The 70944-nt window shown below is 38.9% G+C and overlaps 7 protein-coding genes, 1 long non-coding RNA gene and 1 pseudogene across 12 annotated transcripts; 5 read left to right on the forward strand and 4 right to left on the reverse strand.

Moving 5' to 3' along the window:
* The first annotated feature begins 9030 nt into the window (after positions 1-9030).
* On the forward strand, positions 9031-9694 carry LOC121987209 (putative ripening-related protein 1). Its single transcript, XM_042541104.1, has one exon. The coding sequence runs from the start codon at positions 9073-9075 to the stop codon at positions 9646-9648; it is 576 nt and encodes a 191-aa protein (XP_042397038.1). The 5' UTR covers positions 9031-9072; the 3' UTR covers positions 9649-9694.
* A 13689-nt stretch (positions 9695-23383) lies between these two features.
* LOC121987210 (putative ripening-related protein 4) lies at positions 23384-24041 on the forward strand. Its single transcript, XM_042541105.1, has one exon. It carries the CDS (start codon positions 23426-23428, stop codon positions 23990-23992), a length of 567 nt encoding a protein of 188 aa, XP_042397039.1. The 5' UTR covers positions 23384-23425; the 3' UTR covers positions 23993-24041.
* Positions 24042-30112: 6071 nt separating this feature from the next.
* LOC121983937 (putative ripening-related protein 4) lies at positions 30113-30899 on the forward strand. The gene has a single exon (XM_042536643.1). The coding sequence runs from the start codon at positions 30155-30157 to the stop codon at positions 30728-30730; it is 576 nt and encodes a 191-aa protein (XP_042392577.1). The 5' UTR covers positions 30113-30154; the 3' UTR covers positions 30731-30899.
* A 12-nt stretch (positions 30900-30911) lies between these two features.
* LOC121983935 (membrane steroid-binding protein 1-like) lies at positions 30912-33545 on the reverse strand. The gene is made up of 2 exons (XM_042536641.1): positions 33135-33545; positions 30912-31441 (listed from the first exon to the last, which is right to left on the reverse strand). Exons 1-2 carry the CDS (start codon positions 33455-33457, stop codon positions 31084-31086), a joined length of 681 nt encoding a protein of 226 aa, XP_042392575.1. The 5' UTR covers positions 33458-33545; the 3' UTR covers positions 30912-31083.
* A 138-nt stretch (positions 33546-33683) lies between these two features.
* LOC121983939 lies at positions 33684-34520 on the forward strand. 3 transcript variants are annotated; one of them, XR_006112736.1, is made up of 4 exons: positions 33684-33860; positions 33926-34017; positions 34189-34278; positions 34381-34520. It is a non-coding gene; the product is annotated as an uncharacterized LOC121983939 (long non-coding RNA). The 3 variants fall into 3 exon arrangements; XR_006112734.1 differs by having other exon boundaries at positions 33938-34017; XR_006112735.1 differs by having other exon boundaries at positions 33938-34017; positions 34189-34296; positions 34381-34506.
* On the reverse strand, positions 34005-35729 carry LOC121983938 (annotated as a pseudogene).
* A 14203-nt stretch (positions 35730-49932) lies between these two features.
* LOC121987211 (sulfite exporter TauE/SafE family protein 3-like) lies at positions 49933-51009 on the reverse strand. The gene is made up of 4 exons (XM_042541106.1): positions 50743-51009; positions 50333-50533; positions 50182-50246; positions 49933-50110 (listed from the first exon to the last, which is right to left on the reverse strand). The coding sequence occupies exons 1-4, from the start codon at positions 50897-50899 to the stop codon at positions 50060-50062; spliced, it is 474 nt and encodes a 157-aa protein (XP_042397040.1). The 5' UTR covers positions 50900-51009; the 3' UTR covers positions 49933-50059.
* A 107-nt stretch (positions 51010-51116) lies between these two features.
* LOC121987981 (30S ribosomal protein S21, chloroplastic-like) lies at positions 51117-51792 on the reverse strand. The gene is made up of 2 exons (XM_042541681.1): positions 51582-51792; positions 51117-51301 (listed from the first exon to the last, which is right to left on the reverse strand). The coding sequence occupies exons 1-2, from the start codon at positions 51790-51792 to the stop codon at positions 51117-51119; spliced, it is 396 nt and encodes a 131-aa protein (XP_042397615.1).
* A 7602-nt stretch (positions 51793-59394) lies between these two features.
* LOC121983940 (putative casein kinase II subunit beta-4) lies at positions 59395-64324 on the forward strand. Of its 3 annotated transcripts, none has more exons than XM_042536644.1 (5): positions 59395-59864; positions 60981-61196; positions 63421-63530; positions 63622-63787; positions 63923-64324. In XM_042536644.1, the coding sequence occupies exons 1-5, from the start codon at positions 59657-59659 to the stop codon at positions 64051-64053; spliced, it is 831 nt and encodes a 276-aa protein (XP_042392578.1). In that variant the 5' UTR covers positions 59395-59656; the 3' UTR covers positions 64054-64324. The 3 variants fall into 3 exon arrangements, with proteins under 3 accessions (XP_042392578.1, XP_042392579.1, XP_042392580.1); XM_042536645.1 differs by having other exon boundaries at positions 60987-61196; XM_042536646.1 differs by having other exon boundaries at positions 60993-61196.
* The last annotated feature ends 6620 nt before the right edge of the window (positions 64325-70944 follow it).

Genomic DNA, 70944 nt, shown 5'->3' on the forward strand with positions numbered 1-70944 from the left:
TATGTTATTTTATGTTGACATGAACTAAGTTTTTTTATGTTAATGTTTCGCATGATTTCATGATACTTATTCAGGTTTATGATAGAATTTGACATCGTGACCTCGTTCATTAAAAGAATATAAAAAGAAATAAGTACTTCCGCTGTTTTATATTAAAAAGAAGTTTTAATATGCATGTATGTTTTCCCCTTGCAAGTAACCCCGCCCTATTAGCAGGAGGGGCGGGCGTTACAAGTTGGTATCAGAGCCAGGTTAGCCTTCCCGCTACACACACATCAAGCCTCCATCCTGCCGCTCCAAGTAAGAATTTCTGTACTTACTCTATTCTATTTATGCATGATAAGAAATGTTTTTAGTATGCATGAACCTAAGTATGACTGATATGGATTACCTTTATGTATGATAAGCGATGTTTAATGTGCACGAATATAAGTAGGGATGACCCTAGACTTATGTTAGCCTTGTTGTTATTGATGAAAATAGATATGGCTAGAAGACGCGGTAACAGGACCGAGGAGACAGTGACTCCACCAGATCTGACCCAAGTGGTCACAGACCTCCAGCGTCAGATCACGGAACAACAACAAATGATCACTGATTTGATGTGTCAGCAAGGAAATCCTGTCACCCCACCAGCAAATCAGAATGCAGTGCCCGTCATGCCTATAGCTGCACCAGTACCACCGGTAGCCCCTGCCCCAGTGGTCGGATAGGAGACCTACTTGATACAGTGGCTAAGGCTGAAGCCGGAGAATTTCTCGGGTACTTGTGAGCCATGGGATGCCCAGGCCTGGTTCAAGACAGTGGAAAGTATAGTGGAACTGCTGGACTAGCCTGTACCAGAAAAGATCAAGTGCGTATCATTTTGCTTCTCTGGAGACGCAAGAATGTTGTGGGGAAGAGTTAAGGTCAAGAGACAAGTTAATCAGATGAACTGGACGGATTTTGAAGTAGAGTTCTTCGAGGAATTCTTCCATATGCGAGTAACAAACCGGCATTACGACGAGTTCACCGAGTTTCAGCAAGGTGACTTATCAGTTAACGAAGCGGTGAAGCGCTTCAACCGTCTCGCACGCCTCTGCCCAGAGTTGGTCAGCACGGAAAGGGAAAGGGTCAGAGACTGATGCTGAAGATGCTCCGACCCGAGATAGTTTTGAATGTGGCCGGTGGAATTAATAGACCGCGGACTACAGAAGAGCTGGTTAGCAGTGCTTTAATCACTGAACACTATCAGAAGGTGGTGAACGAGAATAAGAATCAAACACAGACAGAAGGACAGAAACCTCAAGGTACCAGAGCAAGCTGAAAAGGAAACCCCAATGGAAAGAGAAAGCAATGGAACAACACTAAAGGAGGTTCAGCAAATAAGCAACCTAAGTACCCTCAGTGTACCAATTGTGGGAAGCAACATTCCGGAGTATGCCACAAGGGTACAAGAAAGTGTTACAGTTACGGACGGGAAGGACATATGGCCAGGGACTGCCCTATCCAGTCCTAGACACCATCCCAACAGCATAACCAGAACATGAGTGCCCCCTCACAGCTACACCTGATGCAAGCTGCCATTGAAGGGACTCCGATTAGCCAAGGAAGATTGGAAGCCCCACCAACTACGACGAACGCCAAGGTTTTCTCTCTCACCAAAGAGGATGTGGCGAGTGCTTCTACAGTTGTCACAGGTCAGCTACCTATTTTCAGTCAGTATGCTAATGTGTTATTTGATACTGGGACGACACACTCGTTTGTCTCTACACCCTTCATGGAGAAGTTAGAGATACCACCACAAGCCTTAAATGGAAAATTCTTAACAACCCTACCTTCGGGAGAAGTAATGCCATCTACTAATATTTTGCGAGCCGTGCCCATCAGAATCGCAGGCAGAGAACTCTACTGTGACCTGATAGTGCTTGACATGCAGGATTATGATAGTATATTGGGCATGGATTTCCGGAGCAAGTACGGTGCTTCAATCGATTGTCGCAAAAGAAAAGTAGTTTTCCGACCTGAAGCTGAATCGATGTTCGAATTTATTGGGGAACCCAAGGGAAATTGGTGCTACGGAGCCGAAGATGTGACCGGACAACTCTCTACCCTGACTATAGCACCGACGATGTTTGATGATGTATTGGGGAAGCAAACTCGTGACCCAAGCGGCCAGAGGATAAAGCAAGAAGTCTTAGAGGGAAAGAATGATGGATTCCGTATCGCTGACAGTGGAATACTATACCTCAAGGATCGTTTATGTGTTCCCGACGACCCAGAGTTGCAAAAGAAGATATTAGAAGAAGCCCACGCAACACCCTATGCAATGCATCCGGGATCCACCAAATGTATCAAGATCTGAAAAAGAAATTCTAGTGGTCCAGTATAAAAAGAGATGTGGCTCAGTACGTCAGTACCTGCCTGACCTGCCAGAGGGTTAAAGCAGAACACCAGAGGCCTGGAGGATTACTACAGCCAATCCAAATTCCAGAATGGAAATGGGAAGATATCTCTATGGACTTTATTTTAGGATTACCTAAGACAACAAACGGTTATGACGCTATATGGGTAATCGTGGACAGATTAACAAAATCCACCCATTTCCTATCAATCAAGATGACTTATTCAATTGAGCAACTGGCTCAATTATATGTCAAGGAAATTATTAGATTACATGGGATTCCTAAGACCATCATTTCTGACAGGGATGGTCGCTTTATTTCACATTTTTTGGAATGTGTTCAGAAGGCTCTTGGCACAAAGCTATTGTTCAGTACTGCCTTCCACCCTCAAACCGATGGACAAACAAAAAGGGTGAATCAAGTACTAGAAGATATGTTACGGGCTTGCGCCTTAGACTTCAAAGGGTGCTGGTGCCGATATTTATGCTTAGCAGAATTCGCCTACAACAATAGTTACCAAGCTACTATTGGAATGGCGCCCTACGAGGCTTTATACTGGAGGAAATGTAGGTCCCCTATATGTTGGTACGAAGGCGGTGAAAAGAAGGAGATGGGATTTCAGACAGAGTTCATTGACAACACCACTCGTGCTATACAGAACATCCGCCAAAGAATAGAAACTACTCAGAGTCGACAGAAGAGTTACGCGGATAAGCGACGAAGACCATTGGAATTCAGTGTCGGAGACTCAGTATTCCTCAAGGTAGCTCCTATGAAAGAAGTAATGAGGTTCAGTAAGAAGGGAAAGCTAAGCCCACGCTATGTGGAACCATATCAAGTTCTGAAAAGAGTTGGCAAGGTAACTTACGAAATAGCGTTACCTCAGGAGATGTCAGCGATCCACAACGTGTTCCACGTTTCGATGCTGAAGAAATGTATTCCGAGCATGGACCAAATGGTCGAACCACAGACAGTACAGGTTCAAGAGGACCTAAGTTATGAGAGCCGACCGGTTCAAATATTAGATCGAGACATCAAAATACTAAGGAACAAAGAAGTACTCTTAGTAAAGGTCCTGTGGCAAAATCAACGGTTCAAAAAAGCTACTTGGGAACGAGAAGACGATATGAAACGGAAGTACCCGGAGTTATTTTAAGTTCGAGGATGAACTTTCTATGAGGTATGGGGTACTGTAACACCCACGAAATAATAAGCTATACCTATGGGTATTTTTCTTTTAGAATAAAAGGGAAATGGAAATAGAACCAAAAAGAAATAAAAAGAAAGAGAAGTTAAAGTTTGAACCTTGAACCTCTCACAAATGATAAAGTTAAATTGGTGTATAATAACCACTAGAATCATAAATGACACATGAATAGCAAAGAATAGAAATTATAGATAAAGGTAAAGAGTATGATTAAATAAGGGAACAAGAGAAAGAGAAGTGATTTTCCTCCTCTTTCTCTTGGTTAAGAAAAGAAGCAAGCAAAGAACAAGTTGCCTTTCTTTCCTTCTCTTGCTATTTTCGTGGGAATGAAGAGAGTGAGAAGATAGAGAATGCAAGGGGATGAATTGGGACACTTTTCATCCTCATTGGGAATAAATAGGAATGAGAGAAGAGAAGGGAAAGAAAGTTTGGTTAATTCTTCCTCCTTCTTCTTCCTCCTCCTTTTCTCCTCCTTCTTCCTTCTCCACCGAGATCTAAAGCTCTACCTCTCATCTCCAAAAATCCAAGCTAAGGTTTCCTTCCTAAGGAAACTAGCTCACAAGAAGGAGTCCTCAAGACCTACTCCTTACAAACAAGAGAAAACAAAAGGAAGAACAAGAAGGGGGAAGCTTTCTTCTTCCTCTTCACAAGGGTACCATCTTCCTTAGGAAAAACAAGCAAGAGGATGTAAGTATCCCCTCACCTGTGGTACAAGTTGATTATGTGTTTTCCATGAGGTTAGAATGCTTAAAAACTTAAGGTCACTTCTTAAACTTTCGGCCAAGACATGAATAAAAGATTTAGAGAAGTTTAAGACCTAACTAAGCATGCTCACTATGTTATTATGACATGTATCCTAGGATAGAAGGTTAGTTGATGATCTTATGCTTGTATGCTTACTTAAAACTTAGATCCATGTTCTTAAACTTTCGGCCAAGGTGTAAATAAGAGACCTAGGAAGGCTAGGACCTAAACTAAACATGCTCACTATGTCCTTATGATATGTACCCTATGATAAGAGATTAGTTTAGTGTTCTTATGCTTGTAGGTTGCTTAAAACTTAAATTCATGCTCATAAAGTTTTCGTCCATGATATAAATAATTGGCTAGGAGAGGTTAAAAGATTTAGTCTACCATGCTCATAACTTGCTTTATGATATGTTATGAAGAGTACCTAATGTTTGCACACTTGTATGTTGATTGGAACCTAAATGTATTGCACCTTAGGGTTTCGGCCATGATGGGATTTAAAACCTAGGAGAGCTTAAAAACTTAGTATAACATGCTCATGACTCTCCTTATGGCATAATATAAAGCTAACTTAGGGTTATCATGTTTGAATGTTGCTTGAAATCTAGATACATGTCTCTCTATGGTTTCGGCCATGATGAGTTGTAGGGTCTAAGGAAGCTTAAAATTAAATCTAGAATGCTTATGATTTCCCTTATGATATGATATGAAGTTAGCATGATATTCTTATGCTTGTATGTTGTTTGGAACTTAGTTTCATGCCCCAAGGTTTCGGCCACAACCAAGTTAAAAGGCCTAGGAAGCTTAGAATCTAAACTAAATGTGCTCATAATGTTCTTTATGATTTATGGTATGAAATTGGTTTAGGGTTCACATGTTTCTATGTGGGTTATAACCTAGAACTAGGCATGATAACTTTCAGCCATAACAAGACCAAGGACCTAGGAAGCTTAGAACCTAAACTAAATATGTTCATGAGGTTCTTAATGATTTATGTTATAAAATTAGTTTAGGGTTTACATGCTTTTATGTTGCTTGTAACCTAGATCTAGGCTTGGAACTTTCGGCCACTACATGGAATTAGGGTTAGAAACTCAATTATGATTTCACTATGTGTCTCACATGCTATGATATGAAGTAGGAGATGCTAGTTAATATTTTCCATGCATGATTATGTTCCTATGATGTATTATATGCTCATTTATGTGTGCTTATGAACCATGCATGATAATGACTCTTATGATGTGGTTTAGGCTCAAGTATGCATGTTTTATGATATGACAAGTAATATGCTCATTCATGTATGCTTATGAACCATGTACTATGATGACTCTTATGATGTGCTATATGCTCAAGTATGCATGCTTTATGACATGATAAGTAAAGGCCTAAGAGTTGCTTCCCTATTAAGTGGGACTATGAGCACTCTTTATGATATGATAAGTAAAGGCCTAAGAGTTGCTTCCCTATGAAGTGGGACTAAGAGCACTCTTTATGATATGACAAGTAAAAGACCTAAGAGTTGCTTCCCTATTAGTTGGGACTAAGAGCACTCTTCATGATATGATAAGTAACTATGACATGTTATTTTACTTTGTATGGCTTGTACCAAGGGTGGGCTCCATAAGCGCCCCTAGGCCGACGGACTATGAACGGGTCTAGTAAAAGGGATGGGCTCCTTAGTACGCCCCTAGGTCGACGGTCGTAGTATGGACCTAGTTCCCTAGTAGGTTCGGGGCCAGCTACCCTGTCCTAGGGATTGCGCGCATTTATGTATGTATGTGGCACAAGCTGGGCCCTCATGTTGATATTATGTTTAAGTATTATATGATATGTTTTAAAAGACATCTTGCACATGACATGACACATGTTTTAAAAGACATCTTGCATGATATAATAAGATTATGATGTGATATGCCCTTATGATTTATATGACATGATGCTCTTTTAATTATGATACGATATATCATGATGTTTCTTTATGATATGATATGCTCTTATGATTTATATGACATGATGCTCTTTTATTTATGATATGATATATCATGATGTCTCTTTATGATATGATATGCTCTTATGATTTATATGACATGATGCTCTTTTATTTATGATATGATATAGCATGATGTTCTTAATGATATGATATGTTATGATGCTCTGTTTATATGATACGATGTTTAGATGATTATGTCTCCATTGTTATATGCTTATGTGATTATGATATGAAATACATTTTTTGTGAGTAGGAAAGGATCTTACTAAACCTGTGTGCTTATAGCTTACTTTCCTTGTACCACAAATAAAGGCAAAGAATGGATAAACTAGGGGAGCCGCAGGAGAGGCAAGAGATGTGTGTGGTGGTGACTCGGCTAAGAAAAAAAAGACCTACTTATGTTATTTTATGTTGACATGAACTAAATTTATTTATGTTAATGTTTCGCATGATTTCATGATACTTATTCAGGTTTATGATAGAATTTGACATCGTGACCTCGTTCATTAAAAGAATATAAAAAAAAATAAGTACTTCCGTTGTTTTATATTAAAAAGAAGTTTTAATATGCATGTATGTTTAACCCTTGCAAGTAACCCCGCCCTACTAGCAGGAGGGGCGGGCGTTACAAAAACTCTAATCAACAATCACATAAACCTAACCCAGAATCTAACTCATACCAAATTCAACCCAACTTTGATCGTGGTATTGCTGTCGAGGAATAAATGGCTATCCGGAGGTAGCTCTTGCTGAAGATCTAGGAATTGTGCTACTGTAAAGTTACTACAAACAACCCCAGTTAGCACAAACAATTCTTACTAGAATTAAGCCCCAAAACACTACAACCTTACCTAAATCCGAATCCTCAGCAGGTGTTCCACCGTCGGACAACTTGTTGCCAAATGAAGTAATTGCTGCTGGAAAACAAGCACAAATTTCATATCACAAACGAACCAACCCATAGCTAGGAACAAACTACACTGTTCGGATCAAGAACAGAATATCCAAAACCAACAATAACCTGATTCAAGAACAAAATTTACTCATCTTACCTCAACCTCTCAGTCGTTCTTGCTACTGAAATCAAAGAGAGTAGCTAGATGGAGTTGCTGCCGGAACCAGGAACAACCCACAACACCTAAATTTCTAAATCCACCAAACATCACAACCCACTGGAATCAATCAAATCAAGGAAAGAATCAAGTAAGAAGATGACTAGAAATCAAATAGATCTTCTACCTCCAAGATCACTGCTAAATGACTTCGTGCTCATGTCGTCAGCCAGGGAAGATGATCAGTAATAATCGGGAAACCGGCAGAAGCAGAGGTGAGGCGGCACAGTGAGGCTAGCTAGGGCACAAGCACAGAGGAACAAAACGGTGACTGGCGCTAGGGCTGAGGAGGAGGAGCGGTGGTGGCGTCGGCTAGGGCAAAGGCTGCAAATCGGCAGTGGCTTGCCCTCGATCACTGGCATCAATAGCTTCGAGCGTTGGCAGCCAGCCGGCTATCCGCTGAGAGGGGCTAGGGCACGGTGGGAGCTCGGTTGAGGAGTCTCAGTAGCGGGCACAGAGGAGATCGGAGAGGGCGTCGGCGGCGTCGGCACCTAGGGAATGAAGGCTTCCTTGGCCACGGCTTTGTACGTGAGGAAGAAGAAACCGCTCGATTGCGGTTAGGGCAGATCGGCGTCGGGCGCGCGGAGAAGAAGAAGGAATGGCACGGGTTCAGCGTCGAGGGTAGGAAACAGCGGGGAAGAAGAATAAGGAAAAGAAATAGAAAAGGAAAAATAAATCCAACTTTTCCTCGCTTAAATGACTATCCTAAACAGGCTTTCCCGGGACCCTATTTTTATCCCCGTAAACTCGTTCATACGAGTTTCGAAAAATTTCCAAAATTTTCGAAAAATTCCCTTATCATTATTCGTCATTTTTTTGATATTTTACAGGGCAGCAGGCGACGGCCGACGGCGGCTAACGGTGGACTAAGGGTATATTCGGCATTTAAATTTTGGTTAAACGGTGTCCTCGTAATGTAATCGGATTACATAGTATTTGCTTTGTAATCCAGATTACAAAACTTCACCCCCCCTTTTGTAATCCAGATTATATTACATTACAAGTTTAAAATCAAATCAAACAAAATAATCAGCCTTGTAATGTAATCCTGATTATATTATAAGGCAGATTACACTCTACCAAACGTAGCCTAAAAGTTTTAAACAATCAAATTAATTGGGTGCTCGATAATATCTAAATAAATCAAGTTCAAACCAAACTCAAGCAAAGCTTGAATTGAGAACTCGATAACATCTAAACAAATTAAGCTCAAGTCAAGCTTCAAATAAACTCTCATAAAAAATAAATCAAACCAAGTTTGAACAATCATTTCAAAAACTTGATATATTTTAAACTCAGATCAACTCGGCTCGGTTAACTTATCAAATAAAATTGAATACCCCAAAGCTCAACTCGACCCGACCAGTTTAGAGCCCTACAAACAGGTTGCGGTGGGGAAGTTAACTGGCTATTCAACTCCGTACGCTATCCATGACTTTTTTTTTTAAGGGTGAGGAGGAAAACAGAGGACACTACTACGTACGCTTTGAATTATGATATTTATTTAATGTATAAGATGGAATCAGTGAAGCTATATATATATACCCAATCCTTCATTAAATCTATCATTCTTCATCCATTTAATCAATTTAAGCCAGAAATAAGGAATTGAGCAAAGAGACAGCAATGGCTTCTTCTGATTCTCCTCTGTTTCCACTCATCACCATGTTACTCGTTGCAGCTTTAGTGCTCGTCCATCCAGCCGCCTCCCACCGCCCACTCATTGGAGGATGTCAAGCCAGCGGCTACCTCCCGGGAAAGTCTGGCCACTGCGACCCCGGATTCGACTCCGACTGCTGCCAGCCTGGCAAATCCTACCCGCAGTATCGCTGCTCGCCGCCCGTCTCCGGCCATACCCGCGCCCAGTTGACCGTCAACTGCTTCGAGGAGAACTGCGATGGAGGTGCCCCCTCGGAGTGCGACGGCCAGTACCACAGCGACAAGGACATGGTGGTGGCGTTGTCGACGGGGTGGTACCACGGCGGCAGCCGTTGCCACAAAATGATCAGGATCAACGGGAATGGGAGGAGCGTGGTGGCGAAGGTTGTGGACGAGTGCGACTCTGTGAATGGGTGCGACGATGACCACGACTTCCAGCCGCCCTGCCCCAACAACGTGGTGGACGGTTCGCCGGCGGTGTGGGCGGCGCTGGGAATCGATACAGACGTGGGGGTTTATGACATCACTTGGTCCGATGAGTGAGGAGATAAATATTTAATTGGGTCAATTTCCGAAGAGGAAAAAGAAATATTATATAATCATAATTACGTAGATACATAGTAATACATATACATGTATGTGATCAATGGATGTTAATTACCCATGTTTATAATATAAATGAAGTTTGTTAAATCTTTATTTGTAATTTCCAATGAAACCCCTTCTCTATCACGTAACTTTTTTTTTTTTTTTTTTTGTTGTTGTAAGGATAAATTTTTTACTTTAATTTCTTAGTTCTATGCTACTAGAATATAAGTTGCACAACTTAACTTATACGTAGGGCTGTAAATAAATCAAGCATTCATAAATAAGTTTAGTGTTTAGCTTGATAAGAATTTATTTATATTCATTTAATAGACACAAAATCAATTAAATAAATAAGCTTGAATAGCTCATTAAACTAAACAAACAAGCTTGAGTCCATTAACGAACCAAGTTTAAGTCAAGCTTGAATTTAGAGTTCGATAACATCTAAATGAATCAAACTCAAGCCAAACTTCAAACAAACCTAAGTTTATAAAAAATAAACTAAGTCAAGCTTGAACAATTATTTTAAAGGCTCAGCTCATTTTAACCTTTCTCTTAAAGCCTTTAGGTCAAAGTTGATTTTCACTTATCAGTTGATTGATTTTACTCATTAGTCAATTGATAATTCAAGCATCAGTTGACTGATTCATACGAGCAATTGATTAATAGTGATCAGTCGAATTGACATACTTCTGTTCAATTATTGATCAATATCAGTCGATTGATATCAACCATCAATTGATTGATGTCATCAATTGAGTCAAACAATCAAATTGACTTGCTTCTGTTCGGTTTTGATCAACATCAATCGACTGATATCAACTATCAGTCGAATGATGTCATTAGTCGAGTTGAACATTCGAATTTTAAAACTTTTGGTCAATTTTTAAAGTCATCAATCGACTGTTACTGTAGCACGATTATAGCAAATCACTATAGCAAAACAATGTCCATGATTTATTGTAGTAGCACTGTAGCAACACTGTAGTAGCACTGCTATAATTCTAAGATTTTGGAGGTTTTATGTCCATTGGTCGATCGATACACCCTTTCAATCAACTAATACCTTTGTTTCAGCTTTATAAAAGCTGAATTCTTGTCATGTCCGGTATGCAGTTGACATCAACCTACCAAAACTTCTTTTACTCAATATCTGGTCAACTTTGACCTATCGAGACTTCTCTTTGCCTAACATATGATCAATCTGTTGGATCGAAAAGAATTTAGATATCTCCACAATGACATGATATTGTCCACTTTGGGCCTAAGCCCTCATGGTTTTGCTCTTGGGCTATACCCAAAAGGCCTCATGCCAATGGAGATATCTTTCTCTTATAAACCCATGATCTTTTCCATGTGTTTTCAATATGAGACTATGTTTGCAACCTTGCAACCCCAACAATCCCCCCCTCAAACAAAGGACCATGGGCTTCCCACGTCCGATCCTTGACCCACCAGGTCTTCCTGCCCCTCGGTCTACCCGACCTACTAGGACTTCCTTGCCTAGCCGCAACTAGGACTTCCTGCCCCTCGGTCCACCTGACCTACTAGGACTTCCTTGCCTAGCCGCAACTAGGACTTCCTGCCCCTCGGTCCACCTGACCTACTAGGACTTCCTGCCTGGTGTTTGGTCCTCTTGATCCGAACATAGGAGCCCCCACTTTCTTTGTTCGAGGTCAATATTGTACTCACATGGTTCAATCAGACCATAGCTCTTGTGCACAGTCGGCGATTAAACCTTCTGGCAATCCGGGCTCTGATACCACTTGTTGGATCGAAAAGAATTTAGATATCTCCACAATGACATGATATTGTCCACTTTGGGCCTAAGCCCTCATGGTTTTGCTCTTGGGCTCTACCCAAAAGGCCTCATGCCAATGGAGATATCTTTCTCTTATAAACCCATGATCTTTTCCATGTGTTTTCAATATGGGACTATGTTTGCAACCTTGCAACCCCAATACAATCTTGACCTATCGGGACTTTTCCGTTGCCTAATATACAGTCAACTTTGACCTGTCAAAACTTCACAACTCATGTCAACTCCCTGTTGGACTGCCACCAATTAATCGTGACCACTTGCACTTTTTTCTTGTGTCAACTCCATGTTGGACCTTCGATCTTCAAGTGGCCAGTCAACCATGACCCACTTGGTATTTTCATCTCCTTAAGTATTTGATAAACCCTAATCTACTTGAATCCTTCTTAACCAACATATTGATTGACTGTCAAGTATCCGGTCAACTTTAACTTACTTGACATTTCGATGAACTAACCAACATCAAAATCTCAACTTAAGTCAACTCAAGCTTGGTCAACTTGATCTACCTTGACCAAGGGTTGATTGCACGAACACTATATTCAAAAATAAACTATTTGTAGCACTCTAAGAAGTTTATTAAGTCATTCCATTTTGTTAGAATTGTTGTTTAAGTCATAGAAGACCTTGTAAATGTCACAACTGTTGGGTCTTTAACGCCCGCTAGAAGGGGGTGAATAGCTTCCAACAATTGTTAGTCGCAGTAGAAATAAAAATACTAACAAACAAAAGGAAAGCTAACTCTAGAAAATAATAAACAAGAAAGCAAACCAATACACGTTCGTTTAACGTGGTTCGAAGATTAGGGCTCCTACTCCACCGTGTGTCCGTAAGATGGACGAAACCTCAATCCGCTAGTGGATCAATCCCCGACAAACTTCGACTAGCTCGCGTAGCTTCTTGTGGGTGGAGAAACCTCACCACAACTCACACAAGACCACACTAGATCACTTGAGTACTTGGAGACTCTAATTAGGGTTAATCACCACTAATTTTATCAACCTTAGTCAAGCACCCCGAGTTCTCTTAAATAGAGCTCGAGATAAAACACCTAGTTGTGTTTCCTGTCACCAGTCGACTTGTAAAATCACCAGTCGACTAGTCCTATATGGAATTCAACCATTATATACCAACGGCTTGATACTAGTCGACTGATAGAAGTACCAGTCGACTGATTGAAGTATCAGTTGACTGCTATAGTAACTTGCTATAGTACCAGTTTACTGTTTTCACAACCGTTAGACACAGAAATATTTTGTGCCCTGGCCCAGTCTACTAGTCTAGTTATCAGTTGACTGGTATAACCCTAATCCTAGGGTTTTTGACCCTCCCGAGTACATTGACTTAGCACTCATCCTTACCCGACCAACCTAGACCTAGCCTTCTAGTCTCCTCCATCAGCCTCGCGTCCCTTGGGCGACTCCTCATCCTTCACGCCTTGCCTTCTGGAGTTTCCTTCGTCCTTGTCCTAGCTGTCGAGTCTTCCCTTGCCAAGAGGCTCCTCACATCCAAGACTTCAACTATTACCAAGTCACACTTTGACTTACGATACCAAGACTACATACTTCGACTTACACCGCCAAGATCACACTTGGACTTTTCTTGTTGTACCTGTATCATGTACACTCATAATACATATCAAATATAATAATAAATCTAACTTAAACCTTTGCCCAAACATTAAAACCTAAGTACCTAGATTACTTCAACAATCTTCCCCTTTTTGATGTTTGACAACCCATTCAAGTTAGGGAAACATAAATACAATAATAATACAAATAAACATGCATATCTAATCATGCATAAGTCATGGAACCTAACCCTAGGCTCCCTGGGTTTTCTTACAAGGGTGTGTAGATTTTCTACTTAAACTCAACACTTCTCCCACTTTGTCATACATAAAAAAAAAAGCTCCTACAATATCTCAATTATTAGACTCTTTAACTTTTAATAACCATAAACATCATGTATTAATCCCCTATAAGATTATATACATATTCATCATCCTTTTGATCATTTCCTAGTGCTAAAACACATTTTTAGACTATATCAGTCGACTGCCATTAATCTTAGTCGACTACCTCTTCAAAATGAGCTTACAAAGATATTTTATGCTTGTAAACAGTGTTACCAGTCGACTAGTAACTGTATCAGTCAACTAGTACACTATTTCAGTTAAAAATAATATTTCTGACCCAACTTCATAAATGTACAAGAAATTCCACAAATCTCTAAAAATTTCAAATTTTGTGGAAAAGTTTGTTTTACCAATGTCTACTTGGAAAAAATATATACAAAAATATATCTATTACAGATCTCAAGATTGACATTAAATCCAAAATTAACTAAATTGCTCAATTGAACTTTGACTAAAGTCTCAGTTTTGGCTTCCTCTTGATGTATCTTCTCATACTAAACCATAATGCATTCCTAGCATTAGTTTATATGACATCTATACATCAAAAGCTAATTTTCATGCAATATGAACCCAATTCATATTTCCATGCATGATATCATCCCAATTGTGCCAACTCATTAGGTTAGAGACTTAAGTCCGTCTCCTAACCACTTGAAACATTTGATAACCCATCTACCATAGGTCCCAGAAGCTCTTCCTAACTTTAGGAATCTTAATCTTAATCAGCTCCCTAGGTGACTCATCTACCTTGGCTACACCCACATGGTGTACCTTAGAAGACTTCTTCTTCTTAACTTTGGATACCTCATCCTTTTCATAATCATATGCAACCCTTGTATATTTCTTATAACGGACCTTGGATGATTCTCCCTTGCCCTTGGTCATTCCTTCCTTGCCATTGTCATGTATCATCCTAGCACCTGACCTCCTCTTGGCCTTGGAGGGACTCAATTTGATATTTTTGGGTCTTTAACCACCCAAACACATATCAAGTCCTTTATGTCCAATAATAAACTTATCTAGGACTTTCTCCATTTCCTCAAGCCTTGACTTCAAGACTTGATTTTCCAACTCTAGGATTCTAACCCTAGAGTCAACTTGTCCACCTTGGACATTTCGAGACCTACCCACCTCCCTAGGCATATGTCTCCTCTTCTTAGGATTAATGCCTAGGTTTTCAACCACCTTCCTCTCCTTAGGCAAGGTAGGTTGTTTCTTGTTAGGTCTAACCTTACATGATTTCCTAGAGTTATCTATTGTGTTAACTCTATTCCTATCATTGTACCTAAATTCATAATTATGTTGGGTACATAATTTTCAATATTCCTAACAAGCATGAAGGAATTTGAACTTGGATTAAATTTTAAAATAGGATTACCTTCCCTTTTACCTTTGAAGCTCCTACTTGACTTGAGTTCCTCTTCTTTTCCCATTTCTTCAAGTGCACCAATTTCTTGAGCTCTCCTCTCCTTGGGCACTTCGTGTGGTAAGATCCCCACTCATCACATATGAAACACCTAATGTGCTTCTTCTTCTTGACTTAATCTCTACAACTCATGTTAGTTCTTAAAGTAACTTTAATGGATTTAGAGATTACCTCCTTTGCCTTTTGAGTGAAGGATACCTAGTCTTGTAGTGCCCCATCTTGCCACACTCAAAGCATTTGATGTGGTCCTTTGTGTTCTTCTTGGTAGTTGAGGTGGAGGATTAAGCTTCCAAGATCTCTTCTTCCTTAGATTACTCTTCTTCCTCTTTACTTGAAGATGTGGACGGTTTCACTTCTTTCTCCCTTGAAGATGTGGATGATACCTTCTCATCTTCCTTCTCCTCCTCGAATGTTGAGCACGTGTCAATATCCTATTGGTCATTCCCTTAGACCAATGAACCCTTCTCCTTGGATTCCTCTACTCCTTAGAGTTGTGTAGTATCTTCATGGAGCGCAATCACCTTACTCCAAAGCTCATGAGCACTCTTGTGCTCACCTATATTCAATATCATATTAGGAGATAATAAATTAATTAAAATTCTAGCTACCTCCTTGTCCGTCTCTGATTGCTCCCTTTGCTCCTTGGTCCAATACTGAGGTCGGAGGTATTTTTCCTTCTTATTGGTTGGAGTCTTGAATGACTCCTTCAATGCCATCCAATGGTTTCAATCCATTTGGAACCATGTCTCCAAGCACGACTTCCAATAGTCGAAGTCTTCATGCTCATATAGAAGTGGGATCCGATGTCCCATCCGAGAGGTCTCTCCGACTCCATCTTCTTTTATAGCAGTTGCTCCTTTGGCGATTAGTCCAAAAAAGAGCAACCAAGCTTTGATACCAATTGTTGGGACCTTGACGCAGCATAAACAAAAATACTAACAAACAAAAGGAAAGCTAACTCTATAAAATAATAAACAAGAAAATAAACCAATACATGTTCGTTTAACGTGGTTTGGAGATTAGGGTTTCCACTGTACGATATGTCCATAAGGTGGACGAAATCTCAATTCGTCGGTAGATCAATCCCCGATAAACTCCGGCTAGTTCGTGTAGCTCCTTGTGGGTGGAGAAACCTTACCACAACTCGCACAAGACCACACTAGATCACTTGAGCACTTGGAGACTCTAATTAGGGTTAACCATCACTAATTTTGTCAACCTTAGCCAAGCACCCCGAGCTCTCTTAAATAGAGCTCGAGATGAAACACCTAGCTGTGTTTTCCGCCACCAGTCACCTGGTAAAATCACCAGTCAACTGGTCGTTTGTGGAATTCGACTGTTACATGCCAACGACTCGATACCAATAGACTGATGGAAGTACCAGTCGACTGCTATAGTAACTTGCTATAATAACAGTTTACTATTTTCGCAACCATCAGACACAGAAATATTATATGCCCTGGCCCAGTCGACTGGTCCAGTTACCAGTCGACTGGTAAAACCCTAACCCTAGGGTTTTGAGCCCCTGAGTACATTCACTCAGCACTCGTCCTTGCCCGACTAACCTAGACCTAGACTTCTAACCTCGTCCATCAGCCTTGCATCCCTCGGATGCCTCCCCATCCTTCACACCTTGCCTTCTAGAGCTTTCTTCGGCCTTGTCCTAGTTGTCGAGTCTACCTTTGAGAAGATGCTCCTCACCTCCAGGGCTTCAACTATTGTCAAGTCACACTTGGACTTACATTGTCAAGACTATATACTTGGACTTACACCGTCAGACTTCTCTTGGATTTTTCTCTGCCAAGATCACACTTGGACTTTTCTTGTTGTACCTTTATCCTACATACTCACAATGCATATCAAATACAACAATAAACATAACTTAAACATTTACTCAAACATCAAAATCTAGGACACCTAGATTGCTCCAACAACAACTACTATATGACCCTAAACTATCTAAACTTCAAAATAGCTTATTTGTTGTGTTTCCTACAACCTATGAGGTAGGTCTTCATGTATCTTTGGTTTTCAATTTTGATCAATTTAGCTCCATATAATAATTTTGAACAAAATTACTATATCAATATAAATTACTTAAATTTCAAAGTTGTTATTTTCCTTAGAGCCTCTAGAGTAGATATGTCATCCGACTGTTGTCTGAGTTCTAGAAGGTCATGTTGTAACTTTAATCAAAATTGTTACATGAGCTTACATTGTTCAATTTTCAAAGTTGATTATTCCTTTGTTGTAATCTCTAGAGTCTTTGAGTCATTTTGCACATGCTATTTCGTCCTAAAAGACCGTATAATTATTTTAACCAAAATTATTATATGAATCTAAACTACATAAATTTTAAAATTGACCCCTTTGTTGTATTTCATAGAGCCTCTTAAATCATTCAACGTTGATCACTTATATATGTTGTTAATGTCTTAAGAGGCTATATAGCAATTATATATATATACCTGCCAAATTTTATAAATAAGCATTTTTGAATTATTTGGAATCATTTACAGTGCATTATGTCTTCAATTTAAAGTGTTAATCAATTTAGCTCTATATATATAATAGTTTAATAATAAATTTCAATGAGTTATAGTGCTATATGACTTCAAGTGGAATTGGGTTGCCCTTCGAGGTATGATTAAGTGATAAGGGTTAGGGATAAGGGTGTAGTGGTTGGGTGGATTGTTTGGTGCTATTTGAAATTTCGTTCTAATTTCACTGTACAAAAATTTGTATAAGCACAGAATTTTTCCTAGCAACCCATGTGTTCTATAGAAGTTAAACTTCGATTGCAAACGATGCTTAACATTATTAATTCAAGTTTAACTCATGTGTTCTTTAAAATTAAATCATATTACAGAAGTTGATTAAATATCTATTTCAAGGATTGACTTCCAGGTTAAACATAGCGAGACACTCGCCTTCTTGGGTATGAGATCATCCATCACTTCTAAGACAAAGTCTTTCAAAGAAATTGAATATTTAAACTCCTTACAATAAACCCTAGATTTAATTATAGAGACCACAATCGAAACACAAAATCGATAGCCTCTTATGTTGGTATTTCAGGATCCATACAAAGAACACAAACTAATTACGCAGTGGAAATAAATAACTAGTTATATCTTTTTTTGTAGCTTAAAGACATCTTGATCTTCTGTTGTATTCCTCTCCTCTTGGACGTCGTGTGGGCGATGATCTACCAAGACAACACCACCCAAACCTCTCCTTTGCTTCTAAAAGTCTCGGTCACCAAAGGGATGCTATAATAGGAAACCTCCTTCTCTTCTTCTTCCCCTCCAAGCAACTAGCCACCAAGTGCTTCTTCTCTTCTTCTTCTTTTCCTTCGAGCCGTGACCACCATAAAAGAGATGAGCACCGACCCTAGGAAGAAGAAAGGGAAGAAGAAGTAGATGGATGTCGCCGGCCCTAAGGGAAGAAAACAAAGAGAGAAAAGGGAGAGGAGGGGACGACCACCAAGGGAATAGAAGAGGAGGAAAAGGTTAGGTTGTTTTTGAGGCACCCTCTACCTCTCTTTTATAATCCTTGGTGATTGCTAAAAAAGAAAGTTTTAATAACAAAACTTAAAACTTCCTTTTTAATCCTATTGTGACTAGCCCTTCATTGGGCAACAAAGAAGGAAATTTTAAAATTAAAATATCTCTTTTAAATCCTTTTGTGGATAGTTATACAAGGAAAGATTTTAAAATAAAATTTCTCTTTTAAATCCCTTCATGGATGGCTATAAAAGGAAAGTTTTTAAAATTAAAATCTCTCTTTTAAATTCCTTTGTGGATAGCTATAAAAGGAAAGATTTTAACAAAACAAAAACTCCCTTTTATTCCTATTATGGTCGGTCCAAAAAAGGAAAGTTTTAAAATTAAAATCTCTCTTTTAAATCCCTTTGTAGATAGCTATAAAAGGAAAGATTTTAAACATTAAAACTCTTTTTTAATTCTTATGTGGTCGGCCCCTTGTTTGGGCACCAAGCAAGGCTTGGCCGGCCACATCTTGGACACCAAGATTGGCTTGGCCAGCCACATCTTGGACACCAAGATGTTCTTGGTCGGCCCTATCATGGACTAAAAGATGGGTTTGGGTGAATGCGAGGCTTTATATATAGAGGCTACAACAGGGAACGAGAGGAGGAATTGGTTTTGGCCTCATGATGGCCTTGAGCTTCCTGTGTTCGACCCGAACACCCAACTCAAGTTCATCAATAATAACTCATACCACTAAAAAGTTATTATTGAACTACTGCACCAATCCCATATTACATTTATGGGCTCCTTCTTATCATGAGTGTGTTAATCTCCCTGTGTTTAAAATATCGAATGTCCATTAATTAAATGAGTTACTTACAACTCACTTAATTAATATATAGCTCCAAGAGTAATATCACTCAACTTTATTGTCATGTCGGACTAAGTCCATCTATAGGGTTACATGACAATCCTTATGAGCTCCTCAAGGGGGCATCATCAACCTAGATAACTAGGACACAGTTTCCTTCTATAATCAACAACACACCATATAAATAATATTTTTCCCAATTTATCGGACCTATTAATTTAACGAATAAATCTCACCCATTGATAAATTAAAGAAATAAATACTAAGTATATGTACTTGTTATTATATCAGGATTAAGAGTACGCACATCCATAATAACAGATGTTCTGTTCTTTTATGCAGTCAGTATAAAAAGAAACAACTTCAAATGGTCCTGCTCAATACACACATAGTGTACTAGTTAATTTTATAGTCAAGATAAACTAATACCAAATTACACTACAATCATTCCAATGGTTTGTCCCAATCCATCTTGGTTGTGAGCTATTTATTTATAATTTATAAGGAACTAATAACACGATCTTCTGTGTGACACCACACACCATGTTATCTACAATATAAATTAAATGGACAACTGTATTTAACTAAATGCAGACATTTGACCAATATTATTCTCATTTCAAAATAAATATTTATACAAAAAGCTAGACTTTTAGTATACATCCTAACATGGATTAAAATTTAGTAGAGAGTTTCATCACCCCATACGAGACATTTGCCACTTGGACTTCACTTTACCTCTCTCCCTCCTAATGATAATCATTGTTGGAAGAACAATCTGTTGCTGGAGATTTTCGGGGACTTAGTTGAATTTAAATTACATGAAATAAATTCAACTTATCTATTGAAATGATCTGAGCTGATAATCTCAGGCTGCTAGCTGAAGCTGATATCTGCCAAGTGTCGAATGAAGGCTACATAGTGGTCGAGCGGGCTAGCTCCCGAGCAAGCTTGAGACTGGCCGAGCGTAGTGACCGAGTGAGCTTATAGCCGGTTGAGTGAGCAGAGAGATCGAGCGAGTTGAAGGTCAGTCGAACACCTTGGCGATCAAGTGCCGAGCGAGATCAAAGTCGGTCGGGCAGATAGACCGAGCAAGCTTGGCGATCGAGTGTTGAGCGAGATCAAGGTCAGTCGGGAGATACACTGAGCGAGTTGAAGGTTGGGCGAAGCAGACAGGCCGATCGAGAGGCTGGTCGGGCGAAGCAGACAAGCCAAGCGAGCGGATAAAGAGACCGAGCGAGTTGACCAAGCGAACTAGAGGCTGGCCGGGCGAAGAGGCCGAGCGAGCTAACCTACCGGGCGAGTTAGAGGATGACCGAGCGAAGCTTAAGGCCGACCAAGCGAAGAGTCCGATTGAGCGAAGTGGTCGACCGAGCAAGTCGAAGGCTTCTTCCGAGTGAGTTGGAAGCTAAGCGACCGGGCGGGCGAACAACATAGGAAAGCGATCGGCCAGGCGAAGCATAGAATGCGGCTGAACGAGTGAACTGAGGTCTGCGATGAACATAGTTTCCTTGAAACAAATTCGTCCCACCTTCGGTTGTACTTCAAGGCTTTCTTGGGTCATCTATTTTCCAGGATACAACGGCTAACCGAGATTCCCACCAAGCACTGGTGATCACGGCAAACTAAGTGGTATCCGAACTATCATGGGCACTCCGCCGAGCAAAAGTTGTACGACAGAGGAGGAGGGAACGTAGGTTAGTCGAGAGATAGACTGAGCGAGTTGAAGGTCGGGCGAAGCAGACAAGTCGATCGAGAGGCTGGTCAGGCGAAGCAGACAAGTCGAGCGAGCGGATAAAGAGACCGAGCGAGTTGACCGAGCGAACTGGAGGCCGGTCGGGCGAAGAGGCCGAGCGAGCTAACCTACCGGGCGAGTTAGAGGGCGACCGAGCGAAGAGTCCGATTGAGCGAAGTGGTCGACCGAGCGAGTCGAAGGCTTCTGCCGAGTGAGTTAGAAGCTGAGTGACCGAGCGGGCAAACAACATAGGAAAGTGATCGGCCAGGCGAAGCCTAGAATGCGGTCGAATGAGTGAACTGAGGTCTACGATGAACATAGTTTCCTTGAAACAGATTCGTCCCACCTTCTGCTGTACTTCGAGGCTTTCTTGGGTCATCTGTTTCCCAGGATACAACGGCTAACCGAGATTCCCACCAAGCACTGGTGATCACGGCAAACTAAGTGGTATCCGAACTATCATGGGCACTCCGCTGAGCAAAAGTTGTACGACAGAGGAGGAGGGAACGTAGGTGGAGAGATTTTGCTGCTTTTCTATGTGCGTAACATTTTTCCTATGGTTGCAACCTTCTTATATAGGAGCTCAGACCAATAGGCAATGTTAATGATCGTTTAATGATCATTATTTGTCATCTGCGTAATGCCAACACTTCACTCGGCTGCATTTATCTTTCTTTAATGCATCCGTTACACAAGCAACAAAAAGGTTTACGTGACAAATTGATAGTTGTTTTGCTTGGGCGAATTCTATCCTGACCGGTCCGGCATTTAACACGCGCAAGTCGTGCCCGCAAATGAGTCAACATAGTTCAATGCAATCCGGACTATGGATTTGCACCCCCCCTACGCACCCACGTATGAGAGAGAGTCTCTCCCCATGCATTTGTTTATATCCTCAATGCATATGAATCAATATAAACCAACTTATTTACCTAAGTCTCATTCACAATGAAACTTCATGTCTTTTCCACCTCTTCTCCATTCACAAATCTCCAACAATCGGAAGTTTGAGCGATAATGCGACGGTTCCAATTTTTCAAGTGGAAGTGGGCTCTTTCTTCTTTCAGCTACAAGAATTATATGTGGCTAAATAATAGATTTAGAAAATTTAGATATCTTCCTCTGGTTGGTTGTTCCATTTAGAATCATTATATATCTTTCTTTCTTAAGATGACCATAAGCTAAATAATAAAATTAGAAAATTTAGATATCTTCCTGTTGTTGCTTAGTTGTTCCATTTAGAATTAATCCTATCCAAAAATTGAAAAGACAGCTAGCTAGATATGTAGTTCTGGTGTTGACTAAAAGAAGACTCCGCGTTGTCTATAAAATCGGGAGCGTTAGTATAAGGCCAGGGAAAGAATCCCTAGCGTTGACCCTTCCACGCTTATGTCAGTTCTCGGTTCAGTGGAAAAGAATAGTAGAAATGAGCAGTAACAAAAAGCATGTAGAATAATGAAACATCGTCCATCTCGACATGTGAATGGAGATCCCCTTTTCTAGTATCACTGTAGCGTTTGTACATGCATCCCAAAATATGTGCACATTTTTCAAAGCATTTTAGGAAAAGACAAGTTAAAAAAATATCTCTAACACATTTCTTTAAACGAACACGTAAATATCTAATGTGACAGACTAGAAACTTCTAAAGTACTATTTTCTTGCTGGAGATTCTTTGTTATCGGTCGCACAAAACTTCTAAAAGAGTACAATAAGATTGGTGTACGGGTTCTTCTGTAAGCCAATCGGCCTCTGACCGGTTGGGAGGGTGCCCCTTAGATCTTATAGGGTGCAGCACTTGACTCGACGCTCACTCGACCTATTTTTAGAACTGAGCAAAGGAACATTGAGTCCGGTCGGCCCTAAGTCCAATCAACACCAGCCACAGATCGGAAAATTCACTATTTATCGACGAGAATAGCTTGCTAGTCCCAAGTTGTGCTAAATTCAACCGAGCTAGATGTCCGATCAGACATTCATGTCCGACCGACCGTGTAATCCAATCGAGAAACGCATAGTTGTTACCGGTACTTTTGACCTCTTATTAACTTTATCCGTCACGTCAGTCGATATTTACCGCTTTGACCCATTTTTAGTGGGCTCATCTTCGTCGTCGCATCAAGAATCATTGTATGTTGTTCTTTCTTCCAACTTCCTTTTAAGATGACCATAAATTATGTAGGCCAAGTATATGAAAGATTGGTGGCTCAATGAAGACCAAGCTATAATCTTTTGGGGGACTATAAATTTCCGTCATTCGACTACGTACGCTGTATATCCATGCCTGTATTTGTTTAGAGAGAAGGAAAAAACAGAGGAAAACCACTACGTACGCTTTCAATTCTGATATTTAGTTAAGGTACAAGATGTAATCAGTGAAGCTATATATACCCAATCCTTCATCTAATCTATCATTCAGCATCCATTTAATCAATTTAAGCCGGAAATAAGGAATTAAGCAAACAGACAGCAATGGCTTCTCCTCTGTTTCAACTCATCACCATGTTGCTCGTTGCAGCTTTAGTGCTCGTCAATCCAGCCGCCTCCCACCGCCCGCTTATCGGAGCCTGCCACGCCAGCGGCTACCTCCCCGGAAAGTCCGGACACTGCGACCCCGGATTCGACTCCGACTGCTGCCAGCCTGGCAAATCCTACCCGCAGTATCGCTGCTCGCCGCCCGTCTCCAGCAGCACTCGCGCTCAGTTGACCGTCAACTGCTTCCAGGAGAACTGCGACGGCGGCGCCCCCTCGGAGTGCGACGGCCAGTACCACAGCGACAAGGACATGGTGGTGGCGCTGTCGACGGGGTGGTACCACGGCGGCAGCCGCTGCCACAAGATGATCAGGATCAACGGGAACGGTAGGAGCGTGGTGGCGAAGGTGGTGGACGAGTGCGACTCTGTGAATGGGTGCGACGACGGCCACGACTTCCAGCCGCCCTGCCCCAACAACGTAGTGGACGGTTCGCCGGCGGTGTGGGCGGCGCTGGGAGTCGATACCGACGTGGGGGTTTATGACATCACTTGGTCCGATGAGTGAGAAGACAAATATTTAATTGGATCAAGTTCCAAAGAGAAAAAAGAAATATTATATAATTATAATTTCGCAGATATATCATACATAGTTATACTTACACATGTACGTGATTAATCGGTGTTAATTACCCATGTTTATAATATAAATGAAGTATGTTAAACCTTTGTTTGTAATTTCCAATGAAACCCCTTCTCTCACGCAACTTTTTTTTTTTCAGGATAAATTTTTTACTTTAATTTCTTACCAGTCCTAGAATAAGTTGCACAACTAAACTTACAAGGCCAGATTCCACTAAAAAACAGCGGAGTAATAGATAGAACCATTTGTAATTATAATGAGATCGTGGTCAATTAATTGTGATCGTTGGTTTTTAGGTTTATTGTTCCTTATGTTATACTTTAATTAGATTGGGTGGATGGTTGAAGCCACCCAGAGGTTACCATCCACTCGGTGTCTGGGAGTCTGACCACTTGTCCACAGTCAATGGTCTCTGGGCGGTCTCTGGCTATCCGTTCCGATTTAAACTATAATTTAAAAGACGATAAACCCAAGAAAATATTACAATCAATTACGGCCGGATCATAATCACAATCTAATCGTAATTACAAATAGTTCATCCCCTGATCCACCTTTTTATAGACCAGAGGATTTGATCTCCTTATAAAAGCTCCCAAGGCATGGTATAAATTAAGTTAGCTATTACAAAATAGATATTATTACAATTGGTAAAAGATTAAATCTCAATAAAATTAAGAAAAATGTCCTCCACTTATGATAGAATTGTCAAACTAAGTAAATTTTTGACGGAGCATGGGGGCGAAGGTGGTGGACGAGTGTTACTCTGTGAATGGGTGCGACGACGAGCACGACTTCCAGCCGCCCTGCCCCAACAACGTGTTGGACGCTTCGCCGGCAGTGTGGGCGGCGCTGGGAGTCGATACCGACGTGGGGGTTTATGACATCACTTGGTCCGATGAGTGAGAAGAATAATGTTTAATTGGATCAAGTTGCACTTTTGGTAAAATTGCAGCATAGGCTCATATTTATCAAATTTCACAAGTAAACACTCATTCATGGTCCTTAACATTGATCCAATCCTTTCATGTCATTATTTTTCAATTTTGGGCCTTTTAGATTCATATAACAATTGTAAGCAAAAAATATTATATGAACTTACGCTACTCTATATGTTAGGAACGGTGCGAGTTAGAGGTACACGAATAGTTTCAATCGTTCTTCTTGATTGCATGCTCGTCATTTGAGTGCACAGTAGAAAACTTGAATCAAATTCGACGCCACATGCATAACACTAAGATTTTACTTAGAATTCACCTCTTCAGGCGACTAATATAAGGTCTAGTCCTAGCGAGTTATAATCACTAAATCTTTTCTTTCTCGAATACCTTCCAGAGGTGGAGAAGCCTCTTACAACGCCTATTGTTTACAAGAAATACAAAACAAAACAAAATAAAGAAACAAATACAAAACAAAATAAAGAAACAAATACAAATCAAAGTAAAACACTTTACAATTTGAGAGATTTTACTTTGTATGCTCTTGTTGCTTGGAATTGTCTCTTGCTGGTTTGGTAATGCAGTAACATTTTGTCCTCAAACCCTCAAAAACTGGCCTTGAAAATCTTCTCAAAACCTCTCTTTTAAAGCCTTTAGGTCAAAGTTGATTTTTGATTGATTTTGCCCATCAATCAATTAATATGGTTTTTGACATTGTTTCTGCCATTGAACGATCTCTGAACTTTCTGAATTTTATCTAATTTTGTCGATAAGTCAAGCACCAGTTGACTAATTCATCGAGCAATTGATTAATAGCAATCAATCGAATTGATATGCTTCCATCAGTCTATTGTTGTCATCAATCGATTGATGTCATCAGTTGATTGATGTCATCAATCGAGTTGAACAATCAAATTGACTTACTTCCATTGGTTCGGATCAACATTAGTCGATTGATATCAACTATCAGTCGAATGATGTCATTAGTCGAGTCAAACAATCAAATTTTAAAATTTTTGGTCAATTTTTAAAGTCATCAATCAACTGATCGACTGTTACTGTAGCACTATTATAGCAAAACAATGTCCACGATTTAGTGGAATCATACTACAGCAACACTGTAGCAACACTACTAAAATTCTAAGATTTTGGAGGTTTTACGTCCATTGGTCAATCGATACGCTATGTCAATCGACTAATAGATTTGTTTCAGCTTTATCAAAGCTGAATTCTCGTTTTGTCCGATATCTAGTTGACCTCAACCTAACAAGACTTCCTTTGCCAATATATGGTCAACCTTGACCTACTAAGAGCCTAACATCCGATCAATGTTGACCTATCAGGACTTTCCCATTACCTAACATCCGGTCAACGTTGACCTGCCGAAATTTCATGACTCATGTCAACTCCCTGTTAGACTTTTGACGACCAAATATCCAATTAACCGTGACTCATTTGTACTTTTTTCTTTTGTCAATTCCATGTTGGACTTTCGATCATCAAGTGTTTGATCAACAATGACCCACTTAGTCTTTTCATCTCGTCAATTATCCGATAAACCTTAATTTACTTGAATTCTTCTCAACCAACTAATGTATTGATTGACTGTCAAGTATCTGATCAACTTTAATCTACTTGACATTTCGATGAACTAACATATTGATTAACATCAAAATCCCAACTTAAGTCAACTCAAACTTGATCAACTTGGTCAACCTTGACCAGGGGTTGATTGCACGAACACTATATTCAAAAATAAACTATTTGTAGTGCTCTAAGAAGTTTATTAAGTCATTCTATTTTGTTATAATTGTTATTTAAGTCATAGAAGGCCATGCAAAGGTCACAACTACTATATGATCCTAAACTATCTAAACTTCAAAATAGCTTATTTGTTGTGTTCCCTACAACCTATGAGGTCTTCATGTATCTTTGGTTTTCAATTTTGATCAATTTAGCTCCATATAATAATTTTGAACAAAATTACTATGTCAATATAAACTACATAAATTTTAAAGTTGTTATTTTCCTTAGATTCTCTAGAGTGGTTATATGTCATTAGGACTGTTGTCTGAGTTCTAGAAGGTCATGTTGTAACTTTAATCAAAATTGTTACATGAGCTTACATTGTTCAATTTTCAAAGTTGATTATTCCATTGTTTTATTCTCTAGAGTCTTTGAGTCATTTTGCACATGCTATTTCGTCCTAAAAGACCATGTAATTATTTTAACTAAAATTACTATATGAATCTAAACTATATAAATTTTAAAATTGACCCATTGTTGTATTTCATAGATCCTCTTAAGTCATTCAACGTTGATCGCTTATATATATGTTGTTAATGTCTTAAGAGGCTATATAGCAATTGGCCAAATCTACTCTATATATGACTTTATACCTGTCAAATTTTATAAATAAGCCTTTTTGTATTATTTGGAATCATTTACAGTGCATTATGTCTTCAATTTACAGTGTTTATCAATTTAGCTCTCTATATATAATAGTTTAATAATAAATTTCAATGAGTTATAGTGCTATATGACTTCAAGTGAAAGTGGGTTGCCCTTGGAGGCATGATTAAGTGGTAAATGTTAGGGATAAGCTTCTAGTGGTTGGGTGGGTTAAAATTCAGTAGAGGGTTTTATTGTCTTTGTACCCTCACTCAGGCATTTGTCACTTAGACTTCCCCATTTTACCTCCCTCCCAATGGTAATCAATAGTCTGCGGCGCTAATGTGGCAGATTTATTTATTTTTTTTAATTTTTTTTCAAGTGGAAGTGGGCTCTTTCTTCTTCCAGCTGCAATAATTATAGGTGGCTAAATAATAAATTTAGATGTCTTCCTCTTGTCGCTGGTTCCATTTAGAATCTTGGTATATCTTTCTTTCTTCCAACCTCCCTTTAAGATGACCATAAGCCAAATAATAGAATTAGAAAATTTAGATATCTCCCTGTTGTTGCTTAATTGTTACATTTAAAATTGATACTGTCTGAAAGTTGAAAGAACGGCTAACTAGGTACATGGCTCTGGTGTTGACTGAAAGAAGACTTCATGCTATTCTACCAAACCGGGAGCATTAGTGCCGATCCAGGGAAGGGATCCTCAATGTTGGTCTTCTGATGCTTAAGTCAGTCCTTAGTTCAGTGGAGAAGAATAGTAGAAATGAACAATAGCAGAGGACATGTAGAATAATGAAGCATCACCTACCTTTGCCTGTGAAGGGAGACCTCCTTTTATAATGTCGCTGTAGTATCTGTGCACACATCCCAAAGCATGTCTATATTTTAATTTCCAAAACGTTCTAAGAAAAGGCAAGTCAAAAAGTGTCTCTGACACATTTCCTTAAGTAAACACGCAAATCTCTGATGTAACATACTAGAAGCTTCTAAAGTACTATTTACTTGCTGGACATTATTTGTTGTTGGTGGCACAAACTTTCAAAAGAGTACGATAAGACGAGTGTACAAATTCTTTAGTAAGCCAATCAGCCATTGACCAGTCGGGAGGACGCCTGCTCGATCTTATGAGATGCAACACTTGACTCGGCGCTCACTCGACCTATCTCTAGAATTGAGCAAAGGAACATTGAGCCCGGTCGGCCCTAAAACCCGATCGGGACAAGCCACGGATCAGAGAATTCACTGTTTACCGACGATGATACCTTGTTGGTCCCAAGTTGCTATGCTAAATTTGATCGAGCTAGATGTCTGACTGGTTGTGTGATCCAATAGGGAAACCCATATTTGTTACTAGTACCTTTGACCTCCTATTGACTTTATCCACCATGTCAACTAATTTTCACTACTTTGATCCACTTTTAGGAGTTAATCCTATCCAAAAGTCGAGACAACGGATGTTGGGGATGTGGCGCTCCTGTTGATCGCGTGTAGACTCCGCTCGAACTTGCAACCACAACTACGTCAGTGCCGGGCCAAGGAAGGGGTCCCCGGCGTTGGCCCTCCGATGCTCAAGTTAGTCACCGGCAATGTGGAAGCAGCAGAGCAAGAAGGAAAGCAAGTGAATAGTAGCGGCAATAGTAATATGTGCATATATACCTCCGCTAAAGCTTAGACCCCCCTTTATATAGAGCTTATGTACCACACATGCACGCTTCCTAAGGCATACACACTTCTCAAAGCTTTCTATGAAAAGACATGTCAGTAAAGTGTTCCTAACACAATACCTTAACGATCCAAGCATATTTCTGAAGTGACAGTAAAAGCTTCTGTCGTACGATCTCCTGCCTGACCATGCCGCCGACCATGCCATCTATCGGCGACACTAGCTTCCACGATGATCTCGCCAGTTAATGTCTGTGTCGTTTACTGGGTCGAGCGGGACGACCGCTCGGCTTGGATTTCCTCTATCTATTCGGCTGATGCGCTCACTACCTGGCCAAGCGAGATAGTCGTTCGGTCGTTATTTCCACTGCCTGGTTGCTGAGTGTATCCCCATACCAAGCAGGAAGGCCGCTCGACCGTAATATCGATGTTCCGGGTGATTTGCTCGGCTATTCCGCCTATTGATTGTAAGGCTGAGCGAGGTAGCCGCTCGGCCCGCTTCTACATATACCTGACGTTTGTCCCTTTGTTGAGCGTCGGGTGTTCGGCGTGTGGCCAAGTCACGAGTGATGTTGGGTCGGACCTTCTTTTTCCCAATCGGGCAACTCACTCGCACGACCGGTCAATGACATAGGAGCATTGAGCACCTTGACTTTGACCTTCCACCGTGACAATTACCTTCCACAAGATGGGCTCCTCCTTATCACCGCATCAGGAGCCATCTTCATCGTCGTATCAAGAAACATTGTATGTTTTTCTTTCTTCCAACTTCCTTTTAAGAAAACCATAAATTATGTAGGCCGAGTAAATGAAAGATTGGTGGCTCAATGAAGACCAAGCTATAATAATCTTCTGGGGGGCTATACATTTTTGTCATTCGACTACGTACGCCATATATCCATGCATCTATTTTTTTAGAGAGAAGAAAAAAAAAGGAAAACTACTACGTACGCTTTCAATTCTGATATTTAGTTAACGTATAAGATTGAATCAGTGAAGCTATATATTCCCAATCCTTCATCTAATCTATCATTCAGCATCCATTTAATCAATTTAAGCCAGAAATAAGGAATTAAGCAAACAGACAGCAATGGCTTCTTCTGCTTCTCCTCTGTTTCCACTCATCACCATGTTGCTCGTTGCAGCCTTAGTGCTCGTCCATCCAGCCGCCTCCTACCGCCCGCTGATCGGAGCCTGCCACGCCAGCGGTTACCTACCCGGAAAGTCCGGACACTGCGACCCCGGATTCGACTCCGACTGCTGCCAGCCTGGCAAATCCTACCCGCAGTATCGCTGCTCGCCGCCCGTCTCCAGCAGCACTCGCGCTCAGTTGACCGTCAACTGCTTCCAGGAGAACTGCGACGGCGGCGCCCCCTCGGAGTGTGACGGCCAGTACCACAGCGACAAGGACATGGTGGTGGCGCTGTCGACGGGGTGGTACCACGGCGGCAGCCGCTGCCACAAGATGATCAGGATCAACGGGAACGGTAGGAGCGTGGTGGCGAAGGTGGTGGACGAGTGCGACTCTGTGAATGGGTGCGACGACGACCACGACTTCCAGCCGCCCTGCCCCAACAACGTAGTGGACGGTTCGCCGGCGGTGTGGGCGGCGCTGGGAATCGATACCGACGTGGGGGTTTATGACATCACTTGGTCCGATGAGTGAGCAGACAAATATTTAATGGGATCAAGTTCCAAAAAGAGAATTATTACATAATTATAATTACAAAGATATCTAGTATACATGTCTGTGATTAATGAGTGTTAATTACCATGTAAACAATATAAAATGAAGTATGTTTTCTAAGTGTTGTATACTAGATTACCAAAAAAAAGCGGATCCTCAGTGAAGACATGAACACAGTTATAATGACAAGAGAATTAATCCCAGTTTAGCTGCTGACACTTTACATCAAGAACAAAATAACCTACTGATGTCCAAACACTACAGGAAGTATCATATGCTAAGAGCTCGTGGTTTCCTCAGCCATCATATGCTCGCCCTTTCCTAATGAGCCATTAATTTTCCTTAGGTTCAGTTGCATCAGGATCAGTAGAAACGTCCTTTGTTCGTGCTTCATGATCAGCTGGACTGCTAGTTCCCTCAGTGACTTGAGCAGATTGTTCTGTTGCATTGGGTGCACTAGCATATGGCCCTTCGTTTACTGGCACAGACACGTTCTTCTTTATTGTACCCACCTTCACATACTTGCTCATGAACTTATATTCCCAGTCCTGGAGGGCCTCAAGCTCAAAGGGACCAAGACCAGACAGATCACCAGTCAAATCCTTTGGTTCGAATGACATCTTTGCTAATGCTCTACTAGCGTCTTTACCGGCAAACAGTGCATATGGTCCACCTGGTCCATAAAACATCCTGCGGAAGTGAATGTTAGATGAGAGTGAGAACAGGAAAGACTTGTAACGGCAATGATGTCGATAATGCATAGCAATATGTTATTACATCAAGACTTTTTCTTGTTGTTGACAATCTCAAACAGATGCACCAAACGATACAAACAAAGTTAACAAGAATACTCTAGCTAAGACAGCAAGAGTATGGCAATTGTGATTGCTGCTGGAAGCAATTGTCAGTATCAAAATTGTGCCTTTATACAAGATGTTCAGGCTTTGTGACAGCAATTGATAATGAAGAAAAGTTTACAGAAAGAATAACGAACTGTTGTAATAGATTGAACCCACCATTGTTCTTAGAACTGAACTCAACCGACTGAGGACTGTCATCCAATAAGTCCCAGTTCAAATTGGAAAACTGAAGAAGTCAAAAACCTGATCAAAACTAGGAGAAACCAGATCAGTTGAGCCAGCTTTTATTTTACTTTTTTTTTTTATTGTTTTTAACGAAACTTAATAAATCTGGATAAAGTGGTTGGACAAATAAACCTCATGACCCGGTCCCTTGACCACTTTGACCATAGCTCCCATTTTAAAAACATTTCTGTCTACAAGTAGATTTACCATTCATTCTCTGGATACATTGTCATTAATAAAGAAAACATATAATCTACCACTATCAAGATGATAAGCCATTCTTAACAAGTATATTTTATACAGATGAGAATTTATACAAGTAGGTTCAAGATTGGATTAGTGAAATTTATTTATGAAAGTTGAACTTGAACTAAATGGGGGAGGAAAAAATACCTAAATATTCAACAATTTTCTTCAGAAAATATTTTGAGATGATCCCATGATAAGATATCTGACTTTTAAGAAAGCATGTTATTCAGAATTCAGTCTCACTAAACCTCAAAAAGCTTTCAAAGGTTGTATTTCCAACAGGCGTTACACATTATCATGTACCCAATTCTATCTTTTTGTATAGAAGTAATTATTCAGAGCTTATATGTTGGTTTTGGTTAGCCCAATTGTTCCAATCTTTCAGAAACCAAATTTAGGAAGAACAAAGTATTATTCTCCATTAGAAATCTTTTGGTAGCATCCCATGTGCAAACCATCCACTATGTAAATGGTCAAATATAAAACGATCATACTTTGGCACAATTCCAATAACAACTTTCTTAAATCAATTATGCACTTGTCTGGTGATCAAGCAAAATTCATAATACACATGTCATCACATAGTTATTATTATTAGAATGTAACTAAATATGTTACAGTTGTGAAAATAATGACATAAACATTCATGTAAAAGTTCAATAATTGAGAGCTACGGTTTATTGATTTGTTTGTCAGTTTGATCAAAGTCACTAAATTGATGCTTCTTCTGAGAATTTCTAGCACCACTACATGATGAAACACCACAAGAGTTCAAAGTAACACGAAAAATAAATCAAACGGAAGGATAATCGTGGAAAAGAAATTGCTATAGACCAAATGATTAACCGAATTACGTAATGATGGATTTAAAATTTCGTTTTAGAAACAAAATTTAGAACTCTTCAAAATTTTAGATTGATCGTTAAAAAGGGGGAAGGAAAAGATAGCACTCCACCAAAATTGAACCGTAGCTGAACGAAACTGAGTTTAAGAATTAAATCTCAGATGCTACAAGTAAGGATAGACAGCGGGTAAGCACTGAGGATTACCTGCTCTGAGTGACGTCATAGATCTGGCCCTTGATAGCCATCAGAAGCGGTTTCTTGGGGTCGGATCCGTCGTAGGCAAGGAGCTCTTCTTCGGCGACCTCCCCGAGCTGCACTGGCGGCTCGAGGGGTTCCCGCTCCGCCACCTCGCGCTCGTGTACGTGCTCCCGCTGGGCCACCGGCTGGGTGTCGAAGAACCCCGCCACCGTGAAGTAGATCGCCACTGCCAAAGCCAACACCGTGAAGAACGAAGCCGGCGAAAGCCCCGTGTACGCCTCCACTGTCTGCGTCAGCGTCTCCCACGCCGCCGACGCCGCTGCCGCCATCGATGACACTATTGCCCACTGCCCTTCGTCTACCCTCTCCCTCCTGGAACACCTTCCCAAATGCCAAGCAGTCGGTCGATTGAGCCGTCGGGCAGGATTCCTTCTTCCTACCAAACGTCGCCACGTGGCAAATAGGTTGTTCCCGAATGCGTGATCCGCTACGTGGACGGATATCTCGAAACGCACGTGGAGGTTTGTAGTTGGATGAGATAGTGCTTCGAGTAACCTTCGTATCCCATCCGATCTGATTTCGGTAGACTGTAGAGGTTTTCCCTTGGAATATTCGATCGATTTACTCTCCACAAAAGAGCCCTCTTCATTTAATGCATTTCTCCATTTTCGTTCTTCTAAACCCTCTTTCCTCGTGCATCAAACCAAGTAGTGATGATCGATTAGTGTTGAGGTAACTTTATTGCTTACGTTGAAAGAATATAATGCATATTCTTTATTTAATCCCTCAAGAGACAGTGATCTTTGCAGCCTCTTCTGATCAAGCATTAAAATTTTCACTAGCAAATCATGAAGAGTCTGGCCTGATAATAGGTGGCCTGAGATGCAAGGTAATGTTCTAAATTGTACAAGTTAGTTTAATTTTGACACCAATCTCATTGCTCCTCGCTTAACAAGATTCTTTGTATATAGTTAGTTCAAAGCTTTGAACTCTAGTTTCCCATTTAACTCTTTTGCTGCTTCGCTTTCAAACGCCTTTTTACTGATGCATGAACAAAAAGAACATCGTCAATCCATGCGACAATGTTGAATGCCAAGCTCTCCAACACCCTCGAGTAGCTCTCAAGAATTGCGTGCCCCAAATCCTGCAGGTTGAATAAAGGGAGACTGTGAGCATAGGGTTCTCATAATGCATAAAGTATAGATGATAGATCAAAGTGATTCTCTTTACCTTGTTGTACTGGATTTTGCAGGTGTCAAGAGTTGTCTGTGCCAAGCCAGGATGCCTTTGTTTCAAAGAGAGCAGTAGGATCTCAGCTCTGCTTGCGAGCATCTCGTTCTTGTTTTCTTCACCTATTAGATCTTTGACCATGCCCCAGGAGGATTTGGATGCCTGCGTGCCTGCCCTGCGCCGCCATACGAACATGGACGCTTCTAATCTGTCTGCCATCTCGAGTGCTTCATGCTCCGAGGAAATCTCTATTTGATCAAGAAGACAGTCTGGTGAAAACTTGTCTGCTGTAGACAAATGGCGGTATATTGAATCTCCAATGCAGGCTCGGGTACTCTAAAAGTGCAGTAGTAAGTTCATCAGCATACTCAAGAGAGTTTGTCACATTTGGACGTCAATCTCAAGATGACAGGAGTTAAAATCACCTTTGGAAGCGCTGCTATGTATGATTCTGGGACATCCATCTCAGCCAAGACACTGCTGTTGATAGCCATGGCTGCTTTGTGAATCTGGTTGGTGCACTCGCGCTTCAGTCGAAGCTCTTTCTTTGCTTTCGCAGAGAGGCCAGAGGATGGAACACAGGGGATGGGTAGCCACCACTTGTCTTCGGTCCGCTCGACTACCTTACGGAAGGACCTTGTCGGCGCACTTGCTTGCTTGCCTTCTTCGACATACCAGAACTCAGTCTTCTGAAAGCCTTCCAATTGCTCCTGCACAATTTGGCCAAATCAATCTCGCATTCAAAGACTCCACTTTGTTCAAGGTTGAGGTCTTACAAGAAGCATGGCATCCAACTTCTCCAACGCAGGCAGATTTATGCTGATGTCTGATCTTGACTTAGTTCCCATCATCTGAAAACTCAAGAAGAATAAGAAATTATAAATGAAACTTAACTGCATGGAGATTTCATAGTATCTTGGTTGTTAGTAATTCTCACTTCAATACTGGTTCCATCTGACAATGTATGGGAGCAAGGATAGAATTCTACAATGTGATCACACACAGACAGAAGGCAGTCCATCTCTCTTCTCCACATAGTCCTCTTCTCCACTGGCAGTGGTTCTAGTTTGTAGAAATGGCCAAAAACTGTAGCTGGAAGTTAAATCATGAGACTGAATTAGGATCATTTTGTTGAAGTAAAGATATGATATTACAAAACAATGAGAAGCCAAGCACACATTCTACGTACCATACAGATTTGTGATGGCATTTGAAACTGCGACAGCTGCGCAGACTCCTTTTCCTCCTCCAGACATGTCCTCGCCCAGCAAAAGCTTTGAGAATTTCTCTTTGACCATTTCAATCTCTGCAAGCCTACAACAATCAGAACTGATAAAGAGAGATCTGTAAGAGCTTCTGAGACAGTGTCTCTCTGTTCATATTACCCGATGCTGATGTTGGATCGTGTTTACTGATGTGCTTTAGCCTTGATAGTTTAGTAAAAGCCAGGGAATCAGGTCTGATCGGCTTGGACATTGGCCTTCCAACAGGCGGGAAATCATAAGAACTGGATTGCTCATTGCTGTGCTCGGAATAAGAGGACATGCCGGATGTTGTGCGGCTGTAGTCGGTGCAATTGGAGATCGGCGCGGAGGAACTTGTGTCTGTGTTCAATCTCCACAGCTGTTTGGACGAGGGAAGGTGCCTATCCATTTCAGAATTCTCATCAGATTTTCTTGAGGATCCGTTCATCTTCAGATTGCTAGAAAATTAACCTGCTGTCAGCACAAGTTGCGCATGCTTAAGACAAGGAGTTCAACGTCTCAAACAATCAAGAACCATGAAAATAACAAACAAACTAGAACTATGCAACATTTCATGGTTCTAAAGCAAATTATGCAGGGATGAACAAGAAATTTACTGCTGAGAAGGGAGTGAACTTGCCTGTCGTATCAAATATCTACTACAGTGCAGTGTCTGGAGATGAGTTCAGAAACTCCCATCACTACGCTTCCATCTTGCATTCTTGGCTGTCAGAGGAGGAAGGAAGAATGCTTGTTGGCCTGAAGATTAATTAATTTGTTGCCATCAGTTTGTGGTTGTCAAGAATCGAAGTTTTTTAAACGTGTTGCCACGATGAGTTTAAAATAACCATTTCATGTCCTTAGTCTTCATCAACAGATAGTTAATCCGTGTGTCGGCCTAAAATAGTCGCCAAGAAGCCAATCTTTAAGCATATAATTCAATGTTCAAAGTCACACTTCTAATTGCAAGGGTTCACACAGGCCAGCAAGTTCTTCTCTCTCTCTTTTTTTATTTTTATAATTATTGGTGAAATAAAGAAAAAAAAACAAAATTTGACTCTTTAACATTCCTCCTGCACTTAGAAACTAAGCTTCGGAGTTGGGTTTTTTCTTGCCTCTTTATTTTTCTAATCTTGCAGTATAGATTTGTTAAGAATTCAGGTAGATCATGAGCACATTGTGGCCTGCCATTATCTCATATGTGATTGTTTGGTGTTTGGATGATGAATTGGCTGCCATCCATTACCTTTCTTTTTTCTTCTTTCGAAAGAAAAAGAGGGTGTGCCAATCATTGTGTATTATTTAAGATATACACCGTATATATCTGCAACATAAGACAAATGAAGGATATACGTGTGAACCAAATGTGTCGAATAGATTAAACTACACTCATGAAAAAAAGTATAGTGAGAGGTAAAGACATGAAATTGTATATGGTACCTCATTATTTATATACATCTGTTTTTTTAATCATTTTCCATCTTCTTTAAATTTCTGTCCATGTAAATGGAGCATCGTTTACAAAATAACGATCCAGAACTGCCATATCGCTCCTGGTTAGTGTAGGTTCGTTTTTCGCGATGGAATTGGAATAGGATTAGTGAGATTGGTAAAATCATAACAGGATTGATGAGATCGGTAGAATCAGAATAAGATCAGTAAAATCGATACAATCCTATGTTATAAATGATTCTAAGTATTTTATGTTGGAGGTTGCTGTTGCATGAGTTTTAAGATATTATAACTTTTGATTCGAATTGAACTATAGAATTATAAAATATCAAATTGAAGTTTATTCAGATTTAGTTGGTTATATGATTTACTTGTAATCACTCAATTTTAAATTAAAAAATATCTCTTTTTGGAGATCCGGAAGATTTTTAGTTTTTTTTTTATCATCATTTAGACTATTTTATAATTTATGTGACTTTTGCAAAATTAAGATTAAGATTTTGAGACTATTTAAATATCTATTTAGTTGTTTTTAAGTTAATTTTTTTTACTAATAATATTCTATCATTTTTTTGGCCCAAAAATTTTTAGATGTATATTGTCTACTATTTTGTGGAATCAACGGGTCATTAGAAGATTATATCTGATATTCATGTTTGAATTAAATGATTCAATAGCTTCTACTACGTCAACTGCTTTGTTGACCTTTATTAGATCATCTTGTAAACTAAGAAAGTATTTTTGAGATTGAATGCGATTATTGTTATTGTATTAGTATAAATGTTTTTATTATTGTGATATGAAAATATAAATATTATTCAATGTTATTATGCTAATATATATAATGAATACAGGTATATGTATATGATTTTTTAAATATTTTTTCTAATTATTAATCATGTGTCATAAAATTTTAAAAAATTTGGATAGGATCGTATGATTTTACTGTCTAATTCTAATAAAAAATCCTAACCTTAAAGTAATCCTGCATGGAATCATGAATTATACTATCTGATTCTAATTGATAATCCTAACCTTAAAGTAATCCTGCGTAGAATCATGATTCTGTAAGCTATGAAATGGAGTTTCAAAGTCCTTGTGTTTTACTAAGCCCTATAGGTATTCAAGAGGGAATTTGGGCTTATATAGTCATAATTTTTTAATTACATTTTGTGCCATGTCGTGCTAAATCACTCGAGTCAAGTTGAGTTGAGGTTTGAGTCGTGAGTCGTGACATGTAATGCCAAACCAAACCTAGCACTAATGCTCAAAGGTTTACTTAAAAGGTTGTGTTATTTTCCTATCTTCTTCATTAGTTTTTACTTGCGTGATTATTGATAGCTAGGGTTTATACTACGCACAATTATTAGAATCACCCTTAACAAATATACAAATTGTGTCCAATACTCAATAAATATACAAATATCCTTAGATTTTAACTTAAGGAGAAGCTGATTCAATTAAATTGTGTCCAATATACTCAATAAAAATACAAATAACAGATCTTGTTGAAAGTTTTAGCAATTCAAAATTGTGAATCATGAACTTTGATTCATAAATGTTTTAATACAAATTTAAACTCAAATTCAACTTTAACAAGTTCCCCAAGTCAGAAGCAAAAAAGTTGGAGAGATCACAGCTCACGTGAGGACCGCAGGCTCACATGGCCTTCAATTGGCCAGCTGCTTTACTCCATTACTTTAGCAAGTGCCAAAGTCCCCAAAACCATGTTCTCCAAATGCCCCACCCTTGTATCTCATGCTCCTAATAACTATTGATACTATTCGAAAGTTGAGCCGGACAAAGGCTGATGGAGATAACATCAACAGTGATTTTGACATATCCTATATGTGTGCATCAAAAATTTAGATCTCCACGTAGAACCAGAGGTCTGTGATAACGGAATCGATGGTACTTAATTGCTCTGTTTAATTCGTTAAAGGAGGAGAATGTTTGCTCACATGTCGTCCATGAATTGGACGGCGGTGACTGTTAGGATCTCTTCGTACGCAGCTAGAGAGGGGGGTGTGAATAGCCGCCCCAAATCACTCGTTTCTTCCTACACTTCGTTAGCGCAGCGGAAAAATAAACTAGAAACGACAAGAAGAATATCAAACCTTAACACAGCGATGTACGAGGTTCGGAGATGATGCTCCTACTCCTCGGCGTGTCCGTAAGGTGGACGAGCCCTATCAATCCGTCGGTGGATGAGTCCCCGGAGAACCGGCTAATATAAACTCCTTCGGAGTGGAGAAACCTCACCACAATCTTTGCAACAGCAATAAGGAGTACAAGAAGAACAAGAACACAAGAACAACAGGAATGTAAAAACACTTGCTTGCCTCTTGTTGTCGATTGGAACCCAGATGAAACAGCAGCTTCTAGGATCCAAACTCAGCTAGAAAACCAGCAGGAAACTCACACAGAGCTTCAGCACAATGAGAGCTCAGCAAAGCTCTAATCGCAGTAATCAGGAAGAAGAAGAAGCTCCACCAAAGCCTGCGAACCTGCACAGCGAAGACAGAAGCCAGCGGAGAAGACGGAGCGACCAGTTGTGACTCAACGGTCGAATCGTGGACCGATCAGGCTCCACCCTGATCGGTCCAGGACCCTTCTGATCGGTCTCGGGGACCGATCAGGCTCTGGGCTGATCGGTCCCTAGACCGATCAAATGCTTCACGAAAGTGCCACTTTCTGTTCGTTTCCTGATCGGTCTGTGGACCGATCAGGCCACAGCTGGATCGGTCCACAGACCGATCCCACCTCTCTCGGCTGCGTCTCTGATCGGTCGTGGAGACCGATCAGGCTTCATGCTGATCGGTCCCCAGACCGATCAGTAAGCTCACAGAACCGATGATCACCTTCTTTTTGCCCAAACCAAGTCCCAAACCTTCCAAACCAATATCCGGTCAACCTTGACCTATTGGTACATCATGCTTAGCATCCGGTCACTCCCTTGACCTGCTAAGACTCCCCACCAAGTGTCCGATCAATCCCTTTGACCCACTTGGACTTTCCTCTTCGTGCCAAGTATCTGGTCACTCCTACTTGGACTTCCCATCACCAGATGTCCGATCACCCTTGATCCATCTGGATTTTCCCTTGCCCGGCTTCACTCACCAGGACTTTCACCTAGCTTCACTCACTAGGGTTTTCACACTGCCTGGCTTCACTCACCAGGACTTTCCAACTGCCTAACATCCCAGTTAGGACTTTCCCACTGCCTGGCTTCACTCACCAGGACTTTCCAACTGCCTAACATCCCAGTTAGGACTTTCCCACTGCCTGGCTTCACTCACCAGGAGTTTTCCGTGCCAAGTCTCCATACTTGGACTTTTCCAGTGCCAAGTCTCCATACTTGGACTTTTCCCGTGCCAAGTCTCCATACTTGGACTTTTCGCGTGCCAAGCTCCCTGCTTGGACTTTTCCAGTGCCAAGTCTCCATACTTGGACTTTTCTAGTGCCAAGCTCCCTGCTTGGACTTTTCGATTGCCAAGTCTCCATACTTGGACTTTTTCCCGAATCAGGTCAACCAGGTCAACCTTGACCTACGGTTGCCCCAATAATCTCCTAAACATCTATTCTTGTCCCATATCAAGAATACAACTCTTCCACGAGTGTCAAACATCAACATGCAACTCAACTAGGTCAACATTGACCTAAGGTTGCACCGACAATCTTCCCAAGTCAAACATCAAAATACAACTCGAGTCAGGTCAACTCGAGTCAGGTCAACCAGGTCAACCTTGACCTAAGGTTGCACCAACAGTGACGACGCTGGTGAGGAGGAAGCGGTGGACACTGAAGGCGTCGAGGGAGATGGCGGGCGAAGTGGTCGAGGTAGATGTAGGCGACGACGTAGCACGAGGGGCTGCAACAGGTGTAGTGGAATATGCGCTGCAGGTAGTGACGTACAGAGATGGATGGTTCGCAAACAGCGTGGAAGGGGAACGACGACGCGCTGCAGCCGTCCGCCTCGTTGCGCTCCGCCAGATGCTAGAGGATGGTGGAGAGGGCGGAGACGACACCAGGGATTGCAGGGGCTTGGTCGGCGATAGGCTGTGCTGCCATGGCGTTGGTATCTTTTCTCTCTAGTGGCAAAAGACGAATATGCTCGCCCCCAACGTCCTCGTCAATCCATCCCAGGGTCAACACGGAGAAGGTAAATCACGGACGGCTACTAGCCTTTAGAATAGTGACTAGCACATAAGAGAGACATTTACCTCGGTTTTGTCGAGATTCGAATCTCAGATCTCATGATGACAACACCTCATGCGCTAGTCACTAGATCCATTCGAAGGGACAAGTGTCTCTTCTCTCTGGCTCGTGGGTGAGGTGGTTGAAGGGGCAATGTGAATAAGATCTTGATGTTTAGTTAGATCTGGAGTGATTTTATTTTTTTAATTTAAGGTATTTAGACTTCGCCCGGCCGATTAATCTAAGGTTGACGGTTGACTTTATTTGTTCACCTATTTCATAAATTTGGAATATTACTTTATGCACATTGGCCTTTAAACTATTTAACATTTTCTTTAAAGTTGGGATTAGATATCCAATTATATTACATTGATTAATTTTAGGATTACTGATTCGAATCGATAGAAAGTTTTTTATCGGTCATTAGAGTAAATCAAGAAGTGCTCATAGCAAGTGGTCCATCAATCCAGTATTTTAGGTTAATATTTCATTAAGAAAAATTTATCCTTTAATTCATCAAAATTAAGATTCGATCCTTAAATATCTGAAAAATTGAGAAAATATTCTGTCGCTGCATCATTGTATCAGGAACTAGCTATTTGACATTTGAACTTTAGTCCTATTATTCTTCTTCTAGATTAATTGTTTCAATTTATACATAATCAAAAATTATCCTCAAGCCCTTCGAGTTACAGTGTAGTGATTAGAATTACAAGTGTGAATTTCAGGAATCTCACGTCGAGACTTAGCTATGACGAATTGAATGTAATTTTTGTTCCAATAGATAACGGATCTGGGAAAGAGGATCCTCTAGATAGACTACTATAAATATCTCCTAATTTATCATGATGATAAATATGAAACTTCTATAAAATTAAATTGATCATTTTTAAAATTAATCATTCGAACATCAAGATACGATGTCAACTATAAAAATAATCTCTAAATTATTTATCGCATTTAACATCAAACTTTAGTCTAGTAAGTGCCATCGAGGGTCGATTACATAGAAAAAGTAAATTAAATATTTAAGAAGGGAAATTATATATGTCAAGGTCATTAAACAATGTTATGAGCTAAGTCTTCGCTAAGCTTAAAATTTTTTTATTGTCTAACGATGAGAACCCATAGATTTGTCCTAAGAAAAATGCTCTTAAAACTTTTTTTTTATGCAATATATTTAACTCCTTGATTAATTTTAGGATTATCGATTCAGTTCTATAAAAAAAATTTATTTACTATCAAAATAAATTAAGAAATACTCGTAGAAATCCATCTATTTTTCATTGAAAGAAAATTTAGAATGCGTTTGTTTCAAGTTATTATGTATTAATCTTGTTATGTGATTATCAAGTAATTACATAATGTTGAATTTTGTATTAAATTCAAAGCATTTGTTGGTAGTGTTTTTAGTCTCACATTGCTAAGTGGAGAAACTTGGAAGGGCTTATATAGGAAGTCCATCCATCCTTGCTTAGCAATGATAAGGGGACCTACACGCATGCGCGGGCCAAGCCCAAATCGAGTGGATTTGGGGGGTTCGAGCCGGAAATCCATAAACCGGGCGTCACGTAAGGGGGGGGGGGGGTGCAAATCCCCAGCCCGTGGGCCTTGCGCTCACGGGCGGCCCGGTCTGTTTTTGCTAGTTTGGTTTCCGGTTCGGTTGGTTCGAACCAAACCAGACACAACACCGCGTGAGAGGAGACGCGGACGCGTTTCCTCGCTAGCGAAGCAGTGCTTCGTACCTCCTCAGAGTGAATAAAAGGGGACAAGCAGTGCCTCTATTCTTCACTCAATCTTCCTTCTTCTCCCTTCTCTGTGCGATACATTTTGCACAGCACCTCCTCCGTTTTTCTTTTCGAGTTCGAGTTTTTCTGCGCCTTTGTTGTGTCCTGAGGCTTGGTCTTTCAGCGATCTGAGGTTGGGTCCGAGTGTCGCGTCCGTTTTGGAGTGCACCTACGGACAAGACGAGCGGTTGTCGGATCTTGGGGGAATTTTGTCGGGGAGCCTTTGCACCGTGAGGCGGCAATAAATTCTCTAAGGACAGTCGGCGTGCCGACGCTTCAACCGGATAACTATATTCTAAACCCGACTACTTTATTTATCTGTCTATTGCATGCTATTTTTGTGTCAATATAATACTGCTGTTTATATTGCTTTAAATATATTACCAACATTCTTAGAGAATTTATTTGCCTGCATCTATAGACATGATGAATGATAGGGTAATAGGATCTGATGAGGCTAGTGCTAGACCCGAGAAATTTTACGGGCAAAACTTCAGACGTTGGCAACAACGGATGAAATTTTGGCTTACTACCCTAGGGCTATTCTCCGTTATAGAAACAGACCCTCCTTCACCTACTGAAGAGGAACCTGCCCGTAGTGCTGCCTTAGAGAGGTTTAAGCAAAGGGATTATCTCTGCCATGGGAGAATCCTGTCTACCCTCTCAGACACACTATTTGATGTATACTGCTCAACCTCTTCAGCTAAAGAGCTGTGGAAATCTTTGGATAAAAAATATAACTCCGAAGATTCTGGTTTAGAAAAGTATACTGTGGCAAAATTCCTGAACTTCAAAATGGTTGAAGGCAAATCTGTGGTTGAGCAGACACATGAATTCCAAGTTCAAATTCATGGTCTTGCTGAAGGAGATATGTCATTACCTGAAAAATTTCAGGTCTTGTCTATCATCGAAAAATTGCCTCCGAGTTGGGAAGATTTTGGCATGACTCTTAAACATCGGAGAGGTAAAATCTCTCTAGAAGATTTGATGATTGCCTTAAATATCGAAGAAGAACATCAGAAGCAACATAAAAATGATGATACAAGAATACCTATGGATTTTATTCCAAAGGCAAATGTAGTAGTCTCATCTGACAAGAAGAAATTCAAAAATCAGAAAATGAAGAACAAGATGAAACTCAACCCAAAGGTTCAAAAGAAAACTGGAACTAAACCTAAGCCTTGCTGGGCATGTGGACAGGTTGGACATTATGCCAAATTCTGCCCTAAGCGAAAGGACAAGAACCAAAGCAATACGTCCAACACCAAGGCACAAGTAAATGTCGTGACTGCTAGTGACGACACCAGCGATAGGTAATTGAAGGCACTTCCGTGACCATGGGGAACCATTCTGCAGCCAGGGTGTTTGGGATAGGACAAGTTGACTTGAGGTTCACCTCTGGAAAAGTCCTGTCACTGCATGAGGTGCATCATGTTCCAGCGGTCCGTCGGAATTTGATTAGCGGATCAAAGTTAGTCCGTGCTGGTTATGAGTTGAACTTTAAATGTAATAAAGTTGTAATATTACATTTAGGAACCTTTATTGGAAAAGGTTACCTTAATGAAGGTTTATTTAAACTCAATGTAGAAAATGCTACTTTAAATAAAACTTCTGATATTGGTTGTTCATATAACATTGAGTCTTATGATATGTGGCATGACAGATTAGGACATGTCAATTTTAATACCGTAAAAAGGATGATGAATCTTGACATGATCCCTAAGCATGCTATAAATGATAAGAAAAAATGTGAAATTTGTGTGCATTATAAACAAACCCGTAAACCCTTCAAATCAGTTGATAGAAATTCTGATATTTTAGAATTGATTCATACTGACTGTTGTGAGTTTAACGGTGTAATGACGAGAGACCATAAAAGGTATTTCATTTCCTTCATTGATGATCACTCTCGTTATTGTTATGTTTATTTGCTAAAAACCAAGGATGAAGCTTTAGATAAATTTATGATTTTTAAATCTGAAGCTGAGAATCAAACCGATAAAACTATTAAGAGGTTAAGGTCTGATAGGGGTGGAGAATTTACCTTGAACCTGTTTCAAAAATTTTGTCAAGATACAGGTATAATCCATGAGGTAACTGCTCCATATAGTCCTCAATCCAACGGTATAGCAGAACGAAAAAATCGAACCCTTGAAGATATGATTAATTCCATGTTAGGCAGTTCTGGATTACCCAACTTTATGTGGGGGGAGGCTCTATACATTGCATGCCATGTGCTAAATAGAGTCCCAATGAAGTCAAGGGATAAAACCCCATATGAGCTTTGGAAAGGCCGAAGGACAAGTTTGAAATACCTTAAAGTGTGGGGGTGCCTTGCAAAGGTACTAGTACCTGAACACAGAAGGAAAAAACTTGGTCCAAAGACCGTAGATGGTATCTTCTTGGGTTATGCTCAAAATAGTATTGCATATAGGTTCCTGATTATTAAATCAGAAATTCCTGGAATAGATGCAAATACTATTGTAGAACTTCGCGATGCTACATTTTTTGAGGATATATTTCCTATGAAGACGAGAACACCTCAATCTAGTATTCCTACTAGAAAAGAGCCTTCTTCTGTAGAGGTCCCATTATCCGTAGTGAGTACACCTTCCTCAAGTCACTCTAGACTAGATGAATCTAGTGAGTGTACAGAACCGAGAAGGAGCAAGAGGCAACGTGTGTCTACGGATTTAGGCCAGGACTTTATCACCTATAATATAGAAGGTGACCCTGTGACATATAGAGATGCTATGGCTTCTCCTGAAGCTAAGTACTGGAAAGAGGTCATTAAAAGTGAAATGGACTTTATTATCTCTAATGCTACTTGGGAGTTAGTAGATTTACCTCCTGGGTGTAACACTATAGGATGTAAATGAGTGTTTAAAAGAAAACTAAAACCTGATGGGTCAGTAGATAAATTCAAAGCCCGCCTAGTTGCTAAGGGATTCAAACAGAAAGAAGGGATTGACTATTTTGACACTTATTCTCCTGTTACAAGAATTACTACAATCCGAGTATTAATAGCATTGGCGTCCATATATCATCTTGAGATCCATCAAATGGATGTTAAAACGACATTCCTTAATGGAGATCTTGAAGAAGAGATATATATGGATCAACCTGAGCGATATGTAGTTTCTGGAAATGAGAACAAAGTTTGTAGGTTAGTCAAATCTCTTTATGGTTTGAAGCAAGCCCCAAAGCAGTGGCACGAAAAATTGGATAGAGCTATGCTATCATTTGGCTTTGAAGTGAATGACTCTGATAAATGTGTATATGCTAAAATGAAAGGTGATAATTGTATTATCCTATGCTTATATGTAGATGATATTCTACTGTTTGGAACTAACCTTTCTATTATAAATGAGACTAAGACCCTCTTAAGTGGTAAGTTTGATATGAAGGATATGGGTTGTGCTGATATGATTTTAGGGCTGAAGTTGACTCGATCAACTGATGGAATAGCAATTTCTCAGTCACTCTATGTTGAGAGAGTATTAGAGAAATATGGCTATAGCCAAGTTAAATCTGTAGTCACACCCTATGATCCTTCAAAAACTCTTCACAAGAATAAGAGTGGTGTGGCAGTGTCTCAATTAAGATACTCACAAATAATAGGTAGTCTAATGTATTTAGCAAATTATTCTAGATATGATATTTCTTTTGCTATAACGAAATTGAGCAGGTTTACCAGCTGTCCGGACAGAACGCATTGGGATGCATTAGACAGAGTACTCAGATACCTAAGAGGCACTATATCCTTAGGCTTGTGGTATGGGAGATTCCCTGCAGTTCTGGAGGGATATAGTGATGCTAGTTGGATAGCTGACACTGCTGAGTGTAAAGACGTTACTGGTTATGTCTTTACACTTGGAGGCGGTGCAGTTGCTTGGAGGTCTGTTAAATAGACGATTATAACCCGCTCTACATCTGAGGCAGAATTTTGTGCTTTAGATACCACAGTAACTGAAGTTGATTGGCTTAAGGGTCTTCTTTCTGAAATTCCCTTGATGATGAAGTCAATACCTTCTATTTCAGTACACTGTGATAATCAAACAACAATAGCTCAGATTAGAAGCTCCAAGTATAACCAGAAACAGAAGAGACATGTACGAATAAGATTAAAGTCTATTCGTGAGCTAGTGTCTCTTGGAGTGGTGTCATTGGACTTTGTAAGTTCAAAAGACAATATTGCTGACCCACTCACTAAAGGACTTGATTCTGAGAAAATCAAGAGATCCAGTAAGGAAATGGGACTGAGGCCTGTCCTGGTTTCATCTATAGCGGCAACCCAACCTATCTGATTGGAGATCCCAAAAAGTAGGTTCAATGTGGTACAAACAAGCTATAAGGGTGAAACGTAAGCATCAAATTGATTGAGATGTAATCTCATAGTCTCTTCCCTGGATAGATGCTTGACTGCTAGTAAGGATGAGCTTAGGAGCTCTTAATGAGTTCAAGGTCTTAATGACAGGATGCTTGCAGTACATCCTTGGAGAACTCACCTATGTAAGTGTAACTGTGTGGCCGCAGTGTGGGGGGTCTAGGCAACTCCCCTTAGCACTTATGAAATAAGATTCGGTGGCATGGCCGTAATGCACCAACCCAGAAGGATTCAACCGTCGCCCGTGATGAGTTGTTACCAATTGACTTCACATATAAAAAAGAAGGTTCAAGTTCAAGACCTAGTTCACTTCAAACCTATGTGAATAAGATTGGTGTACTCAGGTGAAAATTCAAACCGGAAGGTATTTTCACTAAAAGTTCATTGCAACATAGCCTCAGGACATATTTTATCTTTTAAACCGAAATGATTTGAATTTATGGGGGATTGTTGAATTTTGTATTAAATTCAAAGCATTTGTTGGTAGTGTTTTTAGTCCCACATTGCTAAGTGGAGAAGCTTGGAAGGGCTTATATAGGAAGCCCTTCCATCCTTGCTTAGCAATGATAAGGGGACCTACACCACTACAAGAAAAAAGCTAATAGACAACGCTTTTAAAGCGTTGTCTTTGTGCCTGAAAAAGCGTTGTTAAAAGCACTATTGTTAAAAGTCTGCTCAACGACAACGCTTTTAAAGCGAAGACAACTCTTTTGCAACGCTTTTAAAGCGTTGTTTTTGGTAGAAAAGACAACGCTTTTGCAACACTTTAAAAGCGTAGTCATGGTTTGCAAAGACAATACTATTACAACGCTTTAAAAGTGTTGTTGTTTTTTTACAAAGACAATACTTTTTGCAACGCTTTAAAAGCGTTGTCGTTTTAAAGAAAAAAAATAAAAAATATATATTTAAAAATCATTATTTTTATATTTACGAAACTATTATTTTTCTTTTACCATGTCTAGATTCGAATTTTACATATAATCAACTCAGCTAATGATTTCAAACTCATAACAAAATAATAGAATTCTGACATTGAAGTAATATTAGTATTTAATTACATGAGAAGCTAGTAAATATCAAAATTAACACTAATTCTGTTTCAAAGTAGATAGTGATAATCACAAATAAAACAAAAGAGTACAAAATAACTAGCCGACCTCGAAGCCAACAATCTGTTTACTTCTACTAGCTACACTCAAAAATTATTATCGGCTTGAGAACGGGACAAAATAGTACAGTAATTACAACCACAATACTGAAGAAGTAGCTTGTCTTTCTCAATCTATTACAGGAATAAGCAATTGGATTTTGTCTAGGATCTTTGTGAGCTTTGAACAGATTGAACAGTTGACCTGAAATATAAACAAAAAATTACAGTGAATAGTTTGAACCAAAAAATTACTTCTCCTAGCTATTTTCTATAAATGAACTAAAACTCATTACTCAGAAATGAAATGCTTGCAAAAAGAAAGAAAGAAAGCTTGCAGAAATGCAACGTTTCTTCAAACTGCAGAAAGAAATATTGCAGAAATGAAACGCTTTCTTCTCTACAAACGTTTTTTTGCAAAAAGCACTATTGTTGCAGAAATGCAACGTTTCTTCAAACTGCATAAATAAAGCTTGCAGAAAGAAAGCTTGGCTTGCAAAAAGGCAACGTTTCTTCAAACTACATTCTAAAATGATGCAGTTTCTAATATGCATTCTAAAATGCATGCAGTTTCTAAACTGCATTCTTCAAACTGTACAGTTTCTAATATGCAGAGAAAGCTTGCAATTTCTCCATTCTAAAATGCATATAGTATTTCTTCATTCTAAAATGCATACAGTATTTGCAGAAAGAAATCTAAAATGAAACATTTAGAATATGAGCAATTTCTCATCAATTACTGAATCGAGACGCTCCTTAGTGTACTGATCTCGACTCTCCTGTATCCCCTACAAAAGTAGCAATAATATGTTTCAAGTCCATACATGAGCATTACTATATTTCCAAGTGATTGCAACTATGATCTCCCAAATCTGTAAAAACATGGACGACAACAAGCATTGAAGAACCACCTCCGTCGCACCGGGAGGCAAAGAGGTTCATCATACCTGCCAGAACATAGAGAAATAATATCGTAAATATCACAAATTCCAAATAACTAGAGGGAAAGAGTTAAAAGGAAAATCCATCATACCTATAAGAAGTTTAATATCCAATACCATGTGGAACATGTAGCTGTAGAGTTCTGGGGAAAAGGAAAAGTGGCTTCAGTCACCTAGCTTTAGAGTTAAAAAATAGTCCTGAAGACCATGCCGCAAGTCTCTAACCTTTGCAATTTGTAGTGCAAGAAATGACATCCATACAAACACAAGCAGGCCGAGCTCCTTCCAGTATATATTTTGAAGAAGTGGAACCTGCATTTAGAGACATGAAGTCCAGTAAGTTAGAGTTAGCAAATTTGGAAGATGGAAGCATGGATTTCACAAATGTGCTGACATACTACCTCCAGTTATGTTGTCACTGCTGCACCTTTTTGTTCAGTGTTAGTAGGAGTCATAGGAAGAGGTTCATATTTGATGTCTTCCCGTTCTTCAACAAAGATGATTTTCATATTGAGCAACCTGCCTTCAAAACCAAAGAACATTGTATCAACATTTATGTATCCTTACCCCACTAGGTACCAAGCGTTTAGCAGCCTCCTGAAATAATCAACAAACAGATGAGAGTTAATGAGTTGCACAATATTGATTGAGAATTAAAAGGATCTTACCCTTTTAAGAATTGTCTCCAGTTTCCATGTGTCAACACCTTTCATGAAAGCCTTGGTCGAGGTCCCTAAATTGTTCTAGCCAAAGGACATCAGGAATGACCTTTCATCTTTAACTGAAGAGAATGATCATCCACATTGAATGATAAATTACCGATAAATAGGACAATTAGGAGGACGGTGACCATCCAATCAGGAAAGACAACATTAAAAATGACGCCGATGTTGATCCCTAGCATAAGCATGGGTTGAATGAGAAAAGCTAGATCATAGTCAATGACGGGCATATGTAAAGACGGATGCCTCAACTTAAGGTTGTAGTAAACAGTAGAACCAGCTGCACCCATAATCATGCCTGCCCATGAACATTAAGATTTCATTACTCACGCCACAAAAACACACGCCACAAAAACACACCCATAATCATCTTGTCACGTAACCATACAAAAACTTGGCCTCAGTGGCATAGAAAACACACGCCACAAAAACACATCGATTAACAATGAAACAAAAGGAATGCATAGAAATCCAAAATACATGAATTTGGGGGGTAAATTTTCTTACACTTTGAGATTGCTGTAGTAGACTTGGGATCAAAACCAACGATGAGAGCGAGCATGGGCACGAAAATTCCACCCCCACCAACTCCCCCGACACTACCAAACGCTGCTCCAAAGAACCCAATCATGGAACCCACCGCAATTTCCCACCCGAATTCCATGGGCTATCGCCAAAAAGTGAGGGAAAAAGCCTTCATTAATCACAAAACTTGATCGATCTCATGCGAACAACCAACCAGAGAAAGAATGCTGAAAGTTTACCGGCCAAACAGGTTTGTAAGAATTTTTATCAGTCTGCCATAGAAAAAGAAGCGAGTTTGCAATATAATTAGATTCAATATCCTCTCCAGAACAGTACGCTTTGTCCCCCTCAACCCCTCAATTCCAATGCTCCACTCCGACGACACCACCGCTAATGATACCAAGAGGCAAACTAATCCAAGCATGGCTGTCGACCCCAACTTTCCCAGCCATTTCCATTCCATCTGCATGGTTCCTCACCTTTGCTCGTTCGCCGTGAGCTTTGGCTATGAACGCAACGAAAGATCCTAGCTTTCGCTTTCCTGGCAGGTTATATCAAATGCCTAAATAAAAACATCAACGTTATGGGATTGCGACCAATTTCAGCCCTTCCATAATAGCAAATTGCCGAGCAAGGAACAAAATAAGGAACTCAGCCAGAAAGGGAGGATAATTAAGAAGATGGCAGAGGCCAGGCGACACCCTCGGGGAGCGAGCAGAGAGGTTTAAATAATTAAAGTAGTTTCTTGAATCTGAAATCAGCAGAACCAATGGAAAACCTAAAGAAATGAAAGTTCGAGACGTACCATCTCCGATTCTTACGGGCGGCGTCCTGGACCTTGCGCTTCTTCTTCTCCACAGTGTTCTCGAACCACCTCCGTATCTTGCACTCCTGGAGCACCCCCGCCTTCATCACCTCCCTCGTGAACCTCACCAGCAGTGACTCATCCGGCTTGTCGTCGGGGATCACCACCTGTGCGTTGTAGTTCCCGCCCTTGGCGTAGAGAACGTTCGCCCAGGCCAAAGTAAGCATATTCTGACGATTGCAGCCTCTCTCGTCAACAAGGGCCGAACGAGGGCGGCGCTGTTGATGGGGCGCGGGAGGAAGCCGACATCTGATTGGATCGAACGCAAAGGAAGGAGAGAAGAGAGGAGAGGAGGCTGAGGGGAAGGGTTTTTCTTGGTGGAAAGTGGAAGCGGCGGCAGGGAAGAGAGGAGGCCTCAGCACCGGGATCTGTCGTGGTCGATCGCCTCAGCACCAGGATCTGCCGCTTGACGAAGACGGAGAGGAGTTGGAGGAGTGGTTCGTCAGAGAGGGGTTTGCTGGAGAGGAGTTGGATGGAGAAGGCCGCGTGAGATGAGGATTTGGGAGAAGGGTTCGGGATAAAAACGATCGGAAGATAGGAGGTGGGAGAAGGGTTCGGGTTTTCTACTCCTTATCTAGATCCAACGGTTTGTATTAATCAAGATTTAGATGAGAACTTAATAATAGACAACACTTTTTAAAAAACGTTGTCGTAGATACTAAAAAAAAGTCTAATAGACAACGCTTTTTTACGAAGCGTTGTCTTTGACCCGTAAAAATCACTAATAGACAACGGTTTTAAAAAAAGCGTTGTCTATTAATAAGAAAATAATGAAATAAACAAAGCTTTTCACTAAAAGCGTTGTTAAAAAAAAATAGACAACGCTTTTTATAAAAAGCGTTGTCGTTTAAGTGTTGTAGAATCCCAATTTTCTTGTAGTGCACGCATGCGCGGGCCAAGCCCAAATCGAGTGGATTTGGGGGGGTTCGAGCCGGAAATCCATAAACCGGGCGTCACGTACGCGATTAACGCGCGCAGGGGGGGTGCAAATCCCCAGCCCGTGGGCCTTGCGCTCACGAGCGGCCCGGTCTGTTTTTGCTAGTTTGGTTTCCGGTTCGGTTGGTTCGAACCAAACCAGAGTTTGGTTTTTGTTCCGCGTAAGGAACGGACGCAACACCGCGTGAGAGGAGACACGGACGCGACACCGCGCGTGAGGAGATGCGGACGCGTTTCCTCGCTAGCGAAGCAGTGCTTCGTACCTCCTCAGAGTAAATAAAAGGGGACAAGCAGTGCCTCTATTCTTCACTCAATCTTCCTTCTTCTCCCTTCTCTGTGCGATACATTCTGCACAGCACCTCCTCCGTTTTTCTTTCGAGTTCGAGTCTTTCTGCGCCTTTGTTGTGTCCTGAGGCTTGGTCTTTCGGCGATCTGAGGTTGGGTCCGAGTGTCGCGTCCGTTTTGGAGTGCACCTACGAACAAGACGAGCGGTTGTCGGATCTTGGGGGAATTTTGCCGGGGAGCCTTTGCACCGTGAGGCGGCAATAAATTCTCTAAGGACAGTCGGCGTGCCGACGCTTCAACCGGATAACTATATTCTAAACCCGACTACTTTATTTATCTGTCTATTGCATGCTATTTTTGTGTCAATATAATACTGCTGTTTATATTGCTTTAAATATATTACCAACACATAACCATTGGAAATACAACATAATCAAATATTGTTCGGTTCAATCTAAATAATACAATAAAAATTTTACTAAATAACTTAGTTGAATATTTTATTATATTATCCTCCGTTACAAAACCACATATTTTTCTTTTATTTTTATGTGTTTTTTTTATTTTTTTTCCTTTTCTTACATGTTTTATTTTTTCAATTTTAATTTTTTTGCTTTTTTTTAAAATTTTTTTTGGTTTTTTATTTTTTATGTTTTTTTTATTTTCCTATTTTTTAACGTTTTTTTATGTTTTTTTATTTTTCTATTTGTTTACATTTGTTTACGTTTTTTTTTGTATTTTTTATGTTTTTTTTTTTTTTAAATTTCTTATGTTTTTCCCCTTTTTTAAAGCTTTTCCTTTACGTTGTTTTGTTTTCATATTTTTCACTGATAGTAGGATATTTTCGATAAAAAAAAAAGTACTTAATTTCGAAATCTAGAAAAAAATTTAATTTTTAAAGATTTTTTGATTTCAGATTATATATATATTTTTATTGATGTATCATACATAAAATATTATTTAAGAATCCTCGTTTAATTAAATCGAATAAAATTTTTTATTGATAATCTTAAATGAATAATTAAGATTATCAAAAAAATAACCCTCAATTAAACACACCCTCAATTATCAAAAAAATGCACCGGAGAGACTCAAACTTTGAATTTATCGATTATTAATTATCGATTATGGATTGGATGGTCATTTCTCCTGGGACAACAATGCTCTTAAAGTTGATATTGGATGAGATGTTTGATGCAGCCAATATTACGTGACGATGAAAGAACTTTAGGTTGTACTGGAAGAAAAATTCATAATTGAGAACGTAACAAATAATTATTATATGAATTGCAAAGGATGTTTACTAAAAAGTTATTTTTATGGAACCGCATAAGAACGTTTTAAAATTATCAAATTATATAGGATAATTTTAAAATAATTAAATCATGTTCACATGCTCACTTTTTATTTTACCCCAATGATAAAAAAAATCAATCAAATTAATTTTGTTGGCAAATCAGTAAACTGATTTTTAATACTAGTTGAATCGATTTCCTGTGTGCTAAAATTTTGAGTAAATCAATTGACTGATAAAAAAAATCAATTGACAGATTGTTTTTTATCAAAGTCAATTTTGGACGAAATAGGTTGATGATTCAAATGATCTTGGATTTATATGAAACTGATTCCTATATATTCATCTAGTTTTCTTGATTATATCCATGTCCTCAAATTTCAATTTGACCCAGTATATTAAGAGCAATTATTTTTTGAACACGAATATGTTTGAAAGATTTAATTCATATTAAAAAATTATTGCTCTTAATAAATTGAGTTAAATTGATGTTGAAGATATATATATATATATATATATATATATATATATATATATATAATTAAAAGAATTAGATAAACATATAAAAATTAGTTTCATATCAATCCGAAAATATTTGGTTCATCAGTCAATTTTGCACAAATATGACTCTAATGCAAAAGCAAATCAGTCGAATGTTATTGTCAGTCAATTGATTTTCTCAAAATTTCAGTACATAGAGAAATCGATTCGATTGATGTTAAAAATCAATCGACTAATTTTTAAACATAAATTGATTAGGCTGATTTTTTTTATCAGTCAACTTATTAGGGTAAAATGAAAAATGTTGGATATATGTAAATGGAGAAGTGGTAGAAGAGGAAAGAAGCTTTCCATTGTGAATGAGATTTTAGTCCACATTAGGAGTTTCAAGGTAAATTAGTTGATTTATATTGACTCACATGCATTGATGATGTGAACAAATGCATGAGAGAGAGTCTTTCTCACGTGTAGGTGAGCAGGGGTACAAATCTACCACTCGAATTGGACTAAACCATAGGGATGACAATTTCACCCGAACCTGATGGAGGATCCGATATCCGACCCAATTATGGAGGAGGTTATGGAAAGACTATCAATACCCGATACCCGGCCTGAATACCCAATTAAAATATATATATATATATATATTTTAATAGGATGTTAATTTTAATATATTTTTGTTGAATGATAATAGTTGGATAGAAAGAAGAAAAATTATAATTATAGAAGATATTCGATCTTTTAATAGGTATGGGTGTACCTATCGGAGATCATATATCCGATGGTTATGGGGACGGAGGATATAGAATCCGACCCAAACTTGACCCATTGCCATCCCTACTGAACCATGTTGACTCATATGTGAACCGGTCGGGGCAAGATTTATCCAAGTGGAACCACCAATATTTTGTCACATGAATTCTTTTTGCTGCTCAAGAAGGTAATAGAAGCATTTACCATTGTTTTTATAACCTCCCGGATAGTAATGGTCGGCCATTAATAGCCACCGATTATCATTAATCCCTGAGTATTAAACGACCATTACTCATCATTCAATGCTGGTAAGGGATGATGCTCCTATATAAATGGAGACCAAGGTCTTGAGCAAAGACACAAAAAAAGTAGTAGCTCTCCACCTCCGTTCCCCTCAACTCTTGCTCGGTGGAGTGCCCGTGATAGCAGTTGGGTGCCACTAAGTTCGTCGTGACCACATGTGCTTGGTGGGAGTCACAGTTAATCGTTGTATCTTAGGAAACAGAAGACCCAAGTAAACCTTAAAGCACAGTCGGAGGTGAGGCGAATCTGTTTCAAGGAAACTGTGACCATCGTTGTCCTTGGTCCATTCGCCGGCTCAGCCTGTCTGCCCAGCCGGTCGCTCGCTCACTGGGTCGCCCGGTCGGTCGCTCGGCTTCTCTACCCGCCTGGCTGCTCGTAGGGGTATAAATGAACCAAGTCGCTCGTGAGCTATTTGAAACTCGATTCGATAAAAGTTCGTTTGAGCTCGTTTAATTAGGTTCATTAAGATAAACAAGTCAAGCTCAAGCTTCACAATCCTCGGCTCGTTAGCTCGTGAACACGTTCGTTAAGCTCATGAATCAACTTTTAAATAAAAATAATAATAGTTTTGATATTGAATTTATAGATTTTACACTCTACTTATGAAAAATATAGACAAATATATTAAATTTATTTATTAGAATAAAATCATAAATTTTAATAAGAATATTATAATTTTCTCTAAATATATAATTTAGTTTTTAATGAATATTTAAATTTATAATTTATATTTATTAAACTCGTTTAGGCTCGATAAAAGCTCGAATAAGCTCGTGAGCCATGAATATAATTGTTAAATAAAGCTCGAGCTCGACTCGATTATAAACAAGCCAAGCTCAAACATTCAAGAGTTCGGATCGACTCGACTCGATTACACTCCTAGCTGCTTGTTCGCTCATTCGGTTGGCCTCTTCCTCTGCTCGGTTGCACGCTCGTCTGGTCGTTCACTAGTTCGATCGCTCTACTACTTTGTCTGACCGACCACCTGCCTGCTTTGCTCGTCCGGCCGCATACTCGCCTGGCCGGCCACTTGCCTGGTTCGCTCGTTTGACCGCATGCTCGCTTGGCCGCTCGGTTTTTTGCCTAGCTGGCCGAATACTCCCTCGGCCGCTCGCTCGCTCGCTCACTCGGCAACTCGGCCGCACATTAGCTCGTCCTCTCGAACTGCTTAGCTTCTCAGCCTGCTCGACTAAACCACCCGGTTAACTGCTCTACTTTACCCGATCGACCTCTCTGCCCGGCCAAACTCTTTGTTTGACCGCTCTGCCTGTTCGGCTGATCTACCACTTGGTTGGCTCTACCTGATCTGCTACACAACCTGATCGGCTATGCTACCTGCTCGATTAGTCTGCCTAATCAACTGGTCTGCCTACTCGGCCTCTCTGTTCGTCGACCAGTCTGCACTCAACATGTGGCAGAAACTAGCACTCGCTGACAGTATGAGATTATCAGCTCAAGTCATTTTAACAGATAAATTGAATTTAATTTTATGTATTTAAATTTAACTAATTTCCAAGAATCTCCAATAGATTATTTGCCTAGCCAAAAATGGATACATGATTTAGTTATTTTCAAAATATTTTTAAAAAAACTATTTAAAATTTTCTTCTTAAATTATTGTTTTTTACCCCTATAGCCTAAAGTCCAATATTATTATAGTAATTTTAGTAAAAATTTATAGAATATAGAATAATTTTAATTAAAATCAATCAAAATTATTTCGCAATGTAATAATTTTAATAAAATTATTAAAATAGATTTGAATTAGGGGCCTAAATAAGCCAAGTCACTCGTGAGCGGCTCGGTCAAAATTTAACTTCAGCTCGAACCAACTTGATAGAAATCGAGCCGAGTTCAAATCTAATTATTACTGGCTCAGTGACTCGTTGAAACAAATAAGCTAATAATAATATATATTTTTATAATATATAATATATAAATTTATTTATTAAAAATAATTTAAAAATAAAAAAATCGAGCTCATCTCATAATTAAATATTGAGCTTAGCTCAACTCTACGTCGAACTAATATAAATTGAGTCAAGTCGAACTCAAGCCTAGGTTGGCCCGGATTCAACTGGACTTGTTGATAATCCTAGTTTGAATACCTTTGAATAATATTAGAGTAATTTCTACCTAATCAATAAATATTTGTCAAAACTACACTATGAAGTTTTTAAAATTAAGTTAAGAAATTTTAATCCACTTTTGAATAATTTTTATTAGTGTTGAAGAAATTTTAAGTAACATTCAAATATTTTTGATCCATATTAATATAATTTTGACAAATATTAAAGTAATTTTGATAAGTTTTTATCAAAACCAATACAATCCAAATAGATTTTTATAAAAAAATTAAGTATTAATTCACCAAAGACGCATCTAAAATTATACAATTCCCTAAAAATATACCAAACTTTCATATTTTCCAAAATAATATATTTATTTCTCATTTTATCCGTCCACCACTAAAGAACATCCTGTATTTATGTCACATCAACATTATTGATTTTTAAAATATAGCATATTATTGATTTTTAAAAAAGAGCATGATGATATTTTGAAATGATGCAGCATAATAATTGATGGGGATAAAATAAAAAATAAAAGTGCCCTTTCGAAAATCAAAAGTTAGTTTTTTTTAGAATTTTATAATTTTAAATAGTCTTTTTAAAAATTAAGATACAGTATCTTTTTGATATTTTAATAATAAATTTTAAAATTTTGCCCATAATTTGTAGAGCTAATAACCTCAGGCATACCCTTATCTTAGTGAGCAAACTTCTAAGAAAAAAAAAACACGAAAAAGCATGCAGCGATAAAATTTCTTTAAACGGCAACATTCATTGTTAAAAAAAATTGAAAGAACAGTAATAAATGGTCAGAATATGATTCATCAGAATATTATTTTAGGATAATATTAAATAATCAAAATCTAGCCACTCAGTGTATATATATATATATATATATATATTCTTTTAGAATGGTGCGATGGTTAAAATATGAGGTGTTGTTATATGAGGTCTTGGGGTCGAAACTCGATGTGATCGAGCATAACCTCCCCCATGTCTTGGCCATTTACATTAATGGCTAGTAGCCCCCCGTGATTTATTTCCTCCGTGTTGACCTAGAGAGGGTTGACGGGGGTGCTGGGGGCGAGCGAATCGCCTTTTGCCACATGTATGTGTATGCATGAACATTTTAGTAATATCATATGTATATATTAATTACATATATGTACATGCATGTATTATAATTGGGAGATAAAAATTGCTAGTTGGTCAGATTCTAGCCAACAAGATTATTATCAAGAATATTTTAGTAATATCATATTTATATATTAATTGTACATACATGTATTACAATTCATTTCTAGCTAGTCAGATTGAAAATAAGGATATTACTAAATGGCTAAAATATGACGAATCAAAATATATTTTGTAAATTATTATCAAGGATATTTTAATAATATCATATTTATATATTAATTACACGCATTATAATTCATTTATAATTGGTCAAATTTTAACCAACAAAATTTACTAAGTACTAAATGGTCAGAATGTGATCCATCAGAATATATTTGGTAAGTTATTATCAAGGTATTTTTGTAATGTTATATTTATATATTAAAAAAAAAAGAAAAATTAAAAAATTGTATTTTTCCGAGATATTTAGGGTGAAATGGAATTTAAGATAATTACCTTCCTACCCTGCCTCCTTCCCCTTTCGATCCCAAAGCAAGCTCTCTCTTCCTTCCTCCATTCTCCGCCGTCTCTTCGCCAATAGGAGATTCGAGACTTCTTCACTCCAGCTCTAAATCCCTCTTGGAACCAGATTACGATTTCCTGTTAGATTGCAGGCTTTCCGCTTTATTTCCGTTGTGCAATATCCCAGTGATTTTTTTTAGCTGGTTTTGGGCGGGCCATTAGATTGAGTGGACTGTGGAGGAGGTAGATATGTATAGGGACACGAGATACAGCGGGTCGAAACTAGAGATTGGAACCGCAGAGTGGAAGCGGATCAGCGAGGCCTTCGACAAGCATTTGGAGAAGTCGCCGCCGACGGTTTCGAGGGGTATGAACTCAAAGGACAAGGATAGGTTGTCTGTACCCTCAACTTCTGCTGGGAAGAAGCCGGAGCACCGGTCCTTGTCCAAGACCAATGGTAGTATTTCCCTCTTTTTTCTCAGTCTATTTTTTCTTTTCGCTTGTATTTTAGTTTTGGACAAAACATTTTTTTTTTTTTGAGGTCGTGGGTCGCAAAGTGTGTCATGAAACTCCTTTCTCCTCCAGATCTTTTTATGCTCGTGTATGTGTTGGTAAACTAATTGCACATGTAGTACCAACATTCTCAAATTGACTTTCCAGGAAAAACCCTAATTTGAGAATGGCAACCAAACTTCAGTTATTTATTCATTAGGTGGAAACATTTTGTTTTCTGGTTGTGATGAATAGTGGATTATCTCATATTAATAGATTGAGTAGATTATCTCATTGTTTCTTCAATCCAAGAAATAGGTGTGCAAGTAGGTTATTGATATGTAAGTTGGTAAGTGCTCCATTAAGGCAGAATATGCATCCTAATTCCTAAGTGGATTTTCCAAGTTTTCTTCCACCACTTCAAGGTGTTTCCAAAGTGATTGCCTTGAATTGATCTCTTGAGATAATCTACTGAAACTGAATCTTATGGATGGTCCCAAGGAACTCCCCATTATTCTGACATGTTAAGTCATTTGAGAGCTCTTGAGAAGTGTTACTTTGTTCCATGGAAAGTTCCTTGTTGATAGTCATGGTTCTTTAATGGCTATGCTGCTGAGGCCATGATCCCACTTCTAGTTGTTCTGATAAATGCATTATCATTTCAGTTAAGTTTTGCTTTTTCAATTGGTGGGTGAGCTAGGGACTATCCCCATACAATGATCATTTCAATTTCTAAATTATCTTTTGCAATTAAAAGGAAATGCAAGTACAGTAAGATAGTAAGTTCTAAAATCAACTTCACTTAACAAGGAAATGCAAAATTAATGCTTCTCATAACTTCTCTCATTAGTTTCATCAACTTCTAGTCCAGTTTTTATTCTGTGTAGCCTTATTGTGATATATTATGCAAGCAATGACACTTTTAAATTATGCACTGTGTTCCAAGTGTATGAATAAACACACACATAGATAATGTTTATTTTGGATAAGTCTGTTTTTTTTTATGTCGCACATATGTATGTCATAAACTTTCCACAATTCATTGTCTGTAGTCTTACTTTTGCTATCTAATGCTTCGAAGAATCAGAAACAGATAGTGAAGAATCAGATGTTAGTGGATCTGACATGGAAGACACATCTTGGATTTCATGGTTCTGTAACCTCAGAGGTAATGAGTTCTTCTGTGAGGTTGACGATGAATATATACAAGATGATTTCAATCTATGCGGCTTGAGCCATCAAGTTCCATATTATGACTATGCTCTTGATTTGATTTTGGACGTCGAGTCATCTCATGGTAAGCTTCTCTCTTTCTTTTGTCATTATGTTTACATTAGCTAGCCTAGTGCAGCACTAATCTTATTGTCAAAATTTCTGGATCTGAATAATGTGTTATTTTAGTGATTACAACTATCTTTACTTGACAATTTTCAATCAATTTCAAAATTTGGGCATGATATAGCAAAAATTTATGGTCAAATATCTTTCTAATTTGTTTGATTCTTTTAGGCTTCACATCAATTTTTCCTTGACTGCCATTTTTCCTAATGTTTGGAGCAAGTTCATAGAGACATATATTCCATCAATTTAAATAAAACATTTTTCTTTTTTGGATTAATTGGATGTTAACACCTCTTTCTGAATTGAATTGAAGCCTTATCTGTCAAACGAATAATGAACATATTTCTGCTTTTCAACTATGCGCTCGTTTATTTTATAGAACATATACCTTGAAATACTGTTTGTTATCATTTAGTAGTTATTCCTATTTCACTATAACAGCAGTATTCTTAACTGGAACATGTATTTCGCTCTGGAGTAGTATAGTTGTCTGGGCAAGCATGTATAATCACAATAATTTCCTTATTCTAAAGTCCTTTTTTCTGAACACTGCTTATTCTGAATTGCATTAGTAATGAATTTTGTTTCTGTAAGAATATTGGAGCATTTCCTTCCGTCTTGTCAACTTTGGCAAGCATGTATAACCTAAGATTAAATATGACCTGGCTAGAGGGAGTAAATAAGAAGGCTAAATTTTTTCACGAAAATACACTTAAAATGAAACAATTATATTTCTTTACAGCATGACCTTCTAGTTCTATTTGAGGAAGCTGTTGAAAACTTGGGCATGTTCAAGTCTTTAAGATCACTTTCAATCTGATTTTTGATTATATCTATTTTGCTACATGTACAAAGACAGTTAAACTATCATAATTATTATTAAAAAATTTCAATCAATTTTCTCTTGGATGCCCTTCTTCCCCATACCTCTTCCCACCTATTCATCCATCCAAGTAAACAAGCAACGAAAGGGTACATTTACAAAAATCTCCAAGGCATCTGGGGCTTTGTAGTGAGTGATTCTCTTGAATGACCAAATTGGAAAACAAAAGCGTATATTTTACATTCCTTCTCCATAGATGAAGGTATTAGTCTTGTTATTTCTACCTTTTACCATTCCATTTGTTTCAGTGATGGGTTCAATATAACCCAAGTGAATTGCTTGATAATTTGATGGGACGTTTTTCAAGTTCTTATACTGTGGGTCTCTTTCAAGTGTTCTAAGAAATTCATTATTTCTCACATGCATACGTTAGCTTCTTTAAAAACCTAGCAGTAGCTGTACTATGCCTCTATTTTTTAAACTTTTTCTATGCTTAATTTAAATCAAATTTGTTGTTATGGTGGTTATCTGTGTCATGCCAAATCCTATCTGGATATAGCATATCAAAACTAGAAGGGTTAAATAACATGATATAATAAATGACCTTGTTGATCCTTATTCAACTGGAATGTCAGCAATTATTGTTGTTAAGTCCTTGGAATTGTCTTCAAACTGAATGCTAAATGATATATGCTGGCAACCATTTTGCCTGTATGCTAAATGTACTTTTGGTTCAAATAATACTGAGTTCCCTTGATAACTGCAGTACCATAAGGGTCATATTTCATGATCTACTTTAGGAGCTCAAATATAATATCAGAGGCAGAAGTCAAATAAAAAACACCAAATAATGAACTGGATTCATTTTGACAAATGTTATTACCATTATCTTTTGCAGTAGAACTATTTCTTTTTTGACTGATCACTATTTTGGTGGTTTGTGAATGAATTGGATGATACTTGGGCTTTTTAATATTTTCCATGGTATTTTGAGTTAAGGAGAATTTTCTGCCTCTCCAATATCCTCTTCCTACGTCCTACGGACATAACTAGCCAAATCCTTAAGAGTAACACCCCAAGCATATGCAACAAAAGACCTACGTATGCAACATCAAATCCTCTACATTTTACTCGTTTGTTGGATCACTCAATTTGCAAAAAGCAAGGTAAGGTTGCGTATAATGGATCCTTCCTTGGAACCCCGCATAGCGGGAGCTTCGTGCACTGAGCTGCCATGTTGGTTCACTCAATTTGCTCATGAATTTCTATAGCATTCTTGATTACTCCTAACTGGTGGATTACAAGATTCTGTAGGTAATTGAACTCAGAAATTTTTGTGGACTTGTCATTTGAGCAGGAGACACATTCACAGAAGAACAAAATGAGTTGGTCGAATCAGCAGCAGAGATGCTGTATGGTCTGATTCATGTTCGCTATATATTAACCAGTAGAGGGATGTCTTCCATGGTAATTTATCCAAAAACTTAATTTTTATTCTCTTCTCGCTTTCTTGATCTTTTCATGGGTTATGACATTTTTCTGGTTACAATTTGTGTAGCTTGAAAAGTTCAAAAACTATGATTTTGGAAGATGCCCTCGAGTATACTGTTCTGGTCAGCCTTGTCTTCCTGTTGCACAATCAGACATTCCTCGATCTAGCACTGTGAAAGTATATTGTCCCAAATGCGAAGATATATACTATCCAAGATCGAAATATCATGGCAGTATCCTTTTACCTCTTTTAAATTTTGCAAGTGGGACAAACTGCTTATCTCTCTCTCTCTCTCTCTTTTAAAAAGATTAACTTAAAGTAATCTGTTGCACGATTTAGCTATTTGAATTTACTTGACTTTGCATAGATATTGATGGAGCTTACTTTGGCACCACATTTCCTCACCTCTTTCTGATGACATATGGGCACCTGAAACCACAAAAGCCATCACAACGATATGTTCCTAGGGTATTTGGATACAAGATTCACAGACCATGATGTTTAAGGTACCTCGCAGGGAGAATTAGTCTGGAAGGGCTTAATATTCAGTGTTGATTTGCGTAGATAAGGCGAGGAACTATCTACATTCAGATGGTTGATTCTTCACGTTTATTGGAATCTTGTAACTACAAAACGAGTGTAACTTTATGTTTAGCCATTCATTTCCCAACTTCAGTGTTCCAGGTTGGCCGCTGACATATGTCTTGATCACTTTGTTATTTGAAACTGATTCCATTCTAGTTTAAATATGCATTGTTTTCGGGAATGATGAATGATGATTATGGTATGAAAGGTTATGGTATGAAAGGTTCTTCAGTTCCATTGCGTTTGTCGTACATTATTCATGGCAACTCATGCGTTTCCTTATTTCAACGTAGTATTGATGCAATCGATCTTTTAGGTTTTAAGGTTTTGATATTTATTTGATAGTATATTTAATGAAGTCTAGTTGGATCAAATTTGACCGATGACTAATAGGGATGAGAAGTCTAATAAGTGACTAGTTTTAACGGGAGGTTAGGTAAGAGAAGTTCTAATTGGAGATTAGATAAGGATGGAAAGTCTACTGAATGATTAATTTTAATTGGAGGTTAAACAATTGAAAATTTTAATTAGAGTGATTAGTTCTAATTGGAGGTTAGGTAAATGAAAGTTTTGACTAGAGGTTAAGCAAGTGAGAATTCACTGAAAGTTGGACAAGAGAAAGTCCTAAGTTGAGGTCAAACATGTGAAAAATCTATCGAGTGACTAGTTCTAACTGGAAGTTAAGCTAATGAAAGCCCTACCGAGTGACATGTAAGAAATCTTTGAGGAGTGGAAGCAAAGGGAAAATCATAGGAGTAAACTCTAAAGTAAATGAAAATCCTAGAAGAGTAAACCTTAGATAATAAGAAGTTCTGGATAAGTGAATTTCAAGCATGTGTGACCACGGTCAACCAGACCAGAGAATCTTGAATGCTGCTAACATTATTTTACTTTACTATTTTATATCAATTGTGCTAACTCAGTGTTACAGGAAAGTCTTAGTTAATCGGGTTGATCAGATAGTAAGCAGAATCAGAAAAAGTCCAAACATGTTTGGAATATCAGATGCTTGGCGGGTAAGTTGAGGTAAGCTCCTCGAGTGGAGTGGTAAGGTCGTGTCTTAGTCGAAGTAGACCTTAGGCGATGATCCAACTGAAGAAACCAACGAAGATTTCTAAGTCGAGATCAAGACAGTCCTAACTGTTCATATACTCATGGATATTATTATCTGACTCTGTTTTGTAAGATCATTATCATTTGTATACTTGTTGTGCTAACTTGGTTTTGTAAAAAAAGAAAGTCACTTGATCGATTGGTTCAGTCGACTGAACTAGGGGATTAGTTGACTGATCTAAGTGGATAAGAACAGTAAAGGTTTGTGATCTGGTAAAGAAGGCAACAGCGGTTCCGTCAACTAATAAATGATATCAGTCGACTGATCCATATTTGGTAAGCAATTACAGATTTGATAGGATCATGTAAGAAAAGAAATCCAGAGGTTTTGTCAACGAATAACATGGATCAGTCGACCAAACAACATAATTTACGGGATTGAATAGATCAAATTAGAGCAAACAAGGAAATATTGGTGCAGGTTGCACTAATAATTAAGTTTTGATGTATGACAAATAAGTTAAAGTTAGATATGTTATTTGTCTAACCTTTTACTAAGTGTGTAGGACTTGATGGGTCTAGAGAATTGAAACACCATGTTAAAGTCTAGCTATGTTGATAGCTGACACGAAGTCTAGATTGGTTGAGATCTGACAGAAGGAAATACAGTTGGATTGACAACTAGCTGAAGTTCAGATTGGTTGAGATATAGCAGAAAGTCTTGGTGGGTCAAGGGACCTGACATCAAGGAAGTCTACGATTGGTAAGTGGAGGTAAGCAACTGAAGGAGAGATCTAGTGAGGAGCCATTCTCAGTTGAGGGAACAGTAGACGTCAGTTTGACCTAGAGTTTCAGTGGAACTCAAAGTCAGGATCGGATAGTCCAAATACTGTCAAAATTTAATATTATTTTTGCCTGGACTAACCTATGATGCAGGATGAAGATTGTTGGAAAACAGGCATACAGGCGCCCGAAACTTGTCCGGGCACCCGAACGGTTCGGGTGCCCGAACAATTCGGGTGCCCCAACGGTTTGGGTGCCTGGAGATACTCTAGGCGCCCGGGTCAGGCGCTTCGAACCAGCACCCAAGTGGCACCACAAGCACCTGGAGGGTCGAGACACTAGAAGCATGCCCAAGAGTTTAGACCAAGCAAAGTTCATCCAAAAGCTGAGTTATTAAAACAAGGAACAGATAACTTCCCTCTTTTTCTTGATAACAACTTTGTTATTAAAAGAGGCAGAAAATCAAGTTCTTTGAATAGTTTGGAAACTGAAAACTAGTTCATTCTAAACTTGGTACGTAAAGACAATTTCTTAAAATCCACATTTTATTCCTATCAGAGAATAAAATATCTCCCACTGCAACAACTACTACTTTTGCAGTAGTCCCATGTAGACAGTGTTTTCCCTTTCATACAGTTGTCGAGTTTCCTGGAACCCTGCAATGAATTGCAGACATGATCAGTGGCTCCTCGTATCTACACACCAAGTACTGGTAGATAACACCACTAAACATGTTACAACAACTAATGAATAAAATACACTTATATTGTGCTTAGTTCTGAGAGGACAGTCTATCTTAATATCCAAGTCTTATTTCCAATCATTATAATTGGGACAACTAAGTCTATTCTATAGTATAACAACTAGGGGATTGACAAATATTTGAAATCCTAAAAATCACAAAAATATTTGGTCAAGACCAACACCTTAAAATCCCTGTGAATTTTGTATGCCACGATAGTGTAGTCGTATACAAAATCAAAGAGGAGATTTTATCCATTAATTTTATTATCTCGTCAACATAATTTTATAACAAATAAAATTAATAGTTGGTCTATCTTTGATCAAATATTTGGTCAAAACTTTGAATTTAGAATAATATTGATTCCTTAAAATAATATCATTTAAATTCACCAACACCTCAAACACCGTGAATTTTGCATGACACGATAGTGTGGTCGTATACAAAATCAATCATTTGTAAGAGGAGGGTTTTACCCATTAATAACTTTGTCAACATATCTTTATGACAAATAAAATTACCTCAAACACCGTGAATTTTGTATGTCATGATAGTGTGGACGTATACAAATCCAAACATTTGTAAGAGGGGTTTTACCCATTAATTTTATTATCTTGTCAACTTGACAAATAAAATTATCTCAAATACCGTGAATTTTGTATGCCACGATAGTGTGGATGTATACAAAATCTCAACATTTCTAAAAGGGGGGTTTTAATTTTATTTTCTTGTCAATTTATCTTTTTGACAAATTAATAGTTGTTTTCCTTTGGTCACACAAATAATAGCAGTGACTCCGATGGGGAGGATATTATTAAATGTGTCTAAGTGTATATCATTACTTGATATTTAGTCCATTAAATAAGATTATGTCCCTTCCGATGGGGAAGATCACACGCTCCTAATTAATTTCCTAAAATCATCCAAAATGGAAGTTTGATCTAGTGATCCGCAAACAAACTCATCCGATATGGAGGAAGGTACTCAGAGCCAACGTATAAGTTTGTTTGCATCACTTACAAACCAGTAATGGAGACCGTGGAATTTATTTAAAAATCTATCTCCCACTTAGTTATTTAAGGGGAGGAATTTTAAACTATGCGAGCACACATCACAGCAAATAAAGCAACAAATATGGAAAAATATTTTTCCAACTATTATGACATTTTCTAGCACTGTTCTATTGGTTGCTACTCGGAAAACCCAATGGCTCCACTGTACAAAAATTTTGTACGTGATCTGAACCTTTCCTAGCTACCATGTGTTCTTTTAAGTTAAACTTGTATCTCCTGCGGAACTTAACACGTTTGATTCCAAGTTTAACTTATATGTTCTTTTAGGTTTAGATTTGGATATCCTGCGGAACTTAACACGTTTGATCCAAATCACCTAGGTTATAAATTCAATTAAATATTAGTTTCCAAAATTGGCTTCCAGTACTGCATGGCGAGGCACTTGGCCTTCTTGGATATGGGAGCAACCACCACCGACTAGACAAAGCCTTTTAAGGAAAGTTAATATTTAATTTCCTTATATAACCCTAGGTTAACCAAAAGGAACAATCAAATCACAAGGAAAAAAGAAAAGAACACAACATCGAAATTAAATTCGAAAAACAAGAATCGAATGTCTCTTGTATTTGGTATTTATACAAAGAAAAATTAACTAGTATGATGCGGAAATTAAATACTAGATATACCTCTTCCTTGTATGCTAAAAACCTCGAGATCTTCTGCCGTATCCCTCGCCTCCTCTTGGACGTCGTGTGGGCGACGATCCTCCAAGACGAACATCACCCAGAAAGCTTCTCCTCCTTCTCTAGAATTCGGCCACGACCACCACAAAGGAGCAAAAGAGAGCAAAGGGAAGAGAGGGAGAGGGGCCGGCCACTTGATGATCTCCAACAACACAATATCAATTGTTATGTTATTCAAGGCCTCCCCTTCCTCCCTTTTTATATTAGTTTCCTAACGGAAAATTATGGAAAGAGTTTTATAAAAAATTAGACTCATTCCTATTTCTTTTTTTTTTCTTTTTTCTTTCCTTTTAATAAATCAACCCTAGATTGATGTATTAATTAAACAACTATTTGTTGATGTTTAATTATTTGACCGGCCCCTTCCTTGGGCACCAAGCAAGGTGGCCGACCACTTATTAAAAGGAAAAGAAAGAATTTTTTTTTATAAAATTTTAAAAGAAGAAAACTTCTAATAAAATTTTACAAACTATTTTTTTTTTCTAATGTGGATATTAAAAGGAAAGTTTTAAAATTTAAAACCAAGTTTTAAAATTTAAAACATCTCTAATAATATTTCTTTTTAAAAGAAAGTTTTATAAATTTTGCAACTCTCTTTTAAAACCTTGTGGCCTAATTTAAATTAGGAAAATTTTATAAATTTTTAAAATTTCTCTTTTTACAAATTGTAAATATCTGAGGAAATTTAAAAAATTCAAAAACAACCTTCCTAATTTAAATATTGCGGCCGGCCCCCTTGCCTAAGGCAAGGGCCGGCCATTTCTAGAGAATATGTGGCCGGCCATTGCTTGGTCACCAAGCAATGAACCGACCCCTTCTTGGACACCAAGATAGGCTTTTCTTTGGATGGACTTGAGGCTTTATTGAGGCTACAACAGGGACCTAGAGGAGAAATTGGTTTTGACCTTCCGATGAGCTTGAGTATCCCGTGCTCGCCCCGAACACACAATTCAAGTTCATCGATAATAACTCATTCCACTAGAGAGTTATTACCGCACTACCACACCAATCCTAAATTACATTATGGACTCCTCCTTATCATGAGTGTGTTAGTCTCCCTGTGTTTAAGATTACGAATGTAACGACTCGCCTTCTACTGACTAGGCTGTGAGGCCGATCGCTACATTATGCTATGCTAAATTACTATTGCGAAAATCTGGATTGATTAAAATTTTACTAAACTGATTATTGTAAAATCTGAACTTAATATTCTAGGTGTACCTAGGAGTTGTACACATGCTAGGGAAGATAATCTATGTCTCTCGGATGTCCTGCTAGCTGTAATCAAGCATTTCAATCGATCCATGAATCGATTGGGCTGTCGGATCGATCCAGTGATCGATCCAGCTTGATACCGGCACGGAGAAAACTCTGGATCGGTCGGCTGACCGATCCACAAGCTACATTGCTTCTGTATGCGGCTGGATCGGTCTACCGACCGATCCAGGAGTACACTGATCGGTCGGTAGACCGATCCAGTGGCTCTATGGCTTCTGTATGCGGCTGGATCGGTCTACCGACCGATCCAGGAGTACACTGATTACGGTTGGATCGGTCGGTGACCGATCGACAACCTAATCGATCGATCTGTAGATCGATCTGGGTTTCTGATTTCGAATCAGAACCCCTGATTTCAGCACTATTTCGTACCCAACTCATACACATCAAGGCTATAATAGCTAGAAACATTTTTAACATGTATTAGCTAACATTTTAAACATGATATCACGCATGATTCACTAATTCATGGCATGCAAATGTACTATGTGTAGAATAATAAGGTTCTAACAGTTAACTAATTTTGCTGAAAGTTCTAATACATAAATAAAGCTTGTTAGATCCCTAAGATCTTTTATTCCAAGTTCCTGCCCACACACATCCTCGTAGCATTGTCCTCCAGCCTCCGCTAGTCCATCTTTCCTTTACCTTTATCTGCAGTATAAGGAAAAGAAAGTATCTATAAGCTTTCGCTTAGTAAGAAATCATCTACCTCACTAAAACATGCATTCGATGCAATATGCTTTTAAAACATGCTGTTTGAAAGTGCACTGATTAGACTGAAACATGGCATGTTATCATACATAGGAATCAAAGCTAGTCATGGCATACTATCATCTAAACATGTGTAATAAAAGCTGAACATGAACACCAAAGCATGACAAACAAAGCTAACCATAACTATCATGTATAACAACAAGGAAAACTGAGCTGAACATGAATTAAACTAGTCTGGAACTGAATTCAAACTCAACTAACATAACTGATCTTTGTGAGTTTTGAAAAACTATAATATAATAGATTAAAATACATAATCATACTGCTAATGGGCCCGACAACTGTACATGCTATGCGCGCATCCTCAACTAAACCCGGGGTTGCAATTTCCGAATTTAGCAAGGTTTACTAGGTTATCTAAACCTAGAGACCGACTATGGGAGCCCAGCCCAATGGATATCTAATCCTGTACAGT

This window comes from Zingiber officinale, chromosome 5B (assembly GCF_018446385.1).
Source record: "Zingiber officinale cultivar Zhangliang chromosome 5B, Zo_v1.1, whole genome shotgun sequence".
Classification (NCBI taxonomy): Eukaryota; Viridiplantae; Streptophyta; class Magnoliopsida; order Zingiberales; family Zingiberaceae; genus Zingiber; species Zingiber officinale.

What these genes read in the sequence shown, in the direction of transcription:
- LOC121987981 (XM_042541681.1), bottom strand. Translation starts at nt 51,792, where the DNA reads ATGCTTACTTTGGCCTGGGCGAACGTTCTCTACGCCAAGGGCGGGAAC. An exon ending in CAAGGTCCAGGACGCCGCCC is followed by an intron (nt 51,302 to 51,581) that starts GTAAGAATCGGA and finishes ATAACCTGCCAG; the next exon opens with GAAAGCGAAAGCTAGGATCT.
- LOC121983935 (XM_042536641.1), bottom strand. Translation starts at nt 33,457, where the DNA reads ATGGCGGCAGCGGCGTCGGCGGCGTGGGAGACGCTGACGCAGACAGTG. An exon ending in TATGACGTCACTCAGAGCAG is followed by an intron (nt 31,442 to 33,134) that starts GTAATCCTCAGT and finishes TCACTTCCGCAG; the next exon opens with GATGTTTTATGGACCAGGTG.
- LOC121987209 (XM_042541104.1), top strand. Translation starts at nt 9,073, where the DNA reads ATGGCTTCTTCTGATTCTCCTCTGTTTCCACTCATCACCATGTTACTC.
- LOC121983940 (XM_042536644.1), top strand. Translation starts at nt 59,657, where the DNA reads ATGTATAGGGACACGAGATACAGCGGGTCGAAACTAGAGATTGGAACC. An exon ending in GGACGTCGAGTCATCTCATG is followed by an intron (nt 61,197 to 63,420) that starts GTAAGCTTCTCT and finishes TCATTTGAGCAG; the next exon opens with GAGACACATTCACAGAAGAA. An exon ending in GTAGAGGGATGTCTTCCATG is followed by an intron (nt 63,531 to 63,621) that starts GTAATTTATCCA and finishes CAATTTGTGTAG; the next exon opens with CTTGAAAAGTTCAAAAACTA.
- LOC121987211 (XM_042541106.1), bottom strand. Translation starts at nt 50,899, where the DNA reads ATGGAATTCGGGTGGGAAATTGCGGTGGGTTCCATGATTGGGTTCTTT. An exon ending in CCTAATTGTCCTATTTATCG is followed by an intron (nt 50,247 to 50,332) that starts GTAATTTATCAT and finishes AGAACAATTTAG; the next exon opens with GGACCTCGACCAAGGCTTTC. An exon ending in TGGAGACAATTCTTAAAAGG is followed by an intron (nt 50,111 to 50,181) that starts GTAAGATCCTTT and finishes TGATTATTTCAG; the next exon opens with GAGGCTGCTAAACGCTTGGT.
- LOC121983937 (XM_042536643.1), top strand. Translation starts at nt 30,155, where the DNA reads ATGGCTTCTTCTGCTTCTCCTCTGTTTCCACTCATCACCATGTTGCTC.
- LOC121987210 (XM_042541105.1), top strand. Translation starts at nt 23,426, where the DNA reads ATGGCTTCTCCTCTGTTTCAACTCATCACCATGTTGCTCGTTGCAGCT.